This window comes from Wyeomyia smithii, chromosome 3 (assembly GCF_029784165.1).
Source record: "Wyeomyia smithii strain HCP4-BCI-WySm-NY-G18 chromosome 3, ASM2978416v1, whole genome shotgun sequence".
In the NCBI taxonomy this organism is placed as follows: domain Eukaryota; kingdom Metazoa; phylum Arthropoda; class Insecta; order Diptera; family Culicidae; genus Wyeomyia; species Wyeomyia smithii.
In genome coordinates this window covers 231015766-231085792 of record NC_073696.1, presented here as the reverse complement: position 1 = coordinate 231085792, position 70027 = coordinate 231015766, and the positions used below count along the sequence as shown (strand labels likewise).

General features: G+C 39.0%; 9 protein-coding genes across 11 annotated transcripts in view; 4 read left to right on the top strand and 5 right to left on the bottom strand.

Moving 5' to 3' along the window:
• The window catches only part of LOC129731905 (uncharacterized), a 7088-nt gene extending 5364 nt beyond the window's left edge, over positions 1-1724 (bottom strand). Inside the window, exon 1 of the mRNA XM_055692273.1 lies at positions 1441-1724. The gene's annotated coding sequence lies outside the window, so the exon portion shown is untranslated. The remainder of the gene's footprint in view (positions 1-1440) is intronic.
• Positions 1725-16618: 14894 nt separating this feature from the next.
• LOC129729890 (geranylgeranyl transferase type-2 subunit beta) lies at positions 16619-18097 on the top strand. The gene is made up of 4 exons (XM_055688765.1): positions 16619-16791; positions 16861-16965; positions 17028-17387; positions 17439-18097. The coding sequence occupies exons 1-4, from the start codon at positions 16789-16791 to the stop codon at positions 17967-17969; spliced, it is 999 nt and encodes a 332-aa protein (XP_055544740.1). The 5' UTR covers positions 16619-16788; the 3' UTR covers positions 17970-18097.
• Positions 17993-19299, bottom strand: LOC129729893 (transmembrane protein 256 homolog). Its single transcript, XM_055688770.1, has 3 exons — positions 19162-19299; positions 18313-18606; positions 17993-18254 (listed from the first exon to the last, which is right to left on the bottom strand). Exons 1-3 carry the CDS (start codon positions 19240-19242, stop codon positions 18111-18113), a joined length of 519 nt encoding a protein of 172 aa, XP_055544745.1. The 5' UTR covers positions 19243-19299; the 3' UTR covers positions 17993-18110.
• Positions 19300-22359: 3060 nt separating this feature from the next.
• Positions 22360-24137, top strand: LOC129729885 (probable mitochondrial glutathione transporter SLC25A40). Its single transcript, XM_055688759.1, has 2 exons — positions 22360-22803; positions 22993-24137. Exons 1-2 carry the CDS (start codon positions 22671-22673, stop codon positions 24006-24008), a joined length of 1149 nt encoding a protein of 382 aa, XP_055544734.1. The 5' UTR covers positions 22360-22670; the 3' UTR covers positions 24009-24137.
• A 1854-nt stretch (positions 24138-25991) lies between these two features.
• LOC129729886 (leucine-rich repeat protein soc-2 homolog) lies at positions 25992-42489 on the bottom strand. 2 transcript variants are annotated; one of them, XM_055688761.1, is made up of 4 exons: positions 42097-42489; positions 41684-42040; positions 41383-41620; positions 25992-26375 (listed from the first exon to the last, which is right to left on the bottom strand). In XM_055688761.1, exons 1-4 carry the CDS (start codon positions 42431-42433, stop codon positions 26258-26260), a joined length of 1050 nt encoding a protein of 349 aa, XP_055544736.1. In that variant the 5' UTR covers positions 42434-42489; the 3' UTR covers positions 25992-26257. The 2 variants fall into 2 exon arrangements, with proteins under 2 accessions (XP_055544736.1, XP_055544735.1); XM_055688760.1 differs by having other exon boundaries at positions 41383-42040.
• A 6481-nt stretch (positions 42490-48970) lies between these two features.
• LOC129729889 (Bardet-Biedl syndrome 5 protein homolog) lies at positions 48971-50354 on the top strand. Its single transcript, XM_055688764.1, has 3 exons — positions 48971-48984; positions 49049-49117; positions 49178-50354. The coding sequence occupies exons 2-3, from the start codon at positions 49062-49064 to the stop codon at positions 50172-50174; spliced, it is 1053 nt and encodes a 350-aa protein (XP_055544739.1). The 5' UTR covers positions 48971-48984; positions 49049-49061; the 3' UTR covers positions 50175-50354.
• On the bottom strand, positions 50209-52117 carry LOC129729888 (mannose-1-phosphate guanyltransferase beta). Of its 2 annotated transcripts, XM_055688763.1 has the most exons (3): positions 51883-52117; positions 51496-51817; positions 50209-51432 (listed from the first exon to the last, which is right to left on the bottom strand). In XM_055688763.1, exons 2-3 carry the CDS (start codon positions 51655-51657, stop codon positions 50494-50496), a joined length of 1101 nt encoding a protein of 366 aa, XP_055544738.1. In that variant the 5' UTR covers positions 51658-51817; positions 51883-52117; the 3' UTR covers positions 50209-50493. The 2 variants fall into 2 exon arrangements, with proteins under 2 accessions (XP_055544738.1, XP_055544737.1); XM_055688762.1 differs by having other exon boundaries at positions 51496-52117.
• Positions 52118-62189: 10072 nt separating this feature from the next.
• LOC129729883 (uncharacterized) lies at positions 62190-65008 on the top strand. Its single transcript, XM_055688757.1, has 5 exons — positions 62190-62349; positions 62464-63565; positions 63627-63728; positions 63783-64085; positions 64150-65008. The coding sequence occupies exons 2-5, from the start codon at positions 62477-62479 to the stop codon at positions 64342-64344; spliced, it is 1689 nt and encodes a 562-aa protein (XP_055544732.1). The 5' UTR covers positions 62190-62349; positions 62464-62476; the 3' UTR covers positions 64345-65008.
• LOC129729884 (RNA polymerase II-associated factor 1 homolog) lies at positions 64978-66902 on the bottom strand. Its single transcript, XM_055688758.1, has 2 exons — positions 66688-66902; positions 64978-66624 (listed from the first exon to the last, which is right to left on the bottom strand). Exons 1-2 carry the CDS (start codon positions 66756-66758, stop codon positions 65055-65057), a joined length of 1641 nt encoding a protein of 546 aa, XP_055544733.1. The 5' UTR covers positions 66759-66902; the 3' UTR covers positions 64978-65054.
• Positions 66903-70027: the final 3125 nt, after the last annotated feature.

The window sequence follows — 70027 nt, the reverse complement described above, 5'->3', positions numbered from 1 at the left end:
CATTTCACCTTTCGACGTTGGAATTGTAATATAGGGTATGAAGTTGTTGTTATTCTTTACCTTTTTGCTTTTAGTGCTTCGCTCACCTGAAAATTTAGCTCGTCGTCGACGAAGTAGTCATCGTCATCCGACTCTAGAACGGATTCCTCCAGCTGATTTGAGGTGTCAGGTTTTTCCTCAAGTTTGCTTTCGCGTTCTGTTTTATTGTCGTGGTTATTCACCTCGACACGAGATTTCGCCGTCCTCATGGAGACGTCATCGTCCGATGGTGAGCTTCTCGTTTTAAATTTTCCCGACCCATATGTTTTTGAATGGTTTGGGTTGTTGGAATTGGAGTTGGCAGGTTTCGCATTAAGCGAGTTGCCGTTGTTGTTGTAATTGTTTTGTTTCGCCTGTCTATTATGAAAACTTTGTTTGTCCATGTTATCTATTGTCGGCTTCTTATTTAGCGTACGTCTGTATGCTGCATTCGCATACTGCGTAGTGATGGCGTAGGCTTCCTCTAAAGATTCTGGCCTGTAGCTTCTCACGTGCATTGAAAGGTCATCTGTTAAGCCATCAATAAACCTGGTAAGCGTCATAAGACTAACGAGGTTGTTAATTGCTTTTGTTGAATGTCTGTAATCATCCATCGTCGCTGCCGTGGATTTAATGGCAGTGTCGATGGTCTTGATTTTATTGTAGTACTCTGGCAAACTTTTCTTGCCCTGATTTATGTAGAATAGCGACTGGATATGAGACGTGAGATCACGTCTATCTCCAAAAGAATTTAGGATGACATCTTTAATGTCGATCCAATTGTTAGGGTTACCCGCGGCAATCAGGATTTCCTTTGCCTCCCCTATGATTTTGTTCTTAACTGCTCTAACGAGTTGAGAGTATACTGCCTGGCCACGATACCGTTCGAACAAACCGAGTGTGTTCTCAGCGTCTTCGAGCCATGCACTCGTTTCTTTTTTATTACCGTTAAAAGTTGGTAAGTTTTTAATCGGATCGGGTGTCTGAAATTGCAGGAATGGATCATCTGCTTTGGCTTCCATTTGCCTAATGGTTGAAACAAGATCCTGCTGGGTGTCAGTCAGGTTTCTAATATGTTGAAGCAATTGCTCCACTGTTATTTCTTGTTGTTGCACCTGTGGTGGTGCATTTTGATGGTCTCCTAACTCGTCCAGTTCTGGTGCTGGCATGAGGTCTGGGGAGATCATAAGTTCACGCTCCATTTTAAATGAAGTGAGATTTGTTTGTTCACTTGTTATGGGAACTAAACAATATGCGAACCAGTTTTAAGTTAGATATGCGCTCACACTTGCACTAGCTTCGCAAATTTATTTTGAGTTTCACACACTTCGTTGTGATATGTGGTATTCAATCGGCAACTAGTCTCGATGAAAAGTGACGATTGAATTATGTTTAGATTTAGTTTAAGAGTGCTTTACTTACAGAAATGCTTTCAGCATCATCTGGAGTCTCAAGTATGGTCCTCTGGTAGGTTGTAGGTAGATGTGTGTGGGTCCTTCCGTCGCTCCGAATCACGCAAACTGAGTGATATGCGCTCACCAGTGGCTTCGCCGATGATCCGGTTATTCTCGATGAATGTTGCTCGGGTTGGGCTTTCGTGAGGTGCTCTGTTTCCAAGCGCTTTTATTTGTTAAAACTGCGCTTATTTTCACTAAGTGCAGCTTCTATTTGCGATATCACTTGATAGTCACTTTTGGTTTGTTTAACTAAGTCCTCATTTTCACTTGGACTTGTATTTTTTTCGGTTCACTTAGCACTGCTTTTTCTGCACTAAGTCTTTTCCTTAATTCGCACTTAGGAAATTTAGCGTTTCACTACTTCCACGCACTTGCCGTCGACTGCGCCAGTAATGCTCGAATGGTTACGAGTATTATAAAAAAATATTTATTCACGTTTAAGACCGATTACAATAGAACGCACGCTTAAGACTAACTCGATATTCCTATCGCTAAACCTTTTATTAACTAAATCTACCTAGTCAGCACAACCAATATCGTTCGATGGGTCCTCCACGTTGGTACTCGTTGGTCGTGTCTACGTTGCCTTCCTGGGTTGTTGCTACGCTGGATTCTTCCTGGCTCATCATTTCTACGGTGCATCGATCGTTGCGTCCGATCGATGGGGCAAGTTGGCGTTGGTCGTCTCGATGTAGTTACCCTGGCTGTTGCTACGCTGGTTTCTCCTGGCTCATCAATTCCCTGGCGCATCGGTTGCTGTGGTCGATCGATGCGGCGTGTTGGCATGGTCGGCTGGGCTCGTCTTTTCATAACGTATATATATATATATATATATATATATATATATATATATATATATATATATATATATATATATATATATATATATATATATATATATATATATATATATATATATATATATATATGTCAAAAGTGTTCAACAGCGATATAATCTGTTTCCGAAGAACAATTGGTGTCGCTTTTTATTCGTTTGCTAGCAGTAAGTATTTGATCTTTCATCAAATCAATAATTTTCTAATCAATTACATTACAAACAACATGTATCAATATTCCATAACAATTTCAGCCCAACATCATTATTGCAGAGGATTTGAAAACATAAAAAACATCTCTTCAAAATGAACAACCGCATGTTGTGTGTCCTGCGATGCCGTTTTTGGTCGGGCTTTTATTCGTGATAATGAACGGAAACATTTGTATCGATGTACAGTGCCCAATACATGCAATCGATACAATTTAAATCCTTCGCAGTGTTAGGTGACGGATGATGACGGATTTTCTGGTGGGCGTACTGTACAAAAACATGAGCCACAGTTCACGGGCAACTGTGAACCGGTTGGTTGCCGCATTATATAAAGACACGTGAATGATTTAAAACTTTTATAATGTTTCGATGAAAAATAAATCTATGATTTTGATTGTTCTGAATTTATTCTATTTATTGAGTCAGATTTACAAAAACCAGAAATCATCAAACAGCAAACTGGGTAACTTGTATTCATTTTCGTTGATTCCTGATTTGCATAAACAGAGTAGATTCTAATCAGTTTTTGACGTATGACGCCCTTACTCAGAAGTGAGTAACCGTAAAAGTACTCAAATTAGGGTACCTCCACTTTTTTCAAAAATGGGTCATATCTAACTCACTTTAGAGTAACAAATAATGAGCGTGTATCGATGGTACCCACTGCTCGCTTCCGCCGCTGCTAAGGGAGGACTGCTGTCGTCGCTGTTCAGAACTATTATGTGCGGCTTCGACTAAAACAGGCTCTTATATAGGGATGAAAATAGGAACGAATTATTTTTCGTACGTGGTGGAATGATATAACTTGAAAAATATGTGTGACTTCATTCCGGCTCAGAGCGATCATTTGATAAGCTCCACCTCTTTTTTCAGTTTCTAAAGTTTTTCCTCAGTTTCGTACCACGGATGCACAAAAATGATTTCTTGTCGAGCCGGACCGATAGCACTCTCATTGAAGCAACAAAATAACATGTTTTGTGTCGTGTTGTGCAGCTTGGTTGAAGAAAATGTTCCCGCCCAGCAAAATTCTTCGAAAATTACAGCCAATCATTTTCAATTTTCACTCCCAATGATCGCAGCACTCTTTCAGATAAACTAGATTTTCGTCCTACACACTTAGTTTCTTTTACCGAACTCAGCAATCTTTTTAACGAGTTCTCAACAGCTGAGCCATCAGCAATCTGTTCAGCAATTTATTTGCTTGACGAGTGCTCGGTAATTTTTCATTTTCGCTGAAACGTAAAACATTGAAGATAGCTCAGTAAAAATTTACGAAGCGTTCATCAAAAATTGCTGCATGATTCTGTATTTACAAAGCTGACTATTCGTCACGAACTACCGAGCGTTCTGTAAATGTACAAAGCTGACGATTCGTCACAAATTACCGAGCATTCTGTAAACGTAAAGTTTTTTCATGGTTACGAGAGAAATATAAACCATTGTGATAGTTGCTATTGCAACTGTTGAATAATTTTATAGCGAATTTCTTTATTCCACCTGCTCACCTCGTTTTGACCTGGAAGCGCACTAACTGCTGTCAAAACCCTTCTTTATTCGCTCGATTTCGACCCAGTTTTGACCTGCCGTGCTGCCCGAAGCGCACTGTAAAATTGTCAGCTGAAAACCCACCACCGCACGTGCTAAGTTCGTAAACAATTATTTGGCATCTCTTTCTTACTTGCATCTTAAATGGCGCTGACGTTTTATTATTCCTCGACAGTTTTGCCCGCACACAGTGGAATAAAAAAATTCGCTTTTAGAAGGAATTTCGGATTGTTTAGATCGATTATACTGGTGTTCCCAGCACATTCGAGTAAAAACTTGATACGTTTAATGTTATGATGAATACAGGCTTTTTGTTGCAGGCTTCTAGTAAACTGCTCTCCAGTGGTGGAAAAATTTCCATATGCTGACTGAATAGATCGTGTACCTCCACGTCGTTTTCTTGTAGATTTGAAAGTAAGATATCCATTTTTTTTTTGAAAATCACACGCGAAACACTTAAAAACTCAGCTTCGGAACTCTGAATATTTGAAAATTGCGGACATTTGATGTTTCGTTTTGACAGATGCAGAAAAATTGCCGAACAGTATAGTAAAAATCAACAAGAGTGCAATTAAACAATTGAAGAGTTTTCAGCAACAACTAGGAAGATGTTGACAGATCGTCAAATATTTACTGAACTTTATGAAAGTGCAGAACATACTTTAGTTTACAGAAAAGGTCAGTAATGTTTTTTGCTGAGCTCGTCAAGTGCCTTTTGCATAACAGTAATTTGGTAAAAACTTCATCCGACATCAGTTATTTTTGCGAAAATTACAAAATGATCAGTATTTTTTCAAATTTACTGAACATGACCGTAATAAAAATTACTGAACAATTAAAACGAGAATAAGTGTGTAGTAACGTGCTGTTATACTCAGATGACATAGATCGCGCGCATCGTTTACGGTTACGGAATAAAATTTGACGACAAATCCAACCCAATGATCTTCACTTCAAAGCGAAAAAGAAAAACAAACAGTCCACTCAACCAAAATTAACCTCACCGAAACCCTTTTTCACTGACACTGACCGATGCCTTGACAATCTTCGTTAACTGATAAACTGATTTTGTTGTCTTGCTTTCATCGCATGAAATATAATGAGGTGTTTTGACAGTTCACTTCTATGCAAAAAGCGGGAAGGGAGAACTCTGAAAGGATTGTAAAAAAATAACGTTTATGGATGCTTTTTTTCACTTTCACTCACGAGTGTCAACAAATATCAACCCTGGTCGCATGTAAGCAGATTATTGCGTTCAGTAGACAGTAGATAGTGTATGCAGAGAATGAACACCGATGGTGCTCTCACACACGCAACGGTTTTAACCCGTATCTTATTGCGGTTTGTAACATCAAGCGATTTCGTTTGCTCGCTGTTGCGTGTTGCATCATGTTGCAACTTGGCAGCTGGGAGACGACGAAATTCTGTTTATACTGATTGATTGAATCGACTTCATATTAGCTCTGCATAGTCGAACTAACTGCTTTTGTGAATGCGTACTAACAGGGCAGTTTATTATTCAATGTCGGTTATGCTAATCGCAGCCTTTGCGCTGCCCCTACAGTTGGGGGTTTGCTAAATAAAATGAAAATTAGACAACTACAACAGAATTTGATTGCATCCCGCACAGAATGTCTGCTTGTGTTGATGCCAGAAAATTATTAACCTTCAATTATTTTTTTATTTGCCTTGAAAAAAGCATGTTGCGGTTCAAAATCGGTTGCTAATTACAACCATTGAGCTGCCCTAACATTGGGGGAACTAAGATACACGGACAACATGCACTGTGGAAGCTATTTCACATCCAGTAAATTAGACGAGTGCGACAAATTTAAATTGTTAGGATGCAACACAGAATGCTTGCTTGCGTTGACAAAAAATATTAACTTTCAATGACTTGTTTATTTGCCTTCAAAAAGGCATTTTGATTTCCAAAATTGGATTTTCTGATGGCAATCTTCATGCTGCCCCAACACGGGGGGAATAATGGCTGTCTGGCGACACACGCTGAGAAACACCGCGCTGCTCCTGGGACGTGGTGACCAACCACAGGGCTAGTGCTGCTGCTAAGGAAGGACGACTTGTCGCTGTCTAGAACTATTATGAGCGGCTCCGGCTGAAACAGGCTCTTATATAGGGATGAAAATAGGAATGAATTATTTTTCGTAGGTGGTGGAATGACATAACTTGAAAAATATGTGTGACTTCATTCCGGCTCAGAGCGATCATTTGATAAGCTCCACCTCTTTTTTCAGTTTCTAAAGTTTTTCCTCAGTTTCGTAGCACGGATGCACAAAAATGATTTCTTGTCGAACCGGACCGATAGCACTCTCATTGAAGCAACAAAATAACATGTTTTGTGTCGTGTTGCGCAGCTTCGTTGGAGAAAAGTTCCCGTCCCCGTGTCGCATGTAAGCAGATCATTGCGTTCAGTAGACAGTAGATAGTGCATCCAGCGAATAAACACCGATGGTGCTCTCACACACGCAACGGTTTTAACCCGTATTTTATTGCGGTTTGTAATATCAAGCGATTTCGTTTGCTCGCTGTTGCGTGTTGCATCATGTGACAACTTGGCAGCTGGGAGACGACGAAATTCTGTTTACGCTGATTGATTGAATCGTCTTCATATTAGCTCTGCATAGTCGAACTAACTGCTTTTGTGAATGCGTTCTAACAGGGCAGTTTATTATTCAATGTCGGTTATGCTGATCGCAGCGTTTGCGCTGCCCCTACAGTGGAGAGTTTACTAAATAAAGTAAAAATTAGACAACTACAACAGAATTTGATTGCATCCCGCACAGAATGTCTGCTTGTGTTGATGCCAGAAAACTATTAACCTTCAATTGTTTTTTTATTTGCCTTCAAAAAAGCATTTTGCTGTTCAAAATCGGTTGCTAACTACAACCTTTGAGCTGCCCTAACATTGGGGAAATTAAAATACACGGACAACATGCACTGTGGAAGCTATTTCACATTCAGTAAATTAGACGGGTGCGACAAATTTGAATTGCTAGGATGCAACACAGAATACTTGCTTGCGATGACAAAAATTATTAACTTTCAATGACTTGTTTATTTGCCTTCAAAAAGGCATTTTGATTTCCAAAATTGGATTTCCTGATGGCAATCTTCATGCTGCCCCAACACGGGGGGAATAATGGCTGTCTGGCAACACACGCTGAGAAAAACCGCGCTGCTCCTGAGACGTGGTGACCAACCACAGAGCTAGTGCTGCTGCTAAGGAAGGACGACTGTGTTGTCGCTGTCTAGAACTATTATGAGCGGCTCCGGCTGAAACAGGCTTTTATATAGGCCAAATAGCATGTTTTCAATTGCAAGGTATATGATCCTGTCGACCGTGCTTGGGAAGCAAGCATATAACGACCAATCAGAGGTCGAATTTTTCGTTTTGACAAGGCTTGACTATTTTCAATAGTACAATAGTGTGAAAAATAAAATTACAGTTATCTTATTTTGGGAAGAATCTTAGAAGATTTTCCAATCTATTGCTGCAAGAACGAAGGAAATCCATCGAATACTAACCGATTTATTAGCATTTGAAATTGGACATATTTTTCACTTTTTTCGGTTTTAGATTTTCATTTCACATCCCTATGTAGCCGAACTTCCTGAGAGAAGTATTCTACTTCAAAAAAACAATAATAATAACAATGATAGTAATAATAATAAGTTTTTCATTTATATTAGATTATTGCATCACATGTGACGTATTCATATAACGAATTGCACCTGTGCATGTACACGCTTAGATTTTATTGTTGAGGTCTGTTGAGCTGATAAACTCAATGAACTGTCTTACAAATTTTTCGGCTAAGCTAAAGTTTACGGTAGGAGAAAAAAATAAATAAATAAATAATATATCACCGAGTTTGATCAGTTGCTGGGAAATCCGCCGAGATAAATTAAGTGTGTAATACATGACCTTTTAAGATAACAAAGAATTTGTTCACTCTTCTAAAAACATGCAATTCTTTTATTATGGCTTTACTTCTGATTAAAATAAAACACTTTCTGCACAGCGCAAGAATCACATTCTATAGAATTGTTCCCCGTTTTCCCACTTGAAATTTTAGAACATTTATGCATACATTATTTGAGCCCACTTTCAGAAGTGAATGTGACCGCTGTTCATTGACTGATTTGTCTATAAGCCCATGCACCACGTCAAGGTTCAGTTTTATGGCAGGGAAATAAATTTTATCCATAGTTTTGAGATAAAACCCCTCCAAAATAGATGAAAAACAATTTTTCTTACACGAAAAAAAGATCCTTGTTATCTCTGCTGAGATATTTTGTATTTGTATTTGTGAGGTATAGAAGGGGGCCAAGGGTCGGGTCACTGGTGTTATGAGGCACCATTCATGCTATACCAGTGTTAAGAGGATTGGCATCACAGCCTCAGTAACCAGCTGGTCAATTAAATTCTGTGTAAATAACTAGAATAACCCTGAGCAAGTTGCAAAAATACTGTATTGTTAGGGTAGCATCTTTGCAAGACCCCTGAGTTATAACTAGTCAGTTAACTGCCGAAGGATAAGGAAAGGCAAGGATCTCTGAAGGTTAATAAGTGTGTGTAAGTGTAAGTGCGTGTGTGTGTAAATGTATGTGCATCTGTTTGTTTGAGTTTACTATGCTGAAAAACAATGATGATAATAATAACAATAATGATAATAACAATAATAATCGTAACAATTATAACAATAACAATAATAAAAAAACGGAACATAATAATAACAACATATGCTAATCAATAAACAAAAAAAGACATGATAACATAATACTTAGCTTTGAAAACGAAGAACTGTGGTTCCTTGATCAAATTTCGCTGTGTTGGTGAATTCAATACATATCTAGACATCTAAACTCGAAATTTTATTATGAAACTCAGAATAAAAAATAAATGAAAATATTAAAAAAAAACGAAAAGGGAAAATGAAACAGAATGTATATATGAACGATGTAGTCGAGAAAGAAACCACGTACACGTTTACTAAATAATACTACATACAACAATACAACTTTGCTCATGACACTAACAATAAATAGTAAAGAATTTAATTTCACGCTTAACTACAGTCCATCCATGAATGCATAAGAGTCACACTGCCAGAAAAAAGTAAAAGCATTAATTCATTTTATCTAATAGGTAACGAAGTATCATGTGAGACTGTAATGCATTCATGGCTACAGACAAGAAAAGAGCTTGCACTATGTGGTCTGGTCCACGTGTGAGAAAAACTCTTTAGTGTTAATTGATATTGTTAAGAAACATCCTCACATAGGAGATTGCCGAGATCAGAGTAGGAAAGACTACAACATAGGTATCTGACTCTCATCATCTCCCTTAGCTCCCATCCGCCACCCAGGAGCACGCACCCTTGGGCTGTCAAAACTCTCATACAATAGTTTTGTGGCTCCATCTTAGGATTCCGTAAAGCTATAAGAACCCGAGATAGGAGCTCAACCATCAAGCCCAGGGCTCATCGGGGGGGCTGAGATATTGGCACTTTTATTGGATTGGAAAACTAAGCTTTTTCACAAATATGTCGAACTTTTTTATTCTGGGAGATAAAAAAAAAACAATATTTAGAAATATATTATATATTTCACTCTCACGCTTACTTCACTTTTTTAGACATATTCCCGATTTCACCTAAAGTGAGGTGGCAAAAATTAGCTCCGTGAAATAAGATTGACATTGAAGTGAAAACTAGAATAGAGTTCTCCAGGCGCGTTTGTATTAGTGCGATGTATTCGATTTTTCTTTGTTTGCTGTAAGAAAATTTTGTCACCCGTGAGAACTGTCGTCTAAAAGTGAGAATAAAAAACTACCGAGTATGATTCACACTCTCACAAATTTCAATATACAGTGTAAAGCGGGCCGTGTCGTAGTGTTCGTAAGTTTTCGCTTGAAAAACTCTATCCAGCTTTTTACGTACCATAATGGCGGTCGCTATAATGCGTGTTCGTAATATGCGAACCTCTCTGCTGTGATTTCTGAAAAATTGGCAACACAAATGTTGCCAGAAATATTTTTCTTTTGATAAATTGTATGAAGACTTCAAACTGACGTAAGCAGAGTTGTCAAAAGAGTGGTTAATTTATTACGAACTTCGCATTATAGCGTCCGCCATTATGGCGCGTAAAAAGCTGGATAGGAAATAAGTTTCCCAGCTGGGACTTACGAAATTTTTGAACTGCGGTCAATGTAGGCTGGCCAGATTTTCTCGGGATAAAAACGGGACAAATGGGTTCAAAACACGGGACACATGATAAAATTGATTATCAAAAATTTTCACCAACCAAAGCATGCAAAAAATTATTCATTGCTTCGATAAACTTACCCGATCCTGAAGAGTGTGATTTTTTTGCTATGAGTTGCTGAGATTTCTCTCATAATGATGAGATTTTGAATAAAGGTATGTTTAGACTATCTGATTTTTTCATCTGATTCGAGCTGATTGCTCGAAAATATATCGAATGCAATGTTGGTTTACGTTTACACCTATTCGATATTGTGATTCGACATGCCGTTCGATATGTCGAATGGAATAGAAACGTTCCTGTTTTTCGTTCGACTTCAGGAACATAGCAACCTTTGAATTTGTTTCAGTTTTTTGTTTTGGCTTGCAATAACAAACATCATTTTCGTTTTTCGTGTCCTGGCCAATATTCAAATGGAGGAAAAAATTCATTTGGCAGTTCTTCCTTTTAACTTGTGCAAGCAGTGTGAACACTTCCATACACACGGGTTCGACAAAGTATGACGAACGGTAAATCGAGCAGACTTCCGATTTCTGCCGTAGTCAAAATCAGACCGACATGTCTAATAGTCTAAACGTACCTTAACAATTATCATGGTCTCAACTTTCAAACGCGACTTTTCCGTCAGTTCACGAAAGGGGATGTCCTTCCAGCGGTGCGATACTGTCAGGAAGGCACAAAAAGTACTCAGTAATATTAAAAAAATCCTGGCTGCTTAGAAACTCATTTTCCATCTAAGAAAATTTCAATGCAAAGCTCTATTTAAGATTTTTTCAAGGAGTATCCGAAAACGGTACAAAATGGCAAAAAGACGGGACGGTTAAAAATAGTCGAAAAAACCTAAATTATCCACCTAGCGGTCAGACTCAGCCTTTCTCCTTCAAACTTCATTTTTTTAAACAGCATATCAAATTGTTATACAAAACTACAAAACTTTTGAACAGCATATCAAATTGTTATGAAGTTCGTTATTTGTAAGTTTAGGGGAGCTGCGTAGCCGCAAGGTTACAGAGTCCACTTTGTCAAGCGGATGGTCGTGGGTTCGAATCTTAGTAGAACCAGGCCACCAGTTACCCTTCCTTTACGTTGAAATCTACAATATCTTTGCGTGACTTCCTCTTTAAAAAAATAAGTCCCTCTTATCAATAAAACTGGCCAGAAGGACGCACGACGGAACTTCTCCAGGGAATTATAACTGGTGATATTTGGCAAGTGGAACGAGTATCGGTATAGTAGAACAGTAAGCGTGTAAGGAAGAGTATCACATTACACAAAAGCACTGATGAACAATAATAATAAGCATGCCACTTCTCAATAGCGGTATTGCTATTAACAGAAGTGCGGGATACAGCAGACACCCGGGCATATCTCGCAATAGATCTACGGTTCTGGTCGCAATGAGGAAGTCCATACAGAAAAAAATGTAAGTTTGAGAGATGACTCTTTTGTATGACACTAGTTATGTTCAAATAAGTCGTGTAATACTTGAGATAATAGACTTTCGTTGTTTTACAAATTAAAACATGACGATTGCTTAAGTTTGATTACAATCAAATGAAAAGGTAACGTATAGGGCAGCCAAACTTTGAAACCACGTGTTCAATCATAATTCATCAGTTAACCCTTAACTAGCCCGTTCATCTGATATCAATATTTATCAATTCGGTTGTGTAGTTTCCGAGATAATGAAGTTTAGTGATTTTCACATTTCGATACATTACAGACGAAGTTACAGTCTGATTACAGCAAAATTCAATAGGGTGTTATGAGGCAGCTAGACCTTTCATTTGATACTAATTCTGTGGAAATCGGGTCAACCATCTCTGAGAAAAGTGAGTGAGTCCAAGTTGTTATCGGAATATGTTTCTTTTCATAGCTGGGTATCACATTTTTAAACATAACAGGCAACGTAATAATCCGTTTGTAGAAAAAAAAGCATTAGGGTCTTATGAGGCAACTAGGCCTTCCATATGACACTGATTTTATGGTAATCGGTTCAGCCATCTCTGAGAAACACAAGTGAGATTGAATAGTCTCCAGAACACGTTTATTTCCATAACTTCTGAACCACATGTTCAATCCTCATAAAATTCAAAAGTTAAGGGTTTTTTAGGTTGATTTGAAATCAATTTAGTTCAAATCGGTTGTGTAGTTTCTGAGATATTGAAGTTTCGTGGTTTAAACTAGAAATCAGATTACAATAAAATTCAATAGGGTCTTATGGGGCAACTAGACCTTTCATTTGCAACTAATTTCATTGAAATCGGTTCGGTCAGACCATCTCTGAGAAAAGTGAGTGCGAAAAAAACATACACACGTAAACACCCACACACAAACATATACACCTATACATGCTTATATGCAGAAATTGCTCGATTCGTCGAACTGAGTCGAGTAGTATATGACATTCAGCCATCTGGATCACTTTTCTACCTTTTAATTAGCAAGTGATCGTTAGGAGAAAGTCAACATGTTTACTTTCATTAAGTGATTTCACATTTTTATGAACAACGGACAAAGTTACAATCCGATTGCAATGAAATTCAAGAGCAACCTATGGGGCAACTAGACCTTTCATTTGACACTAAATTTGTGAAAATCGGTTCAGCCATCTCTGAGAAAAATGAGTGAGTTTATAAAACCTCAGAATAACTTTTCTTTACATAACTTTTGAACCATATGTTCAATCATAACGAAATTCAAAAGTTAAGGGTTCTGGAGACAGCCCGATCATTTGAAATCAGTTTTATTGAAATCGGTTGTGTGGTTTCTGAGATATTGATGTTTCGTGATTTTTACATTTTGATACATAACCTCTAAACTAAAAACCCGATTACAATGAAATTCAATAGCAACCTCTGGCGCAACTAGACCTTTCATTTGCAATTAATTTTATGAAAATCGGTCCAGCCATCTCTGAGCAAAGTGAGTGAGAAAAAAAAGTTGCACATACACACACACACATACACACATACATACATACTTACAGAAAATGCTCAGTTCGTCGAAAGGGGTCGAGTGGTATATGACATTCGGCCATTGGAACCATTTTTATACCTTTGGTTTTTCCAGTGATTGCTATACCTTTCTAGGAGAAAGGCAAAACGGTACGTCTGGTCAGCCTATCAATGGAATGTAAGAAAAAAAATTGACCTTTGGATTTCGTTTAGCGGAAGGGCTCGAACGTTTCGTGTTATACAAAAATCGAGGGGCAAGACAGCTTTTATCGAGTTTCTCTTTTGCTCAGGAGTTGCTCTAATTTACGCAATATTACTTCAAAATTGTCAGAGGATTCACATCTTTGATTACCTTGAAAACAAGAAAAATATATGAACGGTGGGATCGAGCAACTTTTGTGTGGGTTCGACGTCTTGGATAAGGTGGGTCAATTTGATAGAGACAAATTAACTTGTTGCTGAAAATATTTTATTGTTCAATGGCGTTTCACGATCCTAGTTGGAGCCGATAAGTTCCGGTTTTAACTGTAATGTTTAATTTTTCATAGTAAAGCATAAGCCAAGATGCACATTGCGATGGGAAAAGAAAAATTTCCCATCATAGACACATAGACACAAAAGTTCACATCAATGGACAACGTAATCCTAATTCCCTAACAAACAAAAATCACAGGAGGGTTGTGTGCAAAGCCACGACCGCAAGGTTGAAGTAGAATACTTTTACAAGAAAGATAACCCGGCTGCTTGCGTGTCAGTCATTTTTTCTTGCAAATAAATGTTGACCGCTCATTGGCAGTATTGAAAATTCTGTGCAAATGAAGTTGAAGTACTACTCAATTTCAGTTTGCACATATAAATACGACCTCACTGAACAGGAAAAGAACAAACTCTTTGCGGCGCAAACAAGTTTCAACAGTCAGAGTATATGTACATGTGAATTCAAATTAAGATAATTAACTTTTGGTTAAAGCTCAGAACGAGAAAATATAAAATCTTCAATTCATTTGTTTGGTTGTCCTAAAAATGACAGTGTGTTGTTGAATTTAAAATGGATATGACGCTGATTGCATCTCTGTGTTACGCCGATAGCAGGAGTTATGGTGAACTTGCGTATGACGAAGGCATCGTATTACCTGTTCTATTGAATGGGAGCAAGAGGAAAATTGTAAAATTTTGTAAACATTTAACTCAAACAATATTACCAAATTGTAGTCAGGCATTTTGATAACAAAGTTGAAGGCTGTTTTCATACTGAAAATCAGACAGCCAGCAGAAGTTTTGATTGCCAAAATCCAGAATGCTGAACAGCCGTAAAGAGAGTTGTTTATTTACCTACGGCAAGCTTCCCGCCCATCGCTCGCGTGCAGAGGCCTAACTGTCTTTGTGAACGCGTTCTAACAGAGCAGTTTGTTATTCAAAGTCGGTTATGCTGATCGCAGCCTTTGCGCTGCCCCTACAGTGGGGGGTTAACTCAATAAAGTAAAAATTAGACAACTACAACAGAATTTGATTGCATCCCGCACAGAATGCCTGCTTGTGTTAATGCCAGAAAATTTTTAACCTTCAATTACTTGTTTATTTGCCTTGAAAAAGGTATTTTGTGGTTCAAAATCGGTTGCTGATCGCAACCTTCAGGCTGCCCTAACAGTGCGGGAATTAAGATACACGCACAACATGCACTGTGGAAGCTATTTCACATTCAGTAAATTAGACGGGTGCGACAGATTTTAATTGCTAGGATCCAACACAGAATACTTGCTCGCGTTGTCAAAAATTATTAACTTTCAATGACTTGTTTATTTGCCTTGAAAAAGGCATTTTGATGTTCAAAATTGGATTTTCTGATGGCAATCTTCATGCTGCCCCAACACGGGGGGAATAATGGCAGTCTGGCGACACACGTTGAGAAGAACCGCGCTGCTCCCGAGAAGTGGTGACCAACCACAGGGCAAGTAGTTTGTTTAATTTGAATGCAGCCACAGGCGCAACCCGCTGCTATTGTCTGTTACTGCTGCTGCTGCTACTGCTGTCAACGTAGTGGATAGTCCATCCAGCTCACCTTCCGACTAATGAATGTAGCTAGTTTTCGCAGAAACACTCTTTTATAGCCGAAGGGTGCTACGAAATAGGCCACGCCTTTCAGTTCAGTTTTTCCATTCTCTAATGTACTTCAGACGAATTATTCCACAATTCGCATATGATTTTTGTATCCATCGAATAAACACCGATGGTGCTCTCACACACACGCAACAGTTTTAACCCGTATCTTATTACGATTTGTAACATCAAGCGATTACGTTTGCTCGCTGTTGCGTGCTGCATCATGTTGCAACTTGGCAGCTGGGAGACGACGAAATTGTGTTCATGCTGATTGATTGAATCGACTTCATATTAGCTCTGCATAGTCGAACTGTCTTTGTGAATGCGGTCTAACAGGGCAGTTTGTTATTCAAAGTCGGTTATGCTGATCACAGCCTTTGCGCTGCCCCTACAGTGGGGGGTTAACACAAATAAAGTAAAAATTAGACAACTACAACAGAGTTTGATTGCATCCCGCACAGAATGTCTGCTTGTGTTGATGCCAGAAAATTATTAACCTTCAATGTTTTGTTTATACATTGAATAAACAACACGGGGGGAATAATGGCAGTCTGGCGACACACGCTGAGAAAAACCGCGCTGCTCCTGAGACGTGGTGACCAACCACAGGGCTAGTGCTGCTGCTAAGGTAGGACGACTGCTGTTGTCGATGTCTAGAACTATTATGAGCGGCTTCGATTGAAACAGGCTCTTATATAGGCCAAATAGCATGTTTTCAATTGCAAGGTATATGATTCTGTCGACCGGGCTTGGGAAGCAATCATATAACGACCAATCAGAGGTTGAATTTTTCGTTTTGACAAGGCTTACTGTTTTCAATAGTACAAGAGTGTGAATAATAAAATTACAATTATCTTATTTTGGGAAGAATCTTAGAAGATTTTCCAATCTATTGCTGCAAGAACGAAGAAATTTCATCGAATACTAACCGATTTATTAGCATTTGAAATTGGACATATTTTTCACTTTTTTCGGTTTTAGATTTTCATTTCACACCCCTATGTAGCCGAACTTCCTGAGAAGTATTCTACTTCAAAATCATAGACACAAGAGTTACTCAGATTCGCTCTTTACTTTTTAGGTTTTCTCCAGTTAAACTCGGAAAAACTCAAATTTACTCACTGTCTAGCCCCTGGATAGAGCGTTAACAAAATAATCGATACTTTAATACCATCTATGGTATCGCTATAAGTATCGCCCATTCGTACTATAAAGTGTCTGATTAATTTGACTTATGTTTTGTTTCGACGGTCATTTCAATAAAATTGTTTTATCAATATTTCATTTTCGCCATTGGCGTGAGATCTTCGATAGATTTTTCTAACAAAAGTAGAACAGTGTTTTAGGAAAGTAGTAACCAAAAATAGGAAATAGTATGGTCAGTCGAACTACCTATTTGGATAAGTGAGAGAATGGTAAGAGTAAATTGAATGTCTGATATTTGCAGGCATTTGTAACCAACGATGTATCCATCAGCGATGAACCCCGGGAACTGCTATTCGACAAACACGTAGAATACATTGCCAATCATGGGAACAATAAAAATGACTACGTTAGTACTCACAGTGCTTTTAAATATCTTAGCCTTCCAAGAATAACATAATTTCATTACAGGAGTATTGCATGACCGAATTTCTGCGTATGTCCGGGATCTATTGGGGCGTAACTGGGCTTGATCTGATGCACAAGCTTGAACGACTTGATAAGCAGGAGATACTGGAATTTATACGAAAATGTCAATGTCCACTAAGCGGCGGAATCGCCGCTTGTGAGGGTCATGATCCTCATATACTGTATACTCTCAGCGCGATACAGATCCTATGCATTTATGATTGTTTGGAGGAAATAGATACGGAAGCGGTAGCGCGATACGTCGGCTCATTACAGCAGTTGGACGGTAGCTTCTTCGGGGACAAATGGGGTGAAGTGGACACTAGATTTTCCTTTTGTGCCGTCGCTATCCTCAGCTTGATTGTAGGTTTTTGGGTAGTTTGCTAACGTTTCATTGAAGTTTTTTTTTTGCAGAACAAAATGAACGTGATCGATTTGGAGAAAGCTGTCAACTTTGTCATGTCCTGTTGTAACTCCGACGGGGGCTTCGGTTCGAAGCCCAGTGCCGAAAGTCACGCCGGTCTGATCTACTGCTGTGTGGGATTTTTGTCCATCACCGACCAGCTGCACAGGCTGGATTGTGAAAAGCTAGCCTGGTGGCTCTGTGAACGACAGCTTCCCAGCGGAGGACTCAACGGAAGACCTGAAAAGCTGCCGGATGTGTGCTATTCCTGGTGGGTGCTGGCATCGTTAACCATCATGGGACGGCTTCACTGGATCAGCTCGGAGAAGTTGGAAAAATTTATCCTCTCCTGTCAGGATGCGGAAACGGGAGGCTTTTCGGATCGCACGGGTAATATGCCGGACATTTTCCATACGCTGTTCGGTCTCGGAGCGCTGTCCCTGCTGGGTGACAGTCGGTTGCGCAAAGTAAATCCTACCTTCTGCATGCCGCAGTATGTTATCGATCGGTGCAACGTTGATCCGAAGGTTATCGTTTCTTAATACCGCGAGGAGAAACATACGTATTTCATTTTACTGTTTTTGTTTTGTTTTGACACTAACACATATATTTAACTTGTTTTTGCGTAGTTATATTCAACTACTGTGAAGCCATGAGTAAAAACAGAAAAGCAGTTCAATGATTTAGAGTATGAAGGAAAGCCATCCAAAAATCAGAAGGAATCCCCCTACCGGGGTGAATTTTCCGACCTGACGATCGTTTGTGAACGATATATAATAGCATGTTCCGCAAAACAACACCATGCCAGAAGTAATCAGTATTGTGGTCTATAAACAAAACATTTTTGTATCATGGTGCTTAATATTAGTTATGTACAAATTTTACCAAATACGGTTTTCTGGCCAGTGGAGCAGCTAGAAGCGCTAGCGAGTGCATGAAATGGTATCGGTTTGTCATTTCAAATATGGTTTTCGGATCACGCTCCTTGTCATCACCGATGCGGAAATGATGATGCGCTCCATACGCTCCCAGCATAACCGCTGTGGCGCCGCTCAAACCGGCTATCTTGAGGATATGCCGATTAGATCCAAGTAGCTTCCACATTGGAGGAAGGGTTTCCGCAACGACCTTCGTGGTTTGACTAGCGGCCTGTTGGGTGATGGCGGCTGTCTTCGATTTCTGTTGACGGTTGAGGAATGAAATGTAGAATGAATTTTGCTTTGATTCGTAAGTACGTAATCTATCGAACGTTAGCGATAAGCGCTAAGCTATAAAAAGATATTATGTCGAGCCTTTGATAGGTTCATTATTTCTATGTTTAAAAATGGATTATTGTTTACAGTTACATTTTCGACTGATGGGAGACTGACAGTAATGAGTATAAAAAAACTGGTAAAATGCAAGAAAAGTCTAATCTGAACGACTTGAATAGAATATGTAACATGCTTTTTTTTGCCAAGACGATCCTTATGATAGCGTTAACATGGTGCTATGCTCATCTAGTAAGAATCCTAATTTATTTTTGTTGTTGATTGTAGGAACATTATCCAGTTTAGCTAAATTTGATGTAACTTCGTAAAACTTTTCGAAAAAGTAGAAATATGTGAATATGCGGACAAATTGTTATCAATTGTTTATTTGTAGAACAAAATTGGTTTCAGCTTCAACAATTGAACTAACTTATAAAAGCAAACTAGTTCTGTACATTTGAAGGGCAAAACTAACAATACTTACACTCGAAGACAAAAAGCCCCAGACACCGCTGGCGACGGGATTATTGAACAGCAAATAATTCGTGGCGTCACGCACTCCCATATTTGATAAAAGGATGCTGTTTTCGAGAAAACTTTTGATATTACAATATCACTGTCTCTACCGCTTGCAAACAGCGTTGCCAGGTCATTTTTTTTTAAAATCTGGAAAAGGCAAAAAAAAATCTGGAAAAAATCTGGAAGTCATTTCGTGGGGTGAAATCATCCCATCATCTCCTGGCTCATGTTTTTGAATTTTTTGAGAATAGTTCGCAGACGAGCATGTTGGTTAAAAGTAGAAACAGCAGACAATTAGAATAAAGTACTATAAATAAGGTTGTGGTCCCCGTGGTTCTGTGGTTAGCGATGACGGTCGGTTAGCTCTCCCACACGGTTGTGATATCGGGTTCGATTCCCGATCGAGTCGAGGATCTTTTCGAGCTGGAAATTTTCTCGACTCAGCACTGGGGCACGGTGTATCGTTGTACTTATCCTACACATGCAAAATGTGCCAAAAACAATATCGATAACGAATTCTCTCAACTAATCTAGTTGATCGAGACCGCTATAAGCCCCAAGGCTAAGCGTGCGATATTGTTTTTACTATAAATAAGGTTACTAAGTTTAGTGTAATTTTTGATGCCTTTGTATGAGTACATAGTATAACTGTTGTTTACAGTCGTTTAATTTTTGAAACAAAATAATACCAACTGAAACGTTACCGTTCGCCACCTTCACCGCAAAATGTGATAACAGAGGATCAGCTAATGACAACATCATCTGACAAATTGTTCTGGAATGCTCATTTTCCTCCGACACTGCACTCTGCGAAACGCAAGTCGCAACCACATGAGCTGTGCGTATAGGAGTGTGAGTATTAAGCTTGAAAGTACAGTGGTTATATTGATTTATCGACAGATACCTAGCGTGTGAACATTATTATTCATCACATAGCAAGTGTGCGCGATGGTTAAAATATAACAGTGACGCTGTCTATACATATAACCAGGGGGCTCTTGTGGCTGTCAAACTCCATACATTTTCCATCTACCACTCATTGATTCTGGTACTAGCGTTTCTGGTACCCACTTTTTGGTTGGTTTGCCCTAAAACAAGTGAAATAGAGTAAACGTCCCATTTTTTCGGTAGACTTATTCTCGAGTAAATGTCGTTTTACATGAAAAAAAAAACAAGAGCTCAACATTTGTTTTCAGTACAATGTGCACTTTCAATGAATAAGATAAGTTTTGTAAGTATTTGAAATGAAATACTACCGCCGTGATGAATTTATGATTGGTAAGCAAAATGTTGACGTTTATAGGCCCCTGCATATAACATGTACAGTATAGAAGAGGCGTGTGCAATATTCAACTACTAGCTGCGGGAAAGGTAAACAAAGGTTCACGTATCCCTTTGATAAGGTTTCCGGCCGCAACACCGAAAGCGAACTTTTTCTACAGGATAATATAAAAAATGAACATGGGTAATTGTTCTGTTAACCAGCTACTGATAATATTAGTATAATTCTGTTAAGCATGCTTAAAAGACTTTTTATGTATTAAAATTTCAAAATTTTTCAAGAGTTTAAGTACTACAAACAGCAGCATCGTATAAATGAATACATGTTGCCGTTTTCGGACTTTTTGCTTTTGTTGTGACTATGATTAAAATTAATTCGATATTTAAAAAAAGTATCGCACTCTTTACCATAAACCAAAACATTTATATTTGGTGTGACACATTTTGTATGTCAATAGGTCAATTTCTAGCTCAAAAAGGGAGATGAACCGTGTAATAAATAATCAGCGTGCCAATGAAAATCGATTTTTTGAATTTCGTTTAGCGTTACGGCCAGCGTTGCCAGGTCATTTTTTTAAAAATCTGGATAAGGAACCATTCAAATATTACATAACGCGGAATTTGGCAATTTTCAATACCCACCCACCCCCATGTAACGCAATTTTACATGTTTGCCACATGCAATATAACGCTCCGCTGAATACCCCCCCACCCCCTAGAGCGTTATGTATTATTTGAATGATCCCTAAGGCAAAAAAAAATCTGGAAGTCATTTCGTGGGGTGAAAGGTAAAGTCTCCGGATAAAAGTCTTGGGGTACGTGAAATTTGAGGTGACAAAATTGCAAAATTTCGCACCAAATTTGAAGTGATGACCTTTTTGCGGAACAGAGAAAATAAAATCTGGATCATTCATGGAAAATCTGGATAATCGGACATCAAATCTGTCTAACTGGATACATGTTTAAAAATCTGGATAATCCAGCTAAATCTGGATACCTGGCAACGTTGCTTGCAAATCAGACTAGAGAAGCACAGCAGCCATAAAAAACGTCACAAAACGAAATGAAAAATGGAAGCCATAAAATTCCAGGAATGCCAGAAACTTAGAGCTAGTTTTCAAACTTTTTTTTTTATTCAAAAGGGCAAAATTACGTCGTCGGGAAACAGTTCTACGGAATCTTAAAGATTTGAAAAACTATAAAAACGGAACAAATGGGTTCGAAAAACGGGAAACATGATAAGATTTATTTTTGAACATTTTTACTAACCAAATAATTATTCATTGCTTTGATTCACCTACCCGATCCTGTACGATACGAAATCCTGGCTGCTTGGAAACTTATTTTCCATTTGGGAAATTTTCAATCCAAAGCTTCATTCAAAATTTTTTCATGGAGTATCCGAAAACGGTACAAAATGGGAAAAAGACGGGAGAGTTAAAAATATTCGAAAAAAAACGGGACTGTCCCGTTCAAAACGGTACGTCTGGTCAGCCTAATCTTAACAGCATTTTTTCAGGCATTTTTCCCATACATTTGGAAGCCACTGACAATGTTTTTCATGGTAAAATTATTGTCGGTGGTAGATTCAACAACAAAAAACGTTGTTAAAACATGGTAATGATAACAATCGTTTGCAAGCTTACAGTAAAAAACCGTGTTTTTTATGGTTACAGTAAAAAACATTGTCCGTTTACTGTTATCACCGCAAAATACATCGTAAATTTTTTTTTTCGGGTAATCGTTAAGTTTTGAGCAAATCAGACACAAATCTAAACAATTTTTGATAGCAAATGCAATTTGCTAACAAGTCCGTAAATATGGTTACACTGTACATTAGCTATAAAATCGTCGTGCCGGTTCTACTCTTCGTCGACTGTTTTGCTCCGGATATTTGCGGTTCATCTACTGATTGTATTTCGTAAAACGTAACAGACATTAGCAATATATTGAAAGAAACGCATTTTTCCCGTACATCCATTCGTCTGTTGTTAGATTGTACTGATGCCGCTGAGCCCGGGAGACGTGTAGTGATAAGAGTATTACCCGTATCAGAGGATTGTCTGCTATCTACTGGCTGCGTCGTGCAACTTAGCAACTAGCGATACGACAGTGAAGAAAAATTACGATGACAAACAGTTTTTAGATTCTGTATTTTGTAAGTTGGATAAACTATAATAATTACACAAAATTATGTCCTCAACCGGATCGCGAGCGGAGCTCGTTTCAGCAGCGGATGTCGACATGGACGATAGTCGTTTCCGCATCCGACCTTATCAGCAGGTGCTGTCGTCATGCAGTGGAGCTCTGGTCACTTCATTATTTAGTAAGTACATTTTACCTGAATACAAAAATGTTATAACGCTACCCATTACACTTTTCATCCACTTTCATTATTTAATTCTATCACTTTTCACTTATCACTTGCATATACGTATTTCAACGCTTACTTAGCGCCTTCGTCAGTGCTTATTTGAACTGTGTGTTTTTAACGCATTTTTCACCAAAATTTTAGTGACTCCTCTCGATGTAGTGAAAACACGCCTGCAGACGCAGCAGAAGATGATGCTGTCGAACAAATGTTATCTCTACTGCAACGGACTAATGGATCATCTGTGCCCCTGTGGACCGAACGGGACGATTTCCGCTATGTCCAAACCGGCACTTCATTTCCACGGTACAATCGATGCATTTGTGAAGATTAGTCGCTATGAGGGAGTTCCAGCACTCTGGTCCGGTCTCAGCCCAACGCTTGTGCTCGCACTTCCCACAACTGTTATCTATTTTGTGGCATACGAGCAGTTCCGACTCCGGTTGAAAGAATTTTGGCTCAAAAGAAATGGCTCCAACGCGGAGTTGCCTATCTGGCTTCCCCTCGTGGCCGGTAGCTCCGCCAGAGTATTAGCTGTGACCATAGTGAACCCATTGGAACTTATTCGCACAAAAATGCAATCGGAAAAGCTTAGCTACAGCGAGGTTGGACGCGCTTTCCGAAGCATGTTAAAAATACAAGGTATCACCGGGTTGTGGAAGGGATTCTTCCCGACTATTTTGCGGGATGTACCGTTTAGCGGAATCTACTGGACGACTTACGAAAGCATAAAAAAGCGCAGCAACGTTACCCAACCTTCCTTTGGTTTTAGTTTCCTCGGAGGAGCAATCGCAGGCAGTGTGTCAGCTTTCTGCACCGTACCGTTCGATGTAGTAAAAACACACCAGCAGATCGAGTTTGGTGAAAAATTCCTTTACGCGGAAAACGGCGAACGCAAACAGCCTGTCAAAAGTACAGGAACGTTTGAAACAATGCGAAGAATCTACATCAGTAACGGGATCAAAGGTCTGTTTGCCGGGCTGGCACCTCGGCTGATGAAAGTGGCTCCGGCTTGCGCGATAATGATTGCATCATTTGAATATGGTAAAAATTTCTTCTACAATTATAATGTGACCCGGTATTTGGCAAAGCAGCAGCGAGAAACCGCCGCTGGGATGCCAATCAGTAAAGCAAGACCCACGACGTCAGTGAGTTGCTAAGCGATAGCTTAATGGAAATAAAAAAATCTCACTGCTAGTGTTACAGGGCAGCCAAATCAAGCTGGACCGATTGTATTTCGTTATAATAAACCTATCTTTTGACGATTGTTTCGGGCAATCAGTTGTAAATAGCCGGTATGTTTTTTTCGCCTGTGCGAAATTTTTAATCATAGTTATTAACTTGTTTCTGTTATTCTAAATTGAAAATAAGTACATTCAATTTATTTTTTTTAAACCTCGATAAATCGATGTCCAAAAAACTTTCCACTCATAGAAAAAATTTTTGAAAATGGCAATTAATGAAATAAGGTAGTGCGAAAAGTTACGCAAACTTTCCCAAGTTATTAGCCAACCATAGTTCCTGTTTTTTGCTAAAAAAAAAAAACAAACAAACTAGTATTTGTTTAAATGAATTTTATTTCGTATTTATTACATACCCGAAGCTTAATAATTTGATACAGATTCAATAGAAGGTTCGTACCCGTTGCTCACTGCGGCTACGCGTCAGAACAGAGAGAGGTACAGGGTGGCAAGAGCTGCCGAAAATAGAACCCACCGTCGAAAGAAGCGCGAGTACGAGGAGCAGGTGCTCGCCAGCGCGGAGGACAGCTATGCTGAAAACGACGTGCGGAGATTCTATAGAACTGTCAACAGAGTCAGAAGCAGGAATTTCCCTGTACCGGTCATGTGTAATGACAAGGACGGCAACCTGCTTACTGATAAACCGACGGTTGCAGCCAGGTGGAAGGAGCATTTTCAGGCGGAATCCTTTGTTGGCGAATACCAGGCTGGTTTTCGACAAGGGCGTTCCACGACGGATCAAATTTTCACCCTGCGACAGGTCCTCGATAAGTTCCGGGAGTACAACTTATCGACTCACCATCTGTTTGTGGACTTCAGGGCGGCATACGACTCAGTGAAAAGAAACGAGCTGTGGCAGATCATGCTGGAACACGGTTTCCCTACGAAACTAATAAAGCTGAGTCGTATGACACTGGAGGGATCAAAATCGTGCGTGCGGATAGCTGGCGAGACATCAGCCGCTTTCGTAACGTTGGATGGACTGAAGCAGGGGGATGCGCTCCCAACCTACTGTTTAACATCGCTCTTGAGGGTGCAGCACGAAGAGCAAACGTCGAAAGAAACGGTACGATCATCACGAAATCTCACATGCTTCTTGGTTTTGCGGACGACGTCGATATCATCGGTATCAACCGTAAGGCCGTGGAGGAGGTTTTCGTACCTTTTAAGAGAGAAGCAGCACGATTGGGACTTGTCATTAACTCTGCCAAAACGAAGTACATGGTAGCTGGCAGAGAGCGTGGGAGTCCCCGTGGTGTTGGTGCTGAGGTGGAGATAGATGGGGAACGATTTGAAGTGGTTGACGAATTCGTTCATCTTGGTACGCTTGTGACATGTGACAACGATATGAGCCGTGAAGTGAAACGACGAGTTGCAGCTGCGAACAGGGCTTTCTACGGACTGCGTAACCAGCTAAGGTCCCGTAGTTTGCAAACTCGCACAAAACTAGCACTGTATAGGACGCTGATACTCCCGGTGGCCCTTTACGGACATGAAGCATGGACGCTGAAGGAAGCTGATCGACGAGTGCTCGGAGTTTTTGAGCGTAAAGTTCTGCGATCGATACTTGGCGGTAAACTGGAAGACGGAGTGTAGCGCAGACGCATGAATCACGAGTTGTACCAGGTATACAAACATGCTGATATAGTGAAGGTAATACAGCGGGGCAAGCTTCAGTGGGCTGGACATGTAGCCAGGATGCCTGACGAGAGAGCCGCCAAAACTATCTTCAGTAGAGAACCAGGAAGAGGCCGTCGACTCCGTGGTAGGCCTCGCACGCGGTGGATGTGCGCGGTGGAAGAAGATTCACGATCTGCTGGTGTACGGGGAGACTGGAGAACGGCTGCCCAAGACAGAAGAAGCTGGACACCTCTAATTCGTTCGGCCCTGGACCGGTGAACGGTCCGTTAGCCAAAAAAGTAAAGTAAGTTGTACCCGTTTTTAGCCATCAACTGTATTATTACTTCTGATAAAGTAACGTTGTCGGATCTAATTTGGTTTAGAGAACAATCAACAAAGCTCGGATCAATCTATCGTGTTTTTGCTCGCATGGCTTCAACGATGTCTCACACCTTCACTACAATGAATTTAACTAATGATAGCAATGGCCGTAAGGTCCTACAACAATTTTTACATGACATTTAACGCATTAAAAACTGTCCGATATTTTATATAGCAACCCAATAGAGTTCCTCGTAGACATCACAGTTGTACTGGAACCAAAGATCGGCGCACAGCTTCGAGCAGAAAAGGATCGTAAATCCTACTGGGCGGGCATGGTTCCGTCTGAAAAATACAAACAATATTTTGTTGTAATGAATGCAAGATATTATGGAAACTATAACAGTGACAGAGATTGGCCACATTCTATGAAGAGGCTTTACTTGGCGACCATGTGATTTAGATTGAAAACGACGTAGCATTTTTGTTTCAGGGCCAAATTTCTTTGCAAAAAAGTACATTAAAAATACACTGAAAGATCGCACAAAGCTTTGCAACGGGAGTTATCGAAATCTTTTTGTCTGTGACATTCATCCTTATTAATCTTTTTATCTGTGGCATCTTCTGAAAACGCTTCTAGCGCATAAACAATCGTTTGCACGTCCAACGCGTGCCTTTGAGTAGTGAAAATTACAAGATACTCGTTTATTTTCAAAGCTAGTAAGTGCAACCTTTTTGTTTTTTTTTGCGAATTCGTGAACATTTTCTGTCTTTTCTACAGACATGAAGTTGTATAAACAACTTTTCTTCTTGTACTGAAAGACAAAATCTTCAAACCAGGAAACAATAATATAGAGCGCAGTCAACATGATATGAAATGCTGTCATAAATATGTAGGTAGGTATGTGATAAATATAATGATTTTTTTCGAATATATTTTTTATGAATGTTACTTGTTGTCTTAACATTTTCTTAGACTGTGGGGGTATGTAATGCTACGTTTTGCCTTTCTCCTAGGAAGGTATAGCAATCACTTGCAACACCGAAAGTATAAAAGTGCTCCAAAGGGCCGAATGGCATATATCACTCGACTCAGCTCGACGAGTTGAGCATTTTCTGTACGTGTGTGTGTGTGTGTATGTGTGTGTGTGTGTGTGTGTGTGTGTGTGTGTATGTGCAGATTTTTATTCTCACTCACTTTTCTCAGAGATGGCTGAACCGATTTTCATGAAATTAATTGCAAATGAAAGGTCTTGTTGCCCCATACGACCCTATTAAATTTTATTGTAATCGGATTTTTAGTTTAGAGGTTATGTATCAAAATGTAAAAAATCATGGAACATCATTATCTCAGAAACTACACAACCGATTTGAAATTGGCTTTAAATGAACGGGCTGCCTGAAAAACCCTTAACTTTTGAATTTTATTAAGATTAAACTTGTGGTTCAAAAATTGTGAAAAGAAACGTGTTCTGAAGACTGTTTAATCTCACTCATATTTCTCAGAGATGGCTGGACCGATTTTCATAAAATCGGTGTCAAATGGAAGGTCTAGTTGCCCCATAAGACCCTATTGATTTGTTTTGCAATCGGACTATTACTTTGCCTGTTATGTTTAAAATGTGAAATCCAGCTATGAAAAGGAACATATTCCGAAGACTACATGGACTCACTCACTTTTCTCAGAGATGGCTGACCCGATTTCCACAAAATTAGTGTCAAATAATAAGTCTAACTGCCTCATAACACCCTATCGAATTTTACTGTAATCGAACTGTAACTTCGTCTGTAATGTACCGAAATGTGAAAATCACGAAACTTCATTATCTCAGAAACTACACAACCGATTTGATCAATATTATTATCAGATGAGCGGGCTAGTTAAGGGTTAACTGATAAATTATGATTGAACACGTGGTTTCAAATTTTGGCTGCCCTATACGTTCCCATTTCATTTGATTATAATAGAACTTAATCAACCGTTATGTATTAAATTGTTGATAAAACAACGAAAACCTATAATCTCAAAGATTACATGACTTATCTGAACATAACTAGTGTCATACGAACGAGTCATCTCTCAAACTTACAAATAACAAACCTCATAATAATTTGATATGTGGCTCAAAAGTTATGGAAAGAAAAGAAGAAAAGACTATTGAAATACTACAAGGTATACAGCCCTAGGGTTGTATGAAATGGTGACGTGGGACTAAACACTGTAATTAGGGGATTTTTTGTTACAAAATATACAGAGTCTGCAGACAGAATCAATGTGTTTATTTTCAGCCTCCCCTGGAAATCAATTTTTGGAATATATTCAACAACACTCGAAGAAATATCATTTATATTTGGCGATATTATGCCTTTAGTATTTTTTTTTTGCAAAAAAATATGTATTTAACAAGGCACAAGCATATCGTGCTTGTTGAAGAAGCACCAAGAATTTCTCATAATGCGTCAAAGTCAGAATTATCTCTATATCCTCAAAAACCAAATCCAATAATGCTTACGTTATCATAATGAATGGTTTTGTCTTATTTAACTCTAACTAAATCAAATCTATAGTATGGATATTACTTTCAAAATAATATGGAAGCCCTTACAAAGGTTCATCAATTGGAAAACATAAGAAAATATTTTGAACAAAATTCCTAACAAATTCCAGCAAAAAATCATAGAAATCCACAATTACATTTTTATTTTTTGCTTGACTATTTTTTCATTTGCCTGCAACTACATTCGCTGTATTACGAAGACAGGAAATATACGTTTATTATGGTAAAGCTTAGAATAATAATATATCATCTAACAATTTTGAAATATACTAAATAAACTAAAAAATCACAAGCATTCGCAGGTTCTTACTCTTCTATAAATGTATATATTTAGGAATTTACTCTTTCGATACTATCCGGTCACGATTATTTAGTGAATATCGAAGATAAAATTTAAAAAATATCCGTTGCAAAAATTTACAATTCTTGTTGAGTAAATCATGGCAATCATATTTATGAAATAAACTTTCAATCACCATCAACAGCAGCATTGTAGTTTTTCCTCAATTGCATACGAATAGAAATGTACGAACAAAAGTGTACCACTGCAATACGAATAGTACTGCTGCAATACGAATAGAAGAGTACCAATGCAATCATAGTCGACGAGAGACCTGCGGTTCTATACTCCACTGGTACTGTTGCTTTTACTGGCATGTTTTCTTTCAAGACATCAGTTTTTATTAGGTTCTACAGTACCTAACACGCAGGTTTAGAGATTGTTCAAGGATGGGTATTGTTTCAAACTTTTAGGAAAACTTTTACCTTCGAGACATCATATTAGTCTAAGCTCATGGAAGCAAAAATAAATTGACCTATTGGGACGGGGAGACTCTGTCAATTTTTATTTCGAAATTGATACAGGGAATATCACAGGGAATGGATGGTGTCCATTCACGTCGTCTGTGCTAGGAAGGCTCGCATGTAATTGGTTCATTATTCGCGTAAATTTGTTATTGAAATTATTATCAATTTTACCGCTTAGCAATGAAATTAGAGTGATAATTAACACATTACAAAATTGTTATACATTTTATCTATCCAACAACATATTGGTTATTGTTATCCATCATGTGGTTATGCTGTTATTAGCGTTTGAAATCTGACGCAACATTTGCCCGTTTCATTTCCAATTTTACAGAATGCATCCCAGTATAGTAAACAAAGACGTGTCCCACGTCAAAATATACCTGCTTTGATCGATATATGTGGCCTCAACATAATTTAAATGTGGTATCGTACTATTTGAACGTTCCAAGTTCATTGATTCCTTGCGATGTGTTTAATATCTCAAATGCACGACAAATCGGCCATAGGATATGATCAAAGTCAAATAACAAATCGTTCGAAATGATTGGTTTAATCGAAATGACAACATCCTCGACTTTTGGCTTCTGTACATCGCCTTAATTCTGAATATATTCATATTGCGTGGTATTCGGTCATTTTCAGCAGGTTTTCTGGCATCAATCTAACACCGGAAATACCCATATTGGGAGGTATTTAGTTATTTTGGTTGTTTTCCAGAAACTAAAAGTGGTCGTCTTTAAATTCAAAATGGTGTCCAGGGTCAATGTTTGGTTTCTATGCATCATCTCGATTACGGAAATATCCATATATTATTATTCGGTCATTCGGTCATTTTTGACTGTTTCCTAGAAGTTGCCATTTAGTAATTCAAAATGGTGCCTGAGGTCAATTGTTAGCTCATGCATCATTCTGGTTCCAGAGATACTCATATTGGATGGTATTTGGTTATTTTAGGCTGTTTTTCACAAACCGGAAGTCGCCATCTTGGATTTCAAAATGGTATTTAAGATAATTTCTGGCCTCTGAGCGTCATTCTGGTTGAAGAAACACCCATATAGGGTGTTATTTGATCATTTTCGGCTGTTTCCCAGGAACCGAAAGTCGCCAACCTAATCCAAATCCAAAATGGGGTCTGTGGTCGATTTCAGCTGCTGTGTATCATTCTAGATCCGGAGATACTCATGTGAGACGGGAATCGGCCATCTTTGGCTGTTTTCCAGAAACCAGAAGTTGCCATCCTACAATTCATAATAGTGTCTGAGGTCAATTTTTAGCTTCTTGTAACATTCTGGCTCCGGACATACTCATATTGGGTGGTATTTGGTCACTTTGGGCTGTTTTTCAGAAACCAAAAGTCGTCATTTTGGACTTCAAAGTTGCCTGTGAAATCAATTTCTGTCACTTGGCGTAATTCTGGTTCCGAAAACATTTATATTCAATGGTATTTGGTCATTTCCGGCTGTTTGCCAGACACCGGAAGTCACCATCTTAAAATTCAAGATTGCGTCTGTGATTAATTTTTAGCTTCTGTCCATCTTTCTGGTTCCGGAGATACTCATATTTAATGGGAATCGTCCATTTCAGGCCGTTTTCCAGAAACCGGAAGTTGCCATCTTACAATTCAAAATGTTGTCTGAAGTCGATTTTTGGTAACAGTGCATCATTACGGTTCCGGAACTACCCATATTGAGTGGTATTTGGTCGTTTGTCGCTGTTTTTCCGAAACCGGAAGTCGCCACTTTGGATCTCATAATGGCATTTGAAGACAATTTCGATCGATTTTAGCTCCTGTGTATCATTCTAGATCCGGATATTATTATATTGTGTGGAAATCCGCCATTTTTGGCTGTTTTCCAGAAAACGGAAGTTGCCATCTTACAATCCAAAATGTTGCCTGAGGTCGATTATGTAACAAATTAGTTTCTACTAAAAACATTCACCTGCCAAATATGGTCCCATTTATAATTGGTTAGCTTTCGAGATGTGCAGATATTTGTGTTTCATTTCCACTTCCAGAAAAAGGAGGGGAGTCCAACTATTATGGACATATTTGTTACCCCTTAAAACATCCACATGCCAATTCGGTTTCATTTGCTTGGTTTGTTCTTGAGTTGTGCAGAAATTTATGTTTAATTTGTATAGGACCCCTCCCTTACAGAAGAGTGAGGGGTCTCAAACTATCATAGGAACCTTTATCGGCACCAAAAACCCCTACATACAAATTTTCACGTCGATCGGTTCGGTAGTTTTCGAGCCTATATGGATCAGACAAACAGACAGACCGGACTGTATTTTTATATGTATAGATTACAACATCAATATTTTAGAACCTAAGAATGAATTTACATTCATTGGATTGAAGCGTTCATATAAATCTATTTTTACAAATCAAAGTTTGAATGAGAAAGGCTGGGTCTGACCGTTAGGTGGAATAATTTAGGTTTTTTAAAGGGGGGTTGATATTTTGTGACCAAATGCTACGAGGAGGCGTTGGTTTGATACTTGTTGTAGCTAGAAACGAAAAATCTGCTGCATCATGTATAAGCATCACGGGAAGGTATCTACTTTACCCTCTCTCTACCATGGTTACTCTAGAGCAACATAGGTTTGGATGCAAAAAGTCTTTTGAAATATTTACCTAGCTGACCCGGCAGATATTGTCCCACCTATTTTTCTTTTATTTAATTTTGAACATTCACGATTCCACATGTTCTCATTTCAATTATTCGAGGCTTTAGTTTGATTACTGGAAAGAAACAGTTTCTTTTGCTCACATAAAAACAAACAGTTTTTCAAGTTCACACATAAAAGAAACAGTTTTGAAATTGTTCAGTTGCAAGACGACATTTTTCGAAAATAAAAAAAAAACAGGAGGACTTTTCAATATATCACAGGACGTGTGAAAAGCATGGGAATTTTAAATTGATTCCTAACACTTCCAAAGATTGACTTTGCAATTTTTAAATAGTCATTTCAAATCCAAACATTACGTTTAAACTCAAAAGTCAAATCGTTCTCGAAATGAGAACAGCCTCACCTTTGAATTTGCCTTCAAGTATCGTCGATTGTACTACATAGATTTTAAAACAATTTACGACCAATCTTGTCCAATTACATGACTTTGTTTGGTTCAGGTTTCTGAGCGTGAGAATAACATTGATGCTTGTAAATAAGGGAATTGCTGGATGATCTAGAAGAGTTAGGGAGCTCTTTTGTATAGTTGATTACATCTGCTGAATTATTTATACATTAATCATTTATTATTGCCTTATTCATACAATCTACTGATTTATCAGGAATTTCTTCCGGAATTATGAAATTCAAATCGTCGTCATGTTTGTTTTTCGCTGCCAATTTACGTTACTTTTACGTGACCGTGGTTCTGAACGATATTCGGAAACGCATTTGTAATGAGTTCCTAAAGCATCAAATGATTGAAGTTTTGCTAGAAAAAATAGATAAAAACCACATCTGGCACGTTTCCAGTGAGTTGATTTGAGTCCACCTTGTCTTAAAACAAAAAACACAACTTTTTCAAGCGCGTGTTCTACGCTTGTACCTACGTGGGGAATTTTGAAAATTTTCACTTTTTTAGCAATGGCGGGCTAATTTTCTCGCAAATTGGAGGAAAGCTGAAGCGAATAAAAAAGATCAGGTCCGGTGGTGCCATTTCGAGAAGATTTGTAGAATGTGTTAGTTCTGCTGGATAGTTGGTCACTTCTTGATTATTCATCTACATCAACCAACGTCGTTTATAAAATTGGGTCCTAAAGCTATTCCAGTTTTTATATATCGTTTGAAAAGCTGGGAGAGTGCAATTTTCTGAGCAAAACGTGATTTTTAAAACGTTTATCGTTTTCCTTCGATTTTTAAATAAAGAATAAAAAACTGCTCGAAAGGTCTTAGATGACGTTTCGCTCATGTACGGTATATGAGAGAACTGTCATTTAAGGCATTTCGAGCAGATTTTTATCCTTCAATTAAAAATCAAAGGAAAATGATAAACATTTTTGAAAAATCACGTTTTGCTCAGAAAATTGCACTTTTCCAGCTGATATATAAAAAACAGAAAACCATTTAAAGCTTTAGGACCCCATTCTGACTGATTTTCGGAATGAACTCATATTTCGTCGATATTTCTCGGTATAAATTTTTCGACTGGCGGTAGGTATATTGGTTCCCGAATGCTGGAATTGATGAACAAATCAACTCCAACTGCCAACACCTTCTTAGAACGCAATATGTCCTCTATTTCTACTACTGCTGTTTGCAGTGGAAAATCGATTTCTTTTTTTTAAAGTTTCACTTTCAATATTTCACAATCTTTCTCGCCGTACAAAACTGCTCTGTGTTAAGACAAACACAACAAACAAAATTGAGTACAAATCGGACGCTCTATTCTCAAGTTATGGAGGTTCGCACATTTCTGTCTCTCTCCTTAATTTCCTCTATTTAAATTCTAAATATTTATATTTAGATTCTTGAACAATATATTGATTGTTCACGAACATATCTATGCATTTTGGAGAGGATTGGTAACGATTTCTTAAGGCTTTTTGCATCCAACCCTATCTAGAGTAGCCATGGTAAAGAGAGGGTTAAACTCGTTGAGGTTGGTGCGCGATCTTTATTGTGCGAATGCGGGCACGACATGAGTCAGAGCTGCAGTCAATCCAAGCAACATGTTGAATATGACGTGACGAGAAAGAAAATATTTATCGCATACGAAATTTTTTTCATGCACTGCAATTAACCATCACAGCAAGCGTAGAGACCCGCACGTGTTTTTTTGTTTGGTTAGATCCATTAAAAGAACTACCCCGTTTGGCAGTTGGAACAATACTTTAAATTTTATTTAACTAACAGTTATTTCAGGCTACGCCATTTGTTTCACATCGCCACAACGTATCAACACGATCAACACTCCTCCTCGACAAAAATCTTTCAGTATTCCTATTTTCTCACGTAACGTTTTCAATCATAGGTGTTGTAATGGCTTCGTGAGAATATCTGTGAGCATGAACTCGGTTCCACAACAATCTGCTGTTCCTGCTGATGGTCACGTACGTAAAAATATCTAGTTTCGATTTTCTTTGATCGCTTCTCAATTTGGTCGTTTTCCACCAAACAAATGCAGCTTTATTTGTCTTCGTAGGTAGGAGCTGGCTTGCAGACATATTCACCCATATCGATCAGCAACTTCGCGCCCAGCTTAATTCCTGACACGTTTTGGTTAATGCCACACGAACTCGGCTTCTGTTGACGATAATGCAACACAACTCTGTTTGCGGAATGCTTAACTGATGACGCCTCTTCCAAGTCGAATCAAGAAACCGGAATTGGACTTCCGATTTCGATAGTCGTTTGCCCAGTCAGCGTCCGTAAACATTTCCAGTCCAGCAGCGCTGTACCCGAGGTATACAAAATCTGTTAACTTGCCTGGCACGTAACACTCCTTTCCGCTTCACCTCAACACCTGTGATTCGGGTGGATTTGAAGATATTCGCGGGGGGAGCGCAGATATGGTCACGCCACTCGTTGGAGTGTCATAATCTCCATCAGTGTTTGATTCGTCGTTTTCTACCGGTTCATCATCGGACTATCTTACGCTCATATCACATAGGGGGAACTGGATGAACAAAATTGGGTCCAGCTGAACTTTTCACTGTGGTATAGTGGGGCATCGAAATGTCAAATTTTTTATACCAGCATTAATATTACCGAGGGGCTATACAACGATGCAATAGCATTTTTATTTTTCTAAGTTTTTACAACATTGAGTGAAAATTTTGGGAAGAACCTAATGTCGAGCAATTAATGATAAGGCTAGTATATACTGTTCATACACTTATTCATACTGTTCTGTTGGATGAAAAACCAAAATCTTTTAGTTTTATTACGAGTGCGGTATAGTATGTACTTATATACGAAATGATAGTATGTAGGTACTTATAGCAACTTGGAGTTGCATTTCCGGGATAACCATGACTAATTGGAAGGAACATTTGCAGATTTTTGAAAAATGAAACAAAAACCTGTCGAAACACCCATTTTTGGGTTAGCATGTGGTAGAAAACAGTAAACCACACTGAATAAAGTAAAGAATACTTTGAGCCCAGTTTGTTTTAAAGGTTTTGAATGATACAGCGATGTTCGCACATAATACGGTTGTAGACCTTTTCGAAATTAATGAATTTCACGCGTCAGCCGCAGAAATAACACCAAAAGCGTGAACATATTCATGCATGAAATACATCTTAGATTTTAATCTCCTAACAATATTTGTACTCACTAAATTTACTTATCAAAATTAATTTATTGGATAATTATAATTTTGGTTTTCAAATAAAATCTCAATTTACAAACATATATAATTTTCGATGGTACTAGAGTTTCCAAAAACATAACCCTTTATTTTATTTCAACATCATACCACAAGCGGTAAAAAAATCTAAAATCAGTATTCTATTTTCGGCAGTAGCTTGATGATTGATTGATTGAATTGATTGATTTCAATTTATGGAAATATTTTTTAGCAAAACTCTTTTATTGAAAAGCTGAAAAAAATTCAATTTTTGCACCCCTCAGATGATTGATGCCTTCAAGCAATACTGAAATATTATTCAACTTGCAAGCAGTGCCACCAGATTCACAGAATAACTCATACTTAACCGATAGTTCAAAACCAATAATGATGACTGTCATTTGTAGGAGATGACGTTTACGGTATACGGATTATAAACTACTTGTAATCGTTTGAGAGGTTAAGCTGAATTAATGTATTTAATTGGGTGCTTCATAGCTAATAAATGTCCAAAAATATGGAGTTAATAGATAACTTACTAACGTCTAAGTCGAAACAAATCTTGCAAAATCAGAGATTATCCCGCCTGATCACCAGACATATATAATGCACCTCAGTATTGGTTACATATGCCTAATGATAATGGTTACTTGAGTTTTAATGAAAAGGCAAGAACAGTACATCACTGTGGACTTACTGTAAAATTAGCTTAGGAACTCTCAAAGATTTTGCATCGGGCGCACCGGTTTATTGGGTTATATTGATGAATTCCACAAAATGCTAAGTACTTAAGTATATCGTTTTACTTTTTTGCGTGTAGCACACACTGTTGCACATTTGGTACAAGAACCGGTTTGTTTTAAATTTTAGTATAGCCCGCACGAAGAAGAAAACCACCAATACTGCCAGTCGAATATTGTCAACAATGGTTCGTTTTGATTCTCGTTTGGCTGATTCATCGCTTTTAAAGGTGATTATTCATCTTCTACTGTTAGGAACAACCACCACCGTTCACTGCCAGTTCAAAAAACTCCATTTTTCGTTAAAAACTGGACATATGATAAATTTGACAGCAGCTTTACTAGAGTGGTTCGCGAACACTGCATGTACGGAAAAGTTGTACCCACAAAACATAAAACGACATTAGTGATGTACTTATGTTTGGAAACATTTCTTTTTGTTGAAATTAAAACTGTAAAACCCAAACAATGTTCTTCCAGTTTTCAAAAAATAAAAAATTGTGAGCAACACTGCTCTTGAACGATCAAAAGACAAGTATAAGGGCATCTTCGGCGGTGGTGCAAATCGATGTTTTGTTCTATTTTTTTTTTTTTGGAACAAACTCAAATTCACTGAAGCACCGCTATTGCAAATTTTGTTGCATAGGTACCAGATCTAAACTGGGGTGACATTGCGCATCTCGTTTCGAGTAACTCGTACAAAAATAAATGATCACTGATGAGCATTATGTTAGGTTAGAAAAAAGAAAAAATCGTTCGAATCGAGCTGCACAATGTCACTCCTGAAAAACTTTGAAACTCGTATACGTTTTGATCTATTTTTGTCACTTTTTGATCTAAAATTTGAAATAAATCGTTCTAAAACCCTTTGCACGCTACCATCAATTGCGAGTGGGTAAAATGTCATATTTTAATTGAATATTACATTTTTAGCTATTTCCATATAAGCGTTTTGCTAGTGATGTGGGATAAACAAAACAAAGATTTTTCACATTCACATTAACAATTCATTTTTGTGGTTTTTCCTAAGAAGACGATGAACAGCTCACGCCTTGGTTCAACTATTTGGTTTGCAGCCATCAGCCACTAGATAGCCGAATACGTTGGCTATCTTGCCTTCGTTAAACGCCTTAATTGTAGTGGGACTACCAAGAACGATTAGTCTCAAGAAGCCAAAAAAGTGTTCCCCGAAAACACTGAACTGAAAACGTTAAAATGCAGGCTTGTTACAATATTCTCAAAAACGAACCCAAGTTTAAAGAACTGCAATATTCGACGAGATTGATGAAACGAAAACGGAAGACGATTATCTACGCGACCAAATATTTTTCGCTTACCTTCGAAGCCCTACTTGCAGCAGAAATTTTTCGATTATATTAGTCCATCCTGAAAACTGTCACTGACGTTTGGCTTAAACTATCAAATCCATTAAATCTTGTGGGTATAAAGTGGCTTGTCAAAGTAATCTCTTAATGTATGTAAAAATTATCGAACTTCCGTTTGTTGAATATTGAGTGCTTTTTATAACAAGTCTCATGGGAAACGAATAGCATGGGGTATTGAATCATTCACAGGGTGTCTGCGGTTTAAAATAACAAAATATACAACACCAGTGCGGAGAACGCAAAGTTGATCTATATTAATTGGTTCTTTTTAGGTTTCGCTGGTTAAGTCTAGTATAAAGTTGTTACAAAAATAGACCGCTGAAGATGCTCTAACAGGAACAAGTGCTGCGTGTGAGTTTTTCTTCACAATTCAAATTGACAGATCGATGCCCCGTTATACTAGTTATAACACTTTCCTAGGTTGTAAAAGGGGCCAGTTTTTTGAATCAATTTTTGTTAGCAGTTCCCCCTATGTGCTCATATGCCATTGACTGAGCTTTTGACCCGAAGACTCGAATATGTGTCAGGTTAGGATTCTTCTCGGACCACATTTCTTCTAGTTTCTGTTGCAGATCGATTAGTCAGGTCTTCGATTCGTTAATTTTTTCCCGTTATCAGTTCGAAGCACTTTTATTTTCTTCACGGTTTGTTGCTCGGCCATGGAATGAAAAACTGCAAAAGTATTGTACATGCTTTCCGTTGACTTCTCCCTCAGGATGTAAAGATTCGGCGAGATTTGTCATCCATGTTTCCACCCACCCAGCGTTTTTTCTTTCATAGGTACACGGATATCCGAGTAGACGGTATCCAAAAAATCACATATGTTGAATCTTCCGCTCTGTCTGGACGACGTACCATACTCGACTCCAAAAACTAAGCCACCATTCACTCTTTTCAGACTGTTGTAGTTTATATGACCTAGCCTCTTATGCGACAGCACCATGCTCTCTTATGACGAAACGCTGCGATTTCTGATGACTGCGACTGATTCAGCTTTAACAGGTCACGATTTCTACTTCCGTCCTTGCTGAATGTAACTGTATGTCAACGTTTAACAATCTGATTCACTGAAAGTAAATTTGTCGAAATCACCTGAACATCATGAACTAGTAGGATCGTCTGGACAGCATTCAATTTCAGGCTTCGTTTGGGGATTACCTTCATTGATCCTTTGTTGGTGTACCACTGCTTCTCGAGGAGCTCACCAAGAACCACTCCAACTTGACAAAATGATTCAAAGCACCTGAATCAAAGTACTAGTCGTTCTTGTCTTTGCCGAGCGCCGACAACACTGTATAGTATTCCATGCCTTTTTGGAAGGTTCTGATGAACATCGCTCAGCTTTGGGTCTTTGCGAATTCGTTCTTCTTGACTGGTTTCTTCCGGATAGTTTTGTGTGTAGCTTTCGACGAAGGTACTCGAATTTCCTATGATGTCTCCGATAATTGCCACTCCGGTATTTTCAAGTGCCAGAATCAATTCTAATCAAGTAAGATCAATAGAAGAGTTTCAATCCACTCGTCGCTGATTGTAAAACCAATTCCTCCTAGCTGGTGTGCCGTTTGCATTGTCGTGAATTTACAGAGTTCACTTGGGAATATCACTGCAGTGCAGTTCTTGGTGATATTTTGAATATTAGTGATGACGTAGCAGCTAACATGAACAGCATGTATGAAAATTGTTTTCCTAGTTAATAAAACTGCGAATGATTGCAAAACGATCGATAGAATAGACTAGCAGCGTTTAAAAGGCTGTGCGGTTGTATTAAACAACATTACACAAGCTGCCACTGTCGTGTTTCGAATGGGAAGGGTCCCTATGAATTTCTAAATCGACGAGTTTTGGTATTATAACGGTTGTGGCATTGGAGTTGAATGAAACAAATATGCCACCCTTTACAAAGTATCGGTACAACAACTAGAGGCACCAAAAGAAACTAAAAATCAGTTTTCTCTTATAGGATGCGCATTTTAATTTCTCCCGTTGTAAGTACTTAACTGTAGTAAAATTAAATCGATCAAACATCACTTAGTCAACCGGTAGATCAAATTCTGAACTTGTGGATCTGACTTGCGAAGATTTTTTCTAGGGACCGACTTGCGTTCATTTTTAAAATCGTTGAAAAACTGTCCACGTTGTATGTGGATGGCCCCTCATGGTATTTCTTGATGAACGACGCAACTTCTGGCAGGCACTTCGTACTATAAGTTTCCCCGCTCACGGCCAGCCCGGAGCGAAGTAAGAGCAACTTTGGCATCTTTTTCTCGCTGATTGTCAGCCAAAGCCGCCCCTTCTTGGGGAACTTGGTCTGTAAAATAAACTTCACCTCGATGCTCACTTCCTTCGTAGGGGAGGTAAAATACCCTGCTAATCGTTGCCATCCAGGGTGAGATAGGTCTCGTCGTCCATCACCACTGCCACGTCGCGATTCGCCGGGAAAATCGACTTGACCATCTTATTCAACCGCTGCCGCTGCGTCATTGTCTGCAGTTCCAAAACCAGTGGACGGGACTGCCGCTTCCTGACATGTGTGTCCTTGTTCTTTTTTTTACTGTTTTACCGCATGCATCAGCCTCCCGGCCAAGTGAATGTTAGCCACTTTTCCCTCGGTCTTCCTCTTCAGCATCCTTTGAAGCTTCTAGTCGCTCGGGGTCGTTGGCCGTCCGGAACCGGGCTTTCTTTCGATGCTCTGATCGTTGTCCAATAGTGTCAAGATGTTGTAGATGCCGGAACGGGCATACCCGGCGTCCACAAAGTGCCGCACGATGTCCGTTTTTGACGCGGCGGGGTACCGTTTTTTTGAACGCGCACACTTCTGAACGGAGTAGCTTCACTTTTTCGCCATCACAGTTAGAGTTTGACTGATAGAGCTGTCAAACTTTTTTATGCTAACTCATGGGTTACTATGATTGATGATGCATGAGTAGTTTCGTCAGTGCGATTAAAGATAAACCCATGAAAAATTGGCAATTTTTGTCCATTTTTTTACCGCAAACGTTATCATCTTTATTGATGATAACGTTTGCGGTATAATCGAAATTGCTAATAATGCAAATAGAACGGATTTGCCATGAACGGTAGTTTATCTTCCAGCTTAATTATTGCAAAGGTAATTTACCCAAAACATTTGTCAAAAATTCGATCTCCGTCAAATGGCAGTTTGAACATATTCTTACCGGGATAGGTTTATATGAGAAACATTGTGGCCTCAAATTCATTTAAAAACTTTTACACTGTCCAAAAATAGGCTGATTTGTAAACGAGTTTCACGCATTTCAAAATTAGCAATGTGACTGTTTTTGTTTGTCATTCTAAGTAATTTAAGTTAGTTTAAGTTGGATCACTTTCGACTAGTTCAATTCTCTTCTCCAATCAGTGCAGTACAGTATAAATCATCAAGCATCTCCATCGAATTTTTGAAAGAAGGAGACGCATGATGATTTTTAGTTTGTCAAATGAGTTTTGTCTCCACGAACATTTGAATCGTGAAAAGCATCCATAGCTAGTTATTGATTATTTTTATGCAATCTTCGGATCGCAATCACTGAAACCTACCTTTTCACCAATCCTAGGAAGCACTCGCTAAAGATCGTCTTGCTGCAGGGTGGACTGCCGCAAATTGCTACCGGGCCTTGCCGTAGTCGCAGCCACATATCCGCTGGTAGGAAAGGCCTTAACAGGCAAAGGCTGCAGTTTATTTTCGCATAACCATTGCAGCTTCGTAGGCAAATCTCGTTCAGAGAGTTGGGTATTTGACCGGATCTCCGACGATCGAGAACCGTCGTCAGTTCGCCTGGAAATATCAGTGGGCGCGGTAGTAAATCACAGTTTATTTGTCGATAACTGAAGTTGTTACTAGTTCTGGAAATAGTCAACCGCTTGAGTTCAACGGCATTGAGGATGTCGTAATTGGGCTGCATAAACTTTTCCAACACCAGCGGATAATGCGTTAACGAGTGGTTTTTGAACACTCGGACAATTTCAAGCGAAGTGCTATTCGCTGCGAATGGAAGCGACAGTAAATTGCATCTTTCAGCTGATAGAAATACCAGTGGTGGCATCGTGAAAATCTTAGTTGGTATTCGAATCAAGTGATAGTTGTCGTTCAGGGTGATTTCTCTCAGCGTCTTGCAAAGCCCCAATTCTATTGGGATTTCCAATAGACAGTTATTGGAAGCATCCAAAATTTCTAGCTTGTTCAACTTTTCGATCTCTAAAAATAACATTGATAATTTACTTCTAATAGCGGCACCTGCACAACAAAGTTACCTTGAGGCAAATGTGTCAGTTTGTTTTCATTGATCCGCAAAGTGGTCAAATTATGCAAGCATCCTATCGTATTCGGCAGCAAGCTTATTGAGTTTTGCGAGAGATCTAACACTTCCAGGTGAATCAGCAGCGATATTTGCTCCGGAATGTCTACCAGCAGATTTCCGGCCAAGCTTAGAAACCTCAGATGGGTCATTTGCTCGAAGAACCACTGGGGAATAGAGGGGATGAAGTTTTCCTTCAGATACACTTCCAGCACTTGTGCTCCAAACGATCGCAACTCTTCGGGGATCAACCGAAAGTCCCGATAGCTCCAGTGCAATATTTCACAGTTCATTGTTTTTCGAAGAGTTGACAAACAAAAAACTAAACACTGTTCACGATCAGCTTGAAATCAGCGTTCCTCTTTATTTTTAGTAAAAAAAGATTACCGCGCGTTTTCAAGGTGTTGTTGGCGCAAGGGGTTTGTATATGCGGCGCTTGCGCCTTGATTCCGGACTGTTAACGTACGGTGGTGGTTCGCCGAACAAAAGTCGGTCAAAAGCCAAAAGTCACTTTAGATTAGTCACATATTAAATCAATTTGTACTGAATTTTTTTTATTCGCATATCTGTTCATATATATTTCCATTCTTTAAAAGCAAGCAAAGCAGGCAGTTATCAAGAACTTCATCAGTAACTTAGAATAATTTAAATACAATCGGATCTCAGATAGACTAAAGTCGCTTTTCACGCAGTTTTCGAGATCACGTAATTCTACGATTTCCGCAGCTTTTTCTGTAGAAAAATCGCTTCCCACGAGAAAAATTGTATGAGTATCAACAGGGGCGACTCGTCCATAGGTGCAACCTGTGCATTGCACACGGAGACGCCAGGCAACAAATATATTTTGAACGCTAATTTATATTTATATTTGATTGGTTTTTAGTTTCACTTTTAAACAGTAACGAAGAGAATGACTTGTGTGATTAGGCGGACATGAATGTAATCACTTCCCAAACTGTGATTTTCAGAATTTGTAGTTGAACAGGCAGGTTCAAAAGCCACGAGTCGCCCCTGAGTATCAATAAGTCAAAGTAACCTGCGAAATATGTTATTGTGAAAACACAGAAATTACATGACTACAAATTGCTCTTAGAAATTCAAATTTGAATCATTGGCTATAAATTTGGAGTAATTATTTTTCCAAACAAAACATTAGTAATGAAAACATCGATTTTGACCGGCTTCCGGCCGCTGTGCGTCGCGGTGTGATCACAACACTAATGACGAAAAGCGTGAGACAGTAGTGGGGGATGCTTTTCATTCACCCTTAAGCGTTTTCGCGATCGGGCGGAGTATTTTTAGACTAGAGCACAATAGTGCGCGGGGGAGAGCGGTCCGTTCGAAGCTTTCCGGGGCATCACGTTTTAACATCAAGAACTGACAGCTTATTAACCGCGCGTCTTGAAATCAAAGTTAGTATATTGTTTTGCTGTTGAGTATTTTCAGTATATCGGACAAAAAAAATGAGCTGAAAATGTTAAACAAAGATGTTGATATGTTATGCATTTCTAAAGCTAAAATGTTCGAGAAAAATGTAAATTTTAAAAGAACAGGGCTGAAAGGGATCTTAATCGCCCAAAGAACGTAACTTTCAATAGTTGGCAGAATAGTTTTTCTGGTCATAAATGATAAACAGGGTGTCATAGATAGTTGCAGGCAATACATTCGCAAGCTGATCAGAAGAGCTAGTTCTTTGAAAGCTAAAAAAAAAGCTAATTTAGCGGAAGAACCAGTTCTTCCGAGAGCAGAAAATTTCGTTCTTTTAAATAACTGTTTCTGATCTGCTCGCGAGCGGATTGCTTGCATCTATTGATTCAAAAGATCAGTGAACCAGTTATTTCGCTCATTTCGTTCCACTTTTGGCTGCCATCCATTCGTGTGCGTACTTGGTGTAAGCCTGCCTGTGTGTGAACTTGTCCTAAGTTAATTATTTTTGCTGTCGTGGCTGGTGGATGGTTATGCATAGGAGAGCAGACATCCGTTGGTGGTTGGTTGCTGGGAGTTCTATTGCAGCTCTGATGTCTCGCGATTTGTAATTTATTTGGTATATTCACCAACAGGCAAGCAGGTGCCCAAATGGTGTAACTTAAAGCTAACAATTGAAATATCTTCAGAGAGTCAATACAATTTTACATATTACAAACAATATAACATTTGAGCTAGTCAGATCTTGAAAAAAAAAAAAAACGATATCGCCGACGAAGAAGCGTTCGAGATAAATTAAAGTCGAATAGAGCAGATACTCTGTTGAACAACCTTTGGAGACCAACCATTGCGCCAAAAATGCCGTAGTTAGTTCGTTGAGCAGGCAGTCGTAGCATCGAATTGTTTCGCAGAGCACGAGGTTGCATGTTTATATTTACTTGTTCCAAAAGAGCGAGAACAGTATGCGGCCTTGTAAAAGTTCAGTGGTGAACAATGCCCTGGCCGTGTCTCTACGGACAGACAGGAGCTCCAAACGAATTAATAAGCAGCGACTTTCATAGCTTGGTAGAGGGAAGCGATCCGTTCATGGTAGTTTACGAAGAGCGAATCTCAAAAAGCGCCTTTGAACTGATTCCAACCGAGCAGCAGTGATGGCATGAACTCGTGCAAAGTTGAACTGAGTAACACTTTTCCAGATTTGAATCCAACTTGAATCTGCTTCCTCTCGATAATTTGAGTTTTTTTGCACCGCACACTCTGATCGATCGAGTTTAAATGCGTGCAATGCATGCAGTGTTAGACCATGCAATACGAAACAAAGTTAGTTTCTGACACTTTCTGTCCTGGGCCTGGGGACTTTACCTATGGTGCGCCTGTAGAGGCGAGTGAGAGTTATCAAAAACTCCTATGTGACCACGTGAATTGAGCTAGAAAGTGCGTGCATTGCTATAACAGGAGCAATGAGCAGCACCCCATCAAAAGCTCTTGATGCAATTCTCCATCTGTTGCCATTGTACGAATACGTGCAACTTGAAGCAGAAAAGAGTGCATTGAGGCTCAAACGAACAAAAACTATCTTGTCAGGTGATCTTGTGGGTCACCTGACTATACTGGACTTTTTCAAAAGAGGGCCAGTGATGAGTATGAATGGAGACTGGATGGCACCTCAGGATAACCATGATATTCCCTACAAGGTATGCGAAACGTCGCGTACAGACTGGGAAGTCGGAGTTCCTGATGTCCGTCCCGGTTCAACGATATTTTTCACAGATGGCTCAAAAATAGGTACAAAAACTGGTGCAGGAATCTTTGGCCCTGGAATTAATATTTCAGTGGCAATGGGACACTGGCCAACAGTGTTTCAAGCAGAGATTTTTGCAATCCTTGAATGTGCGTATGTTTGTCTGACTAGAAAATACAAACATGCAAATATTTGTATTTTTTCTGACAGTCAAGCAGCGCTGAAAGCACTTGATGCTTATAAATGCACATCGAAGATTGTCTGGGAATGTATTCTCACATTGCGACAGCTGTGTCAAACAAACTCAGTAAATTTGTATTGGGTTCCAAGACATTGTGGCATTGGTGCAAAGGGCAGACGAACTTGCAAAACAAGGATCTAACTCACAGTTCATCGGCCCAGAACCTTTCTGTGGTATATCAAACTGTGCATTGAAAATGGAGCTTAAACGCTGGAAGAAACAAAAAGTGACAACCAATTGGTTGGATGTCAAAACGTGTTCCTAATCTAAAAGATTTATAACACCAAACGAAAACCATTCAAAAAAGCTCCTAGAGCTCAACAAAAGAGCTCTTTGTACATATGTCGGCTTAGTAACGGGGCACTGTCCGAGTAGATATCATTTAAAGAACATTGGCCGGGTTCAGGATGATATCTGTCGCTTTTGTAATACGGAACGCGAGACTTCGGAACATCTGCTTTGCAGTTGTGGTGCATTATTTAAACGCAGATCAAGGCTTCTTGGCAGTGGCTTCTTACAGCCCAAAGAGATCTGGTCTTTGAATCCTGGAAAGGTGATTGGCTTCATAAACCATATTTTACCTGACTGGGAGCGTGTCGGTGCAGGTACCTGATCACTCACAACAATAGTGGTCATTGTATTTTTCAAAGGGACACGTATAGCAATTGACTGGGATATATTACAAAAGTTCACATCAATGGACAACGTAATCCTAATTCCCTAACAAAAAAAAAATGCATGCAGTGCACGATGTATCCAACGATGCAGGCGATGATGTGACGCGATAGTTTTGTTTTTAGATCGAATTTATGGTGAAACCTCATTGAATCCAGAAATGGTCGACTTCGAGTCACCACTTCGAATTTTCGAAAGCACAAGACTCGGAAATAGTTAATGCGTTCCCTGTGAAAATGCTATTTTATGTTTGCTGTTGTGAAGCAAACATAAAATAGAGTTTTCATAGGGAACGCAATGAGTATCTCCGAGTCTTGTGCTTTTGAAAATTCGAAGTGGTGACTCGAAGTCGGCCATTTTTGGATTCAATGAGGTTTCACCTTATGCTTTCAAAAGACAATGCAACAAACTGTTGCAGCAGACGCGGCGCGAATTTCATCGCAATTTGATTTTTATGCAATTGTTTTATGCAGGATTCAAACTCAAATCTAACTCAAGTGTAATACACTGTTAGTAGGGTTTACGTGCAAACCGAAAATAAATGTGCAAGCAAGTTTTAAAACTCACTTGGATACGAGTGCAAAGTCACACTGCCAACTCTGCCGAGCAGTACTCCAGTATAGAGCGAGATAATGCGCAATACAATGATTTAAAGCAGTAGATCTTTGTATCCCAGAACTCTAGAGGCTTTGTCGACAGTGAACGAAATGTGAGGCTTGAAAGTGAGCTGGGAATCCAAAATTACCCCCAAGTCTTTAACTTGGTTTACGCGCTCGATCTCAATTCCTAGCAAAGTGTATTTGTAATGTATAGTCTGTTTTTTTCGCGAAAATGAGATAATCGAGCATTTGGATGGATTAACCATACGGTTCAGATGGCACCAATCGGCAAAAACATCTAGCTGACGTTGAAGAAAGTGACAGTCTTCAATTGTGTGAACTTGAAGATAGAGTTTGAGGTCATCCGCGTAAGACAACCGTGGTCCTTCAATAACTAGGTTTGCGTCATTAAAAGAGCAGGAAAATTAGCGGTTCTAAGTGACTTCTCTGAGGTATTCCAGACGTAGCGTCAAAATAAGAGGATTGGCAATCCCTAATAGCAACGGTTAGACGGCGACCGGTAAGGTACGATTGAAAACATAGTAAAAGATTCCCGTTGATTCCAAGATTGTACAGGTTCGCAACGGCTATGCGATGGTTCAGTTTATCGAAGGCAGCTGTCAAGTCAGTGTAAATGACATCAGTCTGAGAATCCATGTTGGTCGGTGCTTATGAAAGCTTTGCAGTGAGCGAGCAAAGGCTCCATGATGACAAGCTCGAACAGTTTGGCAACAGCACAGAGCGAGGTGATGCCACGATAATTGCTCACATCGTTTTCGTTTCCTTTCTTGTGTACTGGAAACATGTACGCCGATTTCCAGCAGGACGGGAAGACACCGAAAGCGACAGATAGCTGGAAAACATGCAGAAGCGGCGATATTAGATTATCAATCTGCGTTTTAAGAAACGTCGACGGAATCCCATCAGGACCTAGGTTTAATGATGCTTTGAGTTTGCAGCAGGCTCTAGAAATCATCGTCGCGTCTAAATGAAGAGTGTTCAAAATTTGACCGGACCGTGGGGTATTACTGGCGGCACGTTCGACGTGATGATCGCTCAGTGTCTCGTCAGTGAACACGCTGGCAAATTTCTCAGAGAAAAGCTGACAGATGTCCTGCGGGGTGGTTGCCTCCTTACCGTTGAATGTCATAGAAGAGTGTATACCACCTTCATGTCGTTGTTGATTGACGAACCACCAAAACTGCTTGGAACGAGACTTGAGCTTTCTTTGTAAATCTTGATGATATCGGAGAAAGCATCGTTTCGCAACACTTTTGTAGGTGTGGTTGATTCTCACGTAATGACGTTTCAGGGACAGTGTACGGTGCTTAGTAAATTTTTTCAAGGCAGCTCTCTTCTGGGATTTCAACTGCCGAAGTTCTCTCGTTTACCGCGGCTGTGGGGGCGCATGATGCTGGCACTTCTTTGGGACGTATCGGTCGATGGCGTAGGCCAATACGTTGGAGAAAGTTTGAGCGGCGACATCGGCATCGACGGAGTCAAAAATAGAGTTCCAGTCGAGCTCGGAAAAAAACTCAACGATTTTCTGGTGATCGGCCTTGCGGAAGTCGTCATTGTCATTGTCTATCGGAATCTTTACAGGGTGGCACTGCTTTATGCTCAATTTTGCCAGAAGCTAATTCGACAGCGACAGCGACAGCTTCTTTAGCTGCTCTGTTATGCTAATATTGCCTTCTACAAAGGGAATAGTACTGCCATATAGACATCTTCACTGCGGTTTGAACATCGGCAATAAAAGAGATAAATTACCGAGAGCCACTTAGGCTCATGGCATAATAGGTCCACACAAGTCTGAGTCGATTCGTTCCACTGGTCTTGAATCAGTTCTGCATTAGCTTGATCCGGAAAAACGCCCAAGTCGTGAAAATCGTCTCTCATGGGACACTCACATGACATGACTTAACTCTTGTTTTTTTTTAGAGAACTTGAAGTTATAAAACTTGGTGAAATGTTGAAATTTAAGGCAAAATTTTGGTTATGCATCAAATTTATTTTAAATTGCTCGGAAACCAATCGTGTCTCAAACCTTCAAGATTTATGTATTTGTTGGTAAAAGGAGGGAAGTAGGTACCTTCATTCAGAAGAAAACATGAACATGCGCGCCACAGTAAAGTTCTGCAACCTAAGATTTCTATGGCAACGGTTTGTGACAAACAAAAACACTCCCGTTTCAAAACAACAATAACAGAACTTTCGGATTTTTCAGGAAACAGATAACAATGAATCAAAAACCAGTATGGAAAGATCGAGAGATCAAGTTTGATATCATGAATATGTAAGAGATTTGTTTCCCACTTGTGTGAAATCTTTTTTCTTCATGTGTAATTATTGCCAGCTACAACACGATTCGTACCGGTGAGAAGGTGCTGGAAATTCTTGACTCCATCGAAGACACCAAAGGAAACCTGGGCGATCGAGGGCGCCTGCTGGTGACCAATTTGCGTATCATCTGGTACTCCGTTACCACAAATCGGTTCAGTTTATCGATTGGTTTCACCTGTGTTCTCACGATGAACACCAAAACCGTGGTGTCCAGGGTACGGGGTACCACCCAGGCACTGCACATCCTGAGTGTTGGGAATAATTCCCGGTTCGAGTTCGTCTTCACTAATCTGACCGTAAACAATACACGCCATTTCTCGGTCATATTCGATATCTACCGACTGTATCAGGCATCGTTCCTATATCGGGAGCTAAAACTGCGATCGTCGATTGTCAGCGCTGGGCAGTTGAATGTGCTTGCACAGGAGCAGGTGTTCAACACGATCAATGGGGTATGGAATCTTTCCAGTGATCAGGGAAACTTGGGTATCTTTATCTTTACCAACGTGCGATTAGTTTGGTTCGCCGAAATGAATAACAGCTTCAACATATCGTTACCGTATATGCAGATAGCCAGCGTACGCATACGAGAATCCAAGTACGGACCGGCATTGGTCATACAAACTCTGGATACAGCCGGATCGTATGTGTTGGGTTTTAGAGTAGATCCCCAGGATAAACTCTCCGATGTTTATAAGGAGATACAGTCGTTACATAGTGTCTACACGGAAACGCCTTTGTTCGGTGTGTTTTACGAGCAGAGACCAGATGTTGTTCGTCCTCCTACCGAATCGATTGACGATATAGAAGAACTTGATCAGTCGGCATCTGGAGAGATCAACAGCAAGTTTACGGCCTATCTGGCGGATTCCGATACCGGCGGTAAGCGGCGTAAACCATTCTACTGCAAAGAGCTAGGATTTGCCATGGAAGGGATCAAAGACGGGTATACATTAAAGGATTTGTGGGAAGTGATCCCGAGTGCGTCATCGTCAACCACGGTAGGGTAGTGATTTATCACCGGAAAAATTGCTAGAACAGATCTTTGGTCAAAAAAGATGCTTAATTGTTGAATCGGACTGGAATGCAAACAATTTTAGCTCGGGGTAAATAAAGTAACCAATTTCACATATTCCCAAGTGAAGCAATGTTTAACATTGTAAATAATTCGAAATAAATGCAACCATATCTGCTTGAGAAAATAAATGAAAAACACTTTTGGAATAATTTGCTTACTGCTAAAAAGCACAGGACATTGGCACGCGTGACTGCGAACAAGGACACACCAGTTAATTGCTTGTGTAGTTTACCCACATGGACACGTACTTTCTACATGATTATCTGTGGCTCGGGAACACTTAGCGCTATGCTTTTGTGGGGTAACACCTGACCACCGTTGATGTAGATTTCATCTTGCACAATTACGTCCTCTCCGAGGACGGTAGTACCCTCGAGGCGAACCCATCGACCCACCATGCACCGCCAGCCTATGATGCAGCTCTCTAGCCACGAATGAGACTTGATGACGGCGCCTTTCAGTACTGTGCACCGCTTAATGCAAACTCCATCTTCGATAATCACATCCGGGCCAATGGTAACGTTTGGTCCTATCCTGCAGCCTGCTCCAATTTTAGCGCTAGGATCCACTAAAACATTACCTACAAACTTCGCGGGACCATCGTACAGCAGCTCTGGTTGTCGCTGACGAACCGAATTCAGGTACAAGCACATTCCGGTGAGGAAATCGCGCGGCTGGCCAATGTCCATCCAAAATCCGTTCAGCTCAAAGGCGTATAACTGCTGCTCACGGCACATAACCGGGAACACTTCCTTTTCAATTGATGTCGGTTTCAGTTGTATTCGCTTCAACACCGAAGGGTTCAAAATATACATTCCAGCATTAATCTTATTGCTGACAAATTCCTGAGGTTTCTCGATAAAATTCTGAATGCACCCATTCTCCGAGTACAGCACAACGCCATACTTGGACGGTTCTTCAACTTTGGTTACGACAATGGTACCTTCCTTGCCATGTCTTCGGTGGAATTGTTCCAGTTCTTTAAACGGGAAGTCACAAATTACGTCCGAATTAAGCACAAAGAATGGTTCCGAGCTTTCCGCGAGAATGTCTTTTGCTAGTGCCAAAGGACCGGCCGTCCCCAGAGGCTCAGTTTCGTGAGAAAATATCAACTTCACGCCTAATCGTTCCACTTTCTGTTTCAACTCAACTTCCATCTGTTCTGCGCGGTAGGAAACAGCAAGGATGACCTAAAAATCATATTTCAAAATTAAAATTAATGTTTCCACAAATTTACAATTTTTCACACCAACCTGATTGACATCGGCTTCGACAAGTGCTTCGATCTGATGCAGCAAAATCGGTTTATTAGCGAATTCCACTAACGGTTTGGGTGTACTCAAAGTAAGCGGCCGCAGCCGTGTACCGTATCCGCCAACCAGTATCAATGCCCGCATTTTGCCAGCCGTTCCCATTATGACTATCTGATTCACCGATTGAACACGTAATGGTTCTGTTGCTTAGCTGCGTTTCTACTACGACCGGTTGATCTGCTTTTGTTTACTTACTTAGCAAATAGCAGAGGATGTAAAAGTTCCAACTTGGCAGCTAAAGATGCTCACGAGTAAACAGGTTCTAGCAATTATTAAGTTGCTTTGAATTTAGCCGCCTTCGGAGTTAAAAATACGAATGTACAATACCGGTTCTGAATGGCTGGTTAAAAAATTTAATAGCCCTTTTCGATGAAGTTAGGCTGAATCTAGATTTAATCTTTCCGTATCTAGCTTATCACTTATCAGTTTTGCTGAAAGCGCTTCGTTGTAGTATTACGTATATTGTTTTTCGAACTCTGTTTACAGCAAGTACACATCATCCAACAATAAATGCACAACGTACACAAGCACTGGTTGGCGAACTCAACTCAAAACAAAATTTATCGTAATGTCACTGACGCACAGAGATGCTAGATGTTTTTGGAAAATGTCTCCAACTGCTCGAAAAACCAGAAAGATCTGCTTGAAATCTGAAATAATCAAAACCCCATGATCAAAACTAGCAATTGGGTTGTTTAGCTATATCGGTTTTTTATATCATCTGAAAAAAACTGCATTTTCTAGCAAAACGTGATTTTCCAAAATTTTCTATCGTTGTTTTTCAATTTTTAAATCACGAATTGAAACTGCTCGAAATCGCTACAATGACAGTTCGTCCATAGATCTTTCTACGCCAGATCTCACCAATACAGGCTTAGTCTGTATCCTAATAAAATCGATTTGTTTTCAACCAAAAAATCAGCTGATATTCAATTTCGAAAAATATTGCACTTATGGATCCTAGTTCATTAGTGTTACCTGTTTTAACAAACTTTGTTTTAGTGGAAAACCAGATGAAATAAAACTAAAAATCGGCTTACAACTTGAATGAAAGCTCGGGTCAGGAGGAAATTTTTTGTTACTACCAGCGTGTTGATTATTTGCAACCAAAATTAAACTTGTATTAGTGAAATCGACCACTAATACTAGCGCAGATAGGAAGGTCTATATACCAACCAGGGATACCAAACGTGCAGATTTGTCTGCAAAACGCAGATTTTTGGAGTCCGTGTGCAGATTTTTATTGATTTGCAGATATTTGCAGTTTTCCACGGTTTCTGCAGATTTTTGTCAGAGTCTCCTTATATTTGCGCAGATATTTTTAAAATGTGTGCAGATTTTTACAGACTTTTGCTTGTGCGAGCGATTTTTTTTCGGATCACGGATAGATTTTTTTCAGATTTCGAGCACATTTTTCCGGATTTTCGAGCAGCTGCAGACATTTTTCAAAAACATCTGGCATCTCTGATACCAACTGTCATTGTAGCGATTTAAAGCGATTTTTAATTCGGGTTATTCGCGTTGAAAAAGATTTTTAAGGCTGTTCGCACCTACGTGAACTCTCATAAGCAATTGTCAAAATGTGCGTGATGACAAAAGCAAAAATATTTCCTTCCTTCTTTTTCGCATGCAAAAACCAAACAAATATCAGCAACACCGTCAACGCGAATTCTTCATTTAAAAATCGAAGGGCAAAGATGTTAAATTTAAAAAAAAGTGATTTTGCTTAGAAAATTACACTCTTCAAATTGATATATAAAAATGAAAAATCTGTGAATAGCTAAACAACCCAATACTCAGAGGGAGAGATATGCGAAGAGAATGTTGTGAGCCAAACGAACATGTTAAAATCCTACACGGAAAACAAAATCTACCCAACCGGAGGGTACAAACTACCTGAAATGATGTAAACCTTATACAACTGACGTGTTAGGTAGTTTTGCAATGCTATTGCTGAGTCATTTCAACTTAATTTACTTTAAACACGCTTTTACTCAATGATGGTGTTTTGACAAAAAGTCAATAATGAGTAGTTTAAACCCAATATTGGATGAAAAATCAAACTGGTTGAAAATTCATAACCCGCGTGAAGAAATTGATTTCGCGAAAGTGGCAGAGATATCTTTGATATTGGTAGTTTTAGTTATAAATTAATGATATTAGGTGAAGAACGTGCTTTTGTGCTTCTGTTTTTGAATAATAGCCGCCAATCAAGAAGAAGATTAAAATTGCATTGTGAGAATGGAGCTAGGAACGGAGGCACTTAAAGGGGAAATTAATAAAGCCAGTTACACAAAATTAGAAGGTACGTGAGTAGGTTTTGAGATAGATTCAATAGATTAATATATAATATTAATTCAATCGAATGAAATTAACTGAAATCTACCCAAGGCATAGTTCAAAAGATTGAACTAAACGTTGGGTAGCAATGGGCGATATTGTATCGGTATCGGAAATATCGATACTTTCGAGGCGATATTTCGATTTTTTGAATCGATACACAAGCGTCCGATACCAGACCGTATCGATACTGAAAACCGCGATATTTGTATCGATATTCTTTTATGCACACGGACCAGCTAGCTGACATCGCGCCATGTTACAAGGGCTAACATCTCCACTTTTCATACGCTATGTTATGCTGTCTGTCAGTGTCAGTGGAGCCCACACATCGTAGAACCGCTGCGATGTTTGCTGCGATAAAGCAAAGCAAATCGGATAGAGATGCCAGCTAGTTGATACGAGTCGGAACCACTGAAAAGCTGCCACTGTCAGTATAAATATCGCACAAGTCTATTTGCACTAGCAAAACTTAGATGGAGAAATAGATAGAGAGAATGTTGTGAGCCAAACGAACTGTCAAAATCTGAGCCAAGCGCAGCATAGGGCCAAATTCGAAATTTGTTTTACTTAAGCCACACATTTAAAGCCAAAAAGGAGTGCTCAATAATAACGTGTTCTCAAATACTTTCAAAAATAGGCATAGCTCTACGTTGCATTATTAAGCCACAAAACTTATATTGTTTCTCTGACAATTGATTAAAATATTGTTTGTTTACATTTATACTCAGCTTCATTAGTTTTTGTTTGAATTAATTCTACTTTCTGCGTTAAAATGCATCCACAAACCCCTCGAACGAAATTCAACGTTATCAGAAATGATGTTTGGCTTCGATTTAGTTTAGTTCAGATCGAATATTGGCAAGCGGAAACTAACTCATGCTTTCCGTCGACACAAGTTAGAGTACAAGTGAAAAATAAAATTAATTAGTTAGAAAAATTCAGCGGTAGACTTCACTATCTTATTTTCGCTGACATATCTATCTTGTTATGCCATCAACTTCCTCATCAATTAATATAGAAGTGTGTCAATAATTTATACAAGTAAGACGGAAGCTTCACAGCCCATTGGGCCAGTGAATACAAATCTTGAAGATATTAGTTGTTCATTTGTTTGCCAAAGCTCAGAATTTCTGCATTACCTGTATGTATTTGTTTGTGAAGTCATTCGATTCACGCTGCTCTAGAGAATGCGGATAGATACCAGAAAAACAACAAAAAGTCGGCACATCAAATTTTTATTGCTGGAAACCACCAAAATTTTGCTGATTTTTGGTGTGCTGTGCTTTCAGCTATCTGTTCAGCAAAATGAAATTTGCTAATTATTCAGTAATGCTCAATTGCATTAAAGTGACAGGTCGTTTGCTGCATGTTCAGTAAAACAAAATACAACTTGCTGGTTGTCAGCTATGACAATTTGCTGTTCATTCAGCAAAGCATAAATCAATTTGCTGGTTAACCAGATAGTTCAAGGGAACCATGTTTCCGTCAGGCACCAGATTCCATCCGCCCATCGGACCATAGGCAAATTACTGTTGAACTAGAGTTGTATGATTATCATTTCAACTTTTAAGTTCATCTAGCCCAACAAGGACTTAGCTATGGTCCCATATTCGCTATCAGGGGCTTAGCGATGATCCCGTACCAGCTGCACAGCGATTTGGCGCGTTTTACTAATGACAGCTTGACGTAAATTTTTTGCCATATCAATTCTTTTGCTGGATTCCAGCAAACATTCATTTACTGTTTTCTGTTCAGCAAATAGTTTTGCTGTATTTTCGCGAATCACTGAATCGATTACTGGTTTTCAGTAAATTTTCAAGCGAAGTTCGTAAGGTACGCCCTGCGATTTTTACCCTGACAAAACACTAGCGATCTTCCATCTTACGAAAGTCGTTGCCGCTTGCTGGGTATGGATACGCTGCAAAAGAGGCGAAAAATCCAGGGGACCAACTTTTTGGCCAAGGTCCTCTCAGGAGACGTAAGTGCACCATGGATTCTTGCTCAGATTAATTTGAACATTATTCCTCGACCACTGAGACAGCGAAGCTTCCTGCGACTCCAACAACATCGGACTGACTATGCACAGCACGAACCAATAAGACATATGTGTTTTCTGTTTAATTTATGTTATCATTTGTTTGACTTCAATGTTAGTGTTAGAGTGTTTCATGATCGTGTAACAAATTTTACCTTCTAACCATTTTTAGTACGTAAGTGTTCATGTAGACAAATATGTCCGATGAATGTAAATAAATAATAATGATAATAATAATAATATTAATAATAATAATAATAATAAAAATACGTAAAAAATACCCAACGTTTAGTTCAATTTTTCAAACTATGCCTTGGGTAGATTTCAGTTAATTTCATTCGATTGAATTAATATTATATATTAATCTATTGAATCTATCTCAAAACCTACTCACGTACCTTCTAATTTTGTGTAACTGGCTTTATTAATTTCCCCTTTAAGTGCCTCCGTTCCTAGCTCCATTCTCACAATGCAATTTTAATCTTCTTCTTGATTGGCGGCTATTATTCAAAAACAGAAGCACAAAAGCACGCTCTTCACCTAATATCATTAATTTATGACCAAAACTACCAATATCAAAGATATCTCTGCCACTTTCGCGAAATCAATTTCTTCGCGCGGGTTATAAATTTTCAACCAGTTTGATTTTTCATCCAATATTGGGTTTAAACTACTCATTATTGACTTTTTGTCAAAACACCATCATTGAGTAAAAGCGTGTTTAAAGTAAATTAAGTTGAAATGACTCAGCAATAGCATTGCAAAACTACCCAACACGTAAGTTGTATAAGGTTTACATCATTTCAGGTAGTTTGTACCCTCCGGTTGGGTAGATTTTGTTTTCCGTGTAGCCAAACGAACAAGAAAGGTTACACATTGAGAGGTATTGTATACACAGTACAAGAAAGGATATATTTATTTTCATACGTTTTTCATGTTCTTTTGTCAAACGATGACTTGAGAATGCTCCAAAATTGCTTCATCACACTGATTTTTAACTGATGGTTTACAAACCTTTTGTATGATCAACAAAACAATGATCAATTATGGTAAAAGTATACGAAATTAACCAAATATAAAATATAACACCTTCGCTGTTTTTGTGATGCGATGTATTGTTTCCCAGGGCTTCCGCCGTATCATAAGTTACATGCGAATCGAATGAAAAAGTTAGTCAACATAGCGTTTTGAGAAGAGATCTGGCAGCTCTGAAATGTGAAACGTAGGGTTGCATTGTGCAGCTCGATTCGAACGATTTTCGCTATTTTCGAGTACGTCACATACTGCCATTTTCGCTTTAAGCTCGAAAGGAGCTGTCATTGTCATTTGTCTTTCGGCTCATCTAACCCGCAAAGTCGAAAAAAATACGAAAAACAAAACATAACGCCCACCAGCGATCATTTAGTTTCTTTCAAGTTACTCGAAACGAAATGCGCAATGTCACCCCTGGTTGCCAAATTGGCGGTTCTTTTCATCGCTTATCTCTCTCTCTCTCTCTCTCTCTCTCTCTCTCTCTGAGTATCTCTAACCCAAACCGTGATGAGTAGAACATGGTGCAACGGTTTGATCAAAAAGTAGGCGCGGGGTGATGAAGCGTTTTTTTCCAAGGGGCTCGTGTGGCTGTCGAATTCCATACATTTTCCATCTACCACTCATTGATTCTGGTACCAGCGTTTCTAGTACCCACTATTTGGTTGGTTTGCCCTAAAACTATAGTGAAATAGAGTAAACGTCTCAAATTGTCGGTAAACTTATTGTCGAATAAATATCGTTTTAGATGGCAAAAACAAGAACTCAACATTTGTTTTCGGTACAATGTGCACTTTCAATGAATAAGAAAGGTTTTGCAAGCATTTGAAATGAAATATTGACGTCGTGATGAATTGATGATTGGTTGGCAAAATGTTGACGTTTATAGTCCCCTGGTTTTTTTTCACTTTTGAGGGTTGGAGACGAAGCATCACTATGCAACAGCGAATAACTTTTTCGTGTTTGTTGATATATCCCGACTAACTAGGCAATTGAATACCGAAAATTCAGGTGTTTCAAGTGGGAATTGTTTCTTAAATTAATAAATATTGGTAGCAAGGTATGTAGCATTGCTATATATATATATATATATATATATATATATATATATATATATATATATATATATATATATATATATATATATATATATATATATATATATATATATATATATATATATATATATATATATATATATATATATATATATATATATATATATATATATATATATATATATATATATATATATATATATATATATATATATATATATATATATGTATATAATTTAAATGCATCCAAATGATATATTATGAGATGCGATAATTTTTATGCTCTAGTTGTTTATAAACAAACCTACTCGCTGGCGATTTTTTTTCCAAAATGGCCGATTCTACTTTTTACATATCGTTACATCATGATCCATACCAGATTCTATGGGTCGCACAAAGAGAAAATTTATCGTTTCGGCAACACGATTTTTGTGCCGTTTGTTGCCAAGAACTATCCAGCTTTTTACGCACCATAATGCGCGTTCGTAATTGAACCTCTCTGCTTACGTCAGATTTGTGATTTCTGCAGTTTTGGCAACATCAATGTTGTCAGATTTATCGTTTTTCGTGCGAAATACATGAAGAGTCAAACTGACGTAATCAGAGTTGTCGAAAGGGTAGGTAACATATTACGAATTTTTCCTTAGAGCGTCCGCCATTATGGTGCGTAAAAAGCTGGATACAGTTCTGTTTTTCACCATGCATAAGCGAATATCATTTTTTGAAAATTCTTCACAAGGTACAAAGTTTCAAAGGTTACACCGGTGATGCTTGTAAAATTTAACTGAACCAGTGTACAGGTTCAATGTTGGATTTAAAATGTGTAGTTGAAACGTCGGAAAAACACATATTCTTATCACGCTTATTTACAACACTTTTCACCCACCCCTAACATTATCACCTTGTTTATTTACATTGCTCGATTGATACCCTCGTTTGACACTGATTTGGTTCCTTTGGTTTTATCTTTGCGCAGTTCTATATTATAAACATAGACTCTCAAAGCAAATTTCAAGTCGAATCGCGCAAATCGACTCTAGTGCTTGGGATCTTTTGCGCAACATTATTTACCTCGAACACCATGGGCACACTAGTGACATTACTCATCTAGGGACTAAATAATTTTATGATCAAAACGATTAAATATACAAATTAATTTATTAATTACTAAGTCAATTGATTCAATTAAATACAGCCTACAGTAACCATAAAAAACATGGTAGTTTTACTGTAGGCTTGCAATCAATTTTTGTCATTACCATGTTTAACAACGTTTTTCGTTGTTGCATCTACCACCGACAATATTTTTACTACGAAAAACATTGTCAGTGACTTCTAAATGTATCCAGCTTTTTACGCACCCTAATGGCGGGTGCTATAATGTCTGTCGTAGTTTGTGAACCTCTCTGCTTATGTCAAATTCGTGATTTCTTCTGTTTTGGCAACAATATTGTTGCCAGATTAATTGTTTTCCTTGCAAAATACATGCACGCTCATTATTTGTTACTCTAAAGTGAGTTAGATATGACCCATTTTTGAAAAAAGTGGAGGTACCCTAATTTGAGTATTTTTACGGATACTCACTTCTGAGTAAGGGCGTCATACGTCAAAAACTGATTAGAATCTACTCTGTTTATGCAAACCAGGAATTAACGAAAATGAGTACAAGTTACCCAGATTGCCTAAATTTGGAAATTTGATGATTTCTGGTTTTTGTAAATCTGACTCAATAAACAAAATAAATTCAGAACAATCAAAATCATAGATTTATTTTTCATCGAAACATTATAAAAGTTTTAAATCATTCACGTGTCTTTATATAATGCGGCAACCAACCGGTTCACAGTTGCCCGTGAACTGTGGCTCATGTTTTTGTACAGTACGCACACCAGAAAATCCGTCATCATCCGTCACCAAACACTGAGAAGGATTTAAATTGTATCGATTGCATGTATTGGGCACTGTACATCGATACAAATGTTTCCGTTCATTATAACGAATAAAAGCCCGACCAAAAACGGCATCGCAGGACACACAACATGCGGTTGTTCATTTTGAAGAGATGTTTTTTATGTTTTCAAATCCTCTGCAATAATGATGTTGGGCTGAAATTGTTATGGAATATTGTTACATGTTGTTTGTAATGTAATTGATTAGGAAATTATTGATTTGATGAAAGATCAAATACTTACTGCTAGCAAACGAATAAAAAGCGACACCAATTGTTCTTCGGAAACAGATAATATCGCTGTTGAAAACTTTTGACATATACATACACTCAGGGGTGAGTAAACATCATGGATAATAACTCAAAACTGAGTAAACATGGTAATTATGAAAATTTGGGTAAATGTTACTCAATTATCCAGTACCCGATAACTCACTTTTTGACATTTTGCATAAGAATACCAAACTGAGTAGATCCTAATCAAATTAGAGTTAAAATAAAGCAGCGTGTGAAGAGTCAAACTGACGTAAGCAGAGTTGTCCAAAGGGTAGGTAACATATTACGAATTTTTCGTTATAGTGTCCACCATTATGGCGCGTAAAAAGCTGGATGGGAAAAGTCCTGAAAATTGCTGCTAAGGTACATAACAATCCCCCTTTTTCATGGTAAAAATGACAAAAACAATGTTTTTTATTGTTCTGGACAATGATATTTAATGTAAAATTGTAAAAGGTTTTTTTGATGTTATAGGGTACACGATTTGCGTTGACGGTGTTGCTGATATTTGTTTGGTTTTTGCGGTTTTTGCATGCGAAAAAGAAGGAAGGAAATATTTTTGCTCTTGTCATCACGCACATTTTGACAATTACATATGAGTGTTCACGTAAGTGCGAACAGCCTTCAAAATCTCTTTCAAAGCGAGTAATCTGAATTGGGTCCTAAAGTTTTGAACGGTTTTCTAATTTTTATATATCAGCTGAAAGAGTGCAGTTTTCTGAGCGAAACGTGATTTTCGAAAAATGTTTATCGTTTTCCTTCGATTTTTAAATGAAAAATAAAAAAACAGCTCGAAATGCCTTAAATGACAGTTCTCTCATATACCGTACATAGAGCTTTCTGACAGCTCAGTCACGCACACTAAACTCGGATTGTTTGCCTCATAAATGACTCTTGCTGAACTCTACCGGGGTTAAGCAAATCGAAAAATATAGTCTCTTTTGAGTTGCTCGGTACTGGAAATCAAATACTTATTTTGTAGGATACTATCCGTAAACAAATCATACAATCCGCGTAGGAATAAATAAAGTTTCAAGTCAGTGAAAGAAAATGAAAATGCACCAATACATGCATAATTGGAGAGGTCTATGAGCGAAACGTCAACTAAGACCTGTCGAGCAGTTTTTTCATTCTTAATTTATAAATCGAAGGAAAACGATAAATATTTTTTGAAAATCACGTTTTGCTCAGAAAACGCGGCTTTTAAAATACTTTAAACAAACAACTGCTTTCACTGAAAGAATGATATGTCCAGTACCTACCTATCCAGCTTTTTACGCACCATGAGGGCATCCTTAACAGTGCGCTACTATTTAAGTTGTTATGGCGACTGAGTACAGCGCGGCTATTTTACGCACTCACCCGCTTTCACACCGGTTGTTGCTATCGTCTCTGTTTGACGTTTCATCCAGTATAAACCTTTAGCAGCGCTGTTACCGGGCTGCCAAATTAGCGAGTGCGATGCTTCCCGGGGGCCCGGCTACTATTTCTCTAGCGCGTTTAGCAGCGACTGGTACGGTATGAAGTGATGATAGAGCATTGCCAAACGGGGTATCCAGCTTTTTACGCACCATAATGGCAGACGCTATAATGCAAAGTTCGTAATAAATTACCCACCCTTTTGACAACTCTGCTTACCTCATATATTTAATCAAAATATAAATATTTATATATTATCATATATTAATCAAAAGAAAAATATATCTGGCAACATTTGTGTTGCAAATTTTCCAGAAATCACAAAACCGACCTACGTCAGATTTGCGATTTCTGAAAAATTGGCAACACAAATGTTGCCAGATATATTTTTTTTTATAAATTGTATGAAGACTTCAAACTGACGTAAGCAGAGTTGTCAAAAGGGTGGGTAATTTATTACGAACTTTGATTATAACGTCCGCCATTATGGTGCGTAAAAAGCTGGACACTTATTTAGATTTTGTTACGGATTTTTTGAGCTGCAAATACAGATGAAAATGTGGCATCACTGCTTGAAAAAGCGATTGCAAATATTTCTCAAAAACATCTGGCATCGCTGATTTCAGACATTTTTCCTCCTTCTATTATTTCACTCAAGCTTACTAACGCGCTACTAGAAACTGCTGGTAAGTTTTTTCATAACGAAAAATTGCGGATTTTGCTTGTTTTGCAATCTCAATACTAACCGCCCTTATTGAGAACACTTCGAACTTAAGCTCAACCATAATTTTCACTTATAGCTAACGAGCCAAAATGGAGACCTATAACCCGTATGGATCAGCCGGCAATGGCGAACAAGACTTCGCTAACGAAACAAATTATGTTGACTGCAAAGATGCAGAACCTTTCGAGATGATGCCGGACGATATGAATGATTTTGCTGTTGTCGACGAGGCAGAAATAACCGACGATGACGAGGATTCCGATGATGAAGATTCTGATTGGATGCCTCCGGAGAAACCGGATCATGACGTATGGGTTTGTCCTGCACATAAGCTTGTACCTCCCGGAAGCACAGAATACCAGAGCCAAGAGAGCGACCCACGTTGTGCAGAGGACTGGCCGCTCGCTAAATATTGGCCTGTTTACGTGAGTAATTTCCGAGTATTTTCAAAACACGAAGAAATCTGTGTACAAGCGGTCCACGAGTATTTCGCATGCAAGGGTATTCCCAGCTTTATGGTGTTTCGCCTGAAAAACAAATTTTACAAAAAATATCTAAAATTTGTTGGATTTACTGATATGTTGGTATACTTTTGCTGCCAAAAAAACGCTAGAAAGGCCGTTGAGATGTGTCATAGAGATCTGTACTACGGCTACAGGTTGAACGTTTACCGCGGTCGCAATCGGACTTTTTTCTCTGTCGATAATACTTGGTTCTTTAAAGGAAAAACCTATGCAGATAAATTTGCAACTGAAAATACAACGGAGAAATATTGTAGCCGCTTCGATGAGGTGACCGCGGTATCAAAGTATGTTTTTCAGGGCGTTTACGTTGAATTTCGTACACCAAACCTACCCCGTGAAACCTTGCAAAATGATCGGTTCGAGGTGAATTTTATTTCAAACAGAATTATGAAGCAACGTTTTATTGAGCCTGACGTGAGAGAACAGATAACGAGGGCGTTAAAAGATCGGCGGTTTATGAAGTGCCGGCCATCGCGTCAAGTACTGCTATCACTGATGGAAGGTTCCATTCCGGATGTATGCCGAAAATGGCAAACGGCGGAAATTTATTTGACTGATGATCCAGTAATACAAAAGAATTTGGAAAATATAGCTGATCGCTTGCGTAGTCGTTTCAACCGGCTTGAAAGACTAGAGGCTGCAAAGAAACTGAAGGTATTAGGTTTCGGCCAGCTTTTTGATTATGCTGATTAGTTAAAGTTTTGAATTATTTCAGAGATCGGCAATGGCTATAACTCACTCTCAAAAATGGTTTCAAACCAAAAAGCCTCAGCGAGACATGCGCGACAATGCACCAATAAATTCGCGCTCTGGCAATGTACGTATGATTATGTTGAATTAATTCATGCTACTTAAAGTCTATCCTTTGTAGAAAAATGTTCAGCAACAAGAGCGAAACAGAGGTCAAATAACAAATCAACAACAACAGCAAACTGGGAATCTCACCAGAAAGCAGCGGCGAAGGCTAAATCAGGATCAATTCCCAACTCAGCCGCAACGACAAGGTGTGAATCGATTTCCAACTCAGCAGCAACGGCAACATGTGGATCCGTTTCCAAACCAGCAGCGACGGCAAAATGAAGCTCAATTTACGAACCAATCTAGTAGAAATGTATCTGAACAAATAGTACCACTAGAACGCCAACGTTTGCTTGTCGATCTTTATTTTGAGAGCGTACGTATGAAGTTTCTGAATCAATTCTATGCACTGTGTTAACCTGATGTTAATTCTATCGCAGCAATTACAACAAATGAATCAACTAATGATGAATCAACAACCTACAAGTACTCGCCCTTCCATGGTCGATGGACCTATACCTGAGGGCTTGACGAACAGACAACTTCGTAATAGGCGCCGTGCTGCTCGCCGAAATCGAACGAAACCATTGTATACTCGACAAAACCAACCGGATGGCTATTCGGGTTACATGTAGATTAACAACATGCAGATTGTTTAAACTAAAATTTAGTAAAGCACGAGCGAAATGAAATGGTAACTATATACCCCTTTCACTTAAGCCTAGAAAAAACATTATATGTCTATGTGACTAGGTGTTTCATTTTCTTAAGAGCAGGGTGTACTGGCCACAAAAATAAGCATCCTCCCTAATAGTCAGACTGGGAACACCTAGCAATAAAGCAACATTTGCTCACGCAGTTTTCGAAAAGTGGACACCTTAGCAATTCCAAAAAATCACCTTTTGAATACTTAGGTTCTTTTTTACCTCAGCGGTCAATTTCGGTGCTTCCCTCTTAAAAAGTACGACACGAATGTCTCTCCTACTGCTCCGCAGTTAATATCAACATTTATTCTTTTTTACGGCTGCTTCTAAAAATGCTTTTCTATTTTACGAATAGGCCAAATAAGAACAGAAATCAGACGATTGAATTGATTCGAACAAAAAAGTAATACTAACTTTCGACACTTTCGTAACAATTAGATTTGCAGGAAAACAAAAATAATGGTTATCATCCGCAAAACCAAGAAGTAGATCAGATTGCTCGCGTATCATAAATAGATCATTTTAACGCGGAATATTTCTTTAAGAATAAACAAATGAATGGGGTTTGAAATAATCAAGATATTTATTTCTAGTATTTGTTTAGTACATGTAATAAATTGAAAGTCCCATCGAAACGTCGCTCACTCCGATTCGCTGCCCGATTTGTGCTCGCTTCCGGAGCGACTGCCCGAACGGCTGCGTGATCCTCTTCCCGATGCTGGAGTGCCTGAACGGCTTCGCGAACCGGAACGAGAGCGAGATCCGGCCGATCGCGACCCAGACCGTGACCTCGATCCGGAACGGCTGCGTGAGCCTGAACGAGACCGTGAACCCGAGTGCGATCTTGATCCGGAACGAGAGCGGGAACGGGAAGCACTACGACTGCGGCTGCCACTCTTAGATCGGCTGCGGCTATGACGGCTTCCCGAACGTGATCGCGAGCCGGACCGAGATCTTGATCCGGAACGTGACCGAGAGCCGGACCTCGAACGGGATCGTTCGGAACCACTGCGTGAACGTGAACGGGAGCGACTTCCGGAACGGCTTCTTGCACCTTCTTCTCCCTGTTCCAACTGCTTGTCTTCCTCCTCTTGGGTCTCTTGCAGCTCCTCTTCCATTTCTTCGTCCTCTTCCTCCTCCTCCTCAACATCCTCTTCGTCGTCTTCACCCGGTGGCTCGAGTTGGCGTTCCCGGTATCGCTGCATACGATGTTCCGGAGCATTCAAAGGACGATGTTTCACCACTAGCTTAGTGTTGTTCGGCTGCTGACCGGCCTTTTGACGGCGTTTGCTCAGACGCACACGCGTTTCAAGCTCATTATAGTAAACTCCATCCTGACGGAGCACCAGAAAGTAATTTTCTTCGTATCCCTTTGAGGCCTTACTCTTGACGTTCCAATTGTACTCTCGAGCCATTTTATACTCATACTCTTCCTCATCTTCGTACAGTGTTTCATTGACCAGATCCCGACGTCGTTTTTCCAGTGTTTCTTCCGTTGGTAGGAAATAGGCAACAAACTGCTCACCACTTTCGTCCATCACACCTCGGATCATAGCCTGGGACATTTCCTCCAGCTGAGCTGGAACGTTCTTCCCGGCTGGAGCAGGATCGAAATCGAAAATGACCTGAGCGCAGGGGTACTTCCAGTTGGCGAAATCTGGAAACACCGGAAGCACCTCGACTGCTGTCACGCCCGGTTTACTATAATGCATCGTAATTTCATTCCTGTTATCGTCGAAAGTTTTCTCGATGGCCTTAATTTGCGCCTCTCGGTCCATGTAAAGTGTCTCCTCACGCAAGCTTTGCTTTACATTGAAACCGACCTTGGCTTCCACTTTCTCCATCGTTTGCGGCTGGAACCGGGTTTGTTCAGTTGAAATATACTCGGACTTCCGCAACCAGGAAACGGATTTAGCATGTCGACTGCTGCGCATCGAATCCTGCGGGGTGTGAATGTCTTCTTCAAGCAGTTTCTCATCGGCCGGATCCAGCTGAGCTAGGTGGTCAATCTGGTATAGGTCTCGATTGATTAGGTCGATTGTCACTCCCAGATCGTGTTCGGTAAGCACTTCGTAACGATAATTACGCTCCAACGATGTGGGTTTATACTGTATGAAGCGATCATTTTCGAATGGATACGTAATAAACTTAAGATCGAAAGGAATATCCGGCAGGGTGTTGCAAAATTTAACACGGGTGATTAGTTCCGATCTAAATATGAGACAGAAGCAATATTATAGGCGAGTTTGTGTACATTCGGAAGCGTCGAAATACCTTTTTTCTTGTGGACGTGCCACCACTCGTTTATCGGCCCCATTTGATCCGTTCTGTATTGTTGGCGGCATCCTGCTGGATTTGGACACTTGCTATTCACATTAAAAAGCGAATTTGCACTAAACAACCTAAAATAAGACGCTTTTTCTGAAACAGTGAACGCGTTATCTTTTTCCCACAAGTGACAGGTAGGCAAAATGCCCAAAAGAAAATCCTTCCGCTTTTTCTCTTGAACGATGTTCGTAGGTCTACACACAAAAATGAAAACCTCAAAATATGCGTATTTTTTACGTAAATCGCCATTCGGTGCGGGAAGGAACTTTTTGGTAGTACACGCTGCTTTATTTTAACTCTAATTTGATTAGGATCTACTCAGTTTGGTATTCTTATGCAAAATGTCAAAAAGTGAGTTATCGGGTACTGGATAATTGAGTAACATTTACCCAAATTTTCATAATTACCATGTTAACTCAGTTTTGAGTTATTATCCATGATGTTTACTCACCCCTGAGTATATGTATATGTCAAAAGTTTTCAACAGCGATATTATCTGTTTCCGAAGAACAATTGGTGTCGCTTTTTATTCGTTTGCTAGCAGTAAGTATTTGATCTTCCATCAAATCATTAATTTCCTAATCAATTACATTACAACAACATTATTGCAGAGGATTTGAAAACATAAAAAACATCTCTTCAAAATGAACAACCGCATGTTGTGTGTCCTGCGATGCCGTTTTAAGTCGGGCTTTTATTCGTGATAATGAACGGAAACATTTGTATCGATGTACAGTGCCCAATACATGCAATCGATACAATTTAAATCCTTCGCAGTGTTTGGTGACGGATGATGACGGATTTTCTGGTGTGCGTACTGCACAAAAACATGAGCCATAGTTCACGGGCAACTGTGAACCGGTTGGTTGCCGCATTATATCAAGACACGTGAATGAATTAAAACTTTTATAATGTTTCGATGAAAAATAAATCTATGATTTTGATTGTTCTGAATTTATTTTATTTATTGAGTCAGATTTACAAAAACCAGAAATCATCATATTTCCAAATTTAGGTAGACTGGGTAACTTGTACTCATTTTCGTTAATTCCTGGTTTGCATAAACAGAGTAGATTCTAATCAGTTTTTGACGTATGACGCCCTTACTCAGAAGTGAGTAACTGTAAAAGTACTCAAATTAGGGTACCTCCACTTTTTTCAAAAATGGGTCATATCTAACTCACTTTAGAGTAACAAATAATGAGCGTGTATCGCAGACAGACGTCCAAGCTGAGTTCCAAACTTGTGTAAAGTTTTTTGTAGTAGCAATCCGTAACCAGATAGCGCTACCAGTACCGCCAGCCTCGTGCACCAGCGAAAAAAATGTATTGTAGCGATAAGGTCACCCGCCTGGCGCTAGTGTACAAGTGATTTATAACGCAATTTACTTTGAAAATTTACACGGAAATTTTGATCGATGTTGTTCTTGCTTGGACGTCTGTCTGTGGTAGTATTTATTATTAATGTACTTATAGCGAATTTCTTTATTCAACTGAGTCAGTACCAAATCACGGTGCGAATCTACCCAGGAATAAAAAATGATATTGCAATTTACAACGCAAGTAAGAAATAGATGCCGGATAAATTTTACGAAGGTACAATATCAAACTGAGTCAAAATCAAATGAATAAAGAAGGGTTTTGACAGCAGATAGCAGTACTGGAGTCAAGACTAGCAAAAAAACTCAGTCTGACTATTAGCATTGAAATGTCAATATCAAAATCAGAAACTCCGTGCAAAATTTCACCCAAAATTGAATATATAAAAAGATAGATAATGAGGTGTGTACCTAGGTGTATATGAAAAGTGCCGGTGATATGCTATCTCGCTTACACATACGTTACATAGTTAACCCATGAAACATGGTGCGTTACCATAGCTGTTGTGTTGTTTTACCAATTTTATACGTATTGTTCACCTAATTTATCTAAAAGAGACTGCCGCGCAAGAAAAAAGTTACAGCTCATTGAGCGTACGAGTTTTAGGAGCTTAGTGCCTTTTACAATAAACATAACAGCCCAAAATACAAATCGCTGAGAAAATCGACTTGTGAAGCGAGGCACAGGTACAACATACCGTCCGTGGAAAGTTGCTTTGTGTGAAGATGCCGCATAATGCTGAGTAAAAGGCGAATATCATTTTTAAATAAGTCAATAATATTTTTAACAATGATAAACAAAACAATATCTTGCTGTACTTTTCCAATATCCTTTAGTATTCATTCTAGGTAAAATATTAATTGGATTATAGTTTGCTGGTAGTGCCTCAAGTAATTTGCTGTTAAATTTTCTCTACTACAGTCGCCGTTCGATAACTGCAAGTCTTTTAACTGCAACGCTTTTTAACTGTAAGACTGATAACTGCAACAACTTTGCAGTTAACGGACCGCAATCCGTCAAATTTGATGTCAAAGTCATATTTTACATTGTATTATTATATTGATCTCGCGGGGGGATTCTAAATGCATTCGAAAATAAAAATTATTGAATCCTTAGAAACAATTCAAAAGGAATCTTCGATTTCTCTCGATTTTTTTTCGATTTCGTTTACTTGTTGTCTCTTCATTATAGATGAGAGATTAAAGATCTCCGCTATTAATCACAAAGCAGATCTTTAATCTCTCATCTATAATGAAGAGACAACAAGTAAACGAAATCAAGCATCAACAAGGAAGCAAAATCACCATCTCATATGGTTCACTTTCCGTAATTATTATAGGAGAAAGAAATCCCTTGTGCATTGTTTGGCTAGCTATCACTTCTCAGCAAGGCAGTGCATAGTAGATCACAAACAATATTTTGTGACCTGTTGACATTGATGTTGCTTTTACTTGCGTTATGTTAGAGGTTCCGAGCTTTCTGTCAAATTTCATTCAAGAATTGAGCTTCAGAAACGTCTCGTAAAATGGTCAATTGTAGTGATGATCACTCGTCATGTTCCGTCCGTGTTCGCGATTATTGTAGTGATGAGCTTTATTTTCGCCTACATATTGGTTATGTAAAGTGGTTACTAAAACTCAATAAATTATGATGCGGAAATATAAATATCAAATTGAATAATCGAAAAGCTTACCTATTTTAATTTTCTGCTATTTTTTGTCACTATTCCATTGAAAAAAAAAAACATATCGACATCATTGAAACCAAAAATGGTAGTGACGGATCCCCCTCTAAAAGTTGGCATGTGTCAAGTGTTGCAGTTATCGAATGATGACTGTACTAATATTACAATAAAGACAATAGTAAATCACTTCGTTTTGAATTACACTAAGGTCGCTATGTACGCG

What these genes read in the sequence shown, in the direction of transcription:
- LOC129729888 (XM_055688762.1), bottom strand. Translation starts at nt 51,657, where the DNA reads ATGGGAACGGCTGGCAAAATGCGGGCATTGATACTGGTTGGCGGATAC. An exon ending in TCGAAGCCGATGTCAATCAG is followed by an intron (nt 51,433 to 51,495) that starts GTTGGTGTGAAA and finishes TATGATTTTTAG; the next exon opens with GTCATCCTTGCTGTTTCCTA.
- LOC129729893 (XM_055688770.1), bottom strand. Translation starts at nt 19,242, where the DNA reads ATGGGAGTGCGTGACGCCACGAATTATTTGCTGTTCAATAATCCCGTC. An exon ending in GGGGCTTTTTGTCTTCGAGT is followed by an intron (nt 18,607 to 19,161) that starts GTAAGTATTGTT and finishes AACCGTCAACAG; the next exon opens with AAATCGAAGACAGCCGCCAT. An exon ending in TGGCCAGAAAACCGTATTTG is followed by an intron (nt 18,255 to 18,312) that starts GTAAAATTTGTA and finishes TTTTGTTTATAG; the next exon opens with ACCACAATACTGATTACTTC.
- LOC129729890 (XM_055688765.1), top strand. An exon ending in GGAACAATAAAAATGACTAC is followed by an intron (nt 16,966 to 17,027) that starts GTTAGTACTCAC and finishes ATTTCATTACAG; the next exon opens with GAGTATTGCATGACCGAATT. An exon ending in TCGCTATCCTCAGCTTGATT is followed by an intron (nt 17,388 to 17,438) that starts GTAGGTTTTTGG and finishes TTTTTTTTGCAG; the next exon opens with AACAAAATGAACGTGATCGA.
- LOC129729883 (XM_055688757.1), top strand. Translation starts at nt 62,477, where the DNA reads ATGGAGACCTATAACCCGTATGGATCAGCCGGCAATGGCGAACAAGAC. An exon ending in AGGCTGCAAAGAAACTGAAG is followed by an intron (nt 63,566 to 63,626) that starts GTATTAGGTTTC and finishes GAATTATTTCAG; the next exon opens with AGATCGGCAATGGCTATAAC. An exon ending in TCGATCTTTATTTTGAGAGC is followed by an intron (nt 64,086 to 64,149) that starts GTACGTATGAAG and finishes ATTCTATCGCAG; the next exon opens with CAATTACAACAAATGAATCA.
- LOC129729889 (XM_055688764.1), top strand. Translation starts at nt 49,062, where the DNA reads ATGAATCAAAAACCAGTATGGAAAGATCGAGAGATCAAGTTTGATATC. An exon ending in AAGTTTGATATCATGAATAT is followed by an intron (nt 49,118 to 49,177) that starts GTAAGAGATTTG and finishes AATTATTGCCAG; the next exon opens with CTACAACACGATTCGTACCG.
- LOC129729886 (XM_055688760.1), bottom strand. Translation starts at nt 42,433, where the DNA reads ATGAACTGTGAAATATTGCACTGGAGCTATCGGGACTTTCGGTTGATC. An exon ending in ACTGACACATTTGCCTCAAG is followed by an intron (nt 42,041 to 42,096) that starts GTAACTTTGTTG and finishes TGTTATTTTTAG; the next exon opens with AGATCGAAAAGTTGAACAAG. An exon ending in TTCCTAGGATTGGTGAAAAG is followed by an intron (nt 26,376 to 41,382) that starts GTAGGTTTCAGT and finishes TGTATTTTTCAG; the next exon opens with ACGGAACCATGCCCGCCCAG.
- LOC129729885 (XM_055688759.1), top strand. Translation starts at nt 22,671, where the DNA reads ATGTCCTCAACCGGATCGCGAGCGGAGCTCGTTTCAGCAGCGGATGTC. An exon ending in TCTGGTCACTTCATTATTTA is followed by an intron (nt 22,804 to 22,992) that starts GTAAGTACATTT and finishes CCAAAATTTTAG; the next exon opens with TGACTCCTCTCGATGTAGTG.
- LOC129729884 (XM_055688758.1), bottom strand. Translation starts at nt 66,758, where the DNA reads ATGCCGCCAACAATACAGAACGGATCAAATGGGGCCGATAAACGAGTG. An exon ending in GCACGTCCACAAGAAAAAAG is followed by an intron (nt 66,625 to 66,687) that starts GTATTTCGACGC and finishes TCTCATATTTAG; the next exon opens with ATCGGAACTAATCACCCGTG.